The 72,089-nt window shown below is 41.7% G+C and overlaps 1 protein-coding gene and 1 pseudogene across 2 annotated transcripts; both read right to left on the bottom strand.

The window, feature by feature from the left end:
* Nucleotides 1–15,922: 15,922 nt before the first annotated feature.
* RGCC (regulator of cell cycle) lies at nucleotides 15,923–28,141 on the bottom strand. 2 transcript variants are annotated; one of them, XM_028526836.2, is made up of 5 exons: nucleotides 27,897–28,141; nucleotides 27,184–27,369; nucleotides 19,818–19,925; nucleotides 17,565–17,627; nucleotides 15,923–16,321 (listed from the first exon to the last, which is right to left on the bottom strand). In XM_028526836.2, the coding sequence occupies exons 1-5, from the start codon at nucleotides 27,943–27,945 to the stop codon at nucleotides 16,314–16,316; spliced, it is 414 nt and encodes a 137-aa protein (XP_028382637.1). In that variant the 5' UTR covers nucleotides 27,946–28,141; the 3' UTR covers nucleotides 15,923–16,313. The 2 variants fall into 2 exon arrangements, with proteins under 2 accessions (XP_028382637.1, XP_035867211.1); XM_036011318.1 differs by having other exon boundaries at nucleotides 27,184–27,372; nucleotides 27,909–28,139.
* Nucleotides 28,142–38,787: 10,646 nt separating this feature from the next.
* Nucleotides 38,788–62,318, bottom strand: LOC114508823 (annotated as a pseudogene).
* Between the last annotated feature and the right edge of the window lie 9,771 nt (nucleotides 62,319–72,089).

The raw sequence follows: 72,089 nt of genomic DNA, 5'->3' as shown, positions 1-72,089 counted from the left end.
TGTGCCCTGCATTCCAAAGCTCCATAATAGTGATGAGGGAACAGGATTACAGTGTCATTTCTCCCATCTTTCCTGGAGATAGGAGGCAGGAGTTGAGCTATGTGCCATTAAGTTCCTTCTGAATGGGAGATTAGGGAATTCTGTCATCCCTAACAAGACAATCATGCATCTGAAACACTTAAAAGAGCATGTGTTAACGGCATTAGAATATGCTTAATGCAGTCTGAAAATTTCTCCCTCACCCTCCTTACCCCTACCTCCTACCTTGCTGCTCTCTCTACTTCTCCCTCTTCCTTCCTCTCCCCTTCTTTCTTTCAAGACCATTTCCAAAGCTGAGCTGAATCTTCAACAAAGAACCTGAACCAGTCCAGCCACACAGCTTGTGGAGCCTAGAGATGCACCTTAGTAATGATTTACATTCCCACAGTATGCTTGTGTCACTCACAAGTCAGGAGTTCCACATTCTGCTGTGAAACATGGTGGTTAAGTGTGCTGGACTTCAGGGTCAGAAAGACCTGAATGAACACTTGTCTCCTCCTCTTACTATGTGACCTTGGGCAAATTGCTTAACCCCTCAGTTTCCTCAAGGGTAAAACAGGAGCCATAACAGTAGCTACCTCACAGGACTATTATGTGGATGTTGTGAGATAAAATATGAAAGTGCTTAGTACAGTGCCTGCTACATAGTAAATGCTCAATAAAGTGTAGCTAATATAATTTGATGTGGAAACTATAAACCTTCACTGGGAAAACACCAATCTTTGTAAACTCCAAGGAGCAGGGACCCTGCAACATGAACCGCATGTCCACAGTATCTGAAACCCTTAAAAGACTGGTCCCTCCCTTGGAGGTAAAAGGAAAGTGTTTGGGCCAGTTTGGAGTTAACTGCTCCTGGGTACTGAAATGTTATAAGAGGGATTTTTGTGGTCTGAGCAATAACATGCAAAAACACAGGTGTCTGTGGCCAGCGAACGTAAATGTGAAACAATGATCACCCAGCAATAAGGAGAAACACCTGTTGGTATCCGTTAGAGGCCATCACGTGGCACAAAGCAGCTCTTTCCTCTGCCTCATTGGGTGGTTAAGCAAAATTGTTCATGTGACTGGTTAAGATACTAGTTGTCATCAAAACACTTTCAAAATAAATTGGGTCTTGTTTCAGTAAATTCAATTTATTTCCTAGGACCATTGATTCAATTTGACAAATATTTTTGGAGTGCTTACACTGTGGCAGACGTTGTGGGTATTTAAAAGGCAAAAAGAAAGAAAATAAACATTTTTTGATTTTTTGTGATGATAAGCAACCTTATGAGTATTTATAGCCCCGTGTTTTGTGTGGCTGGGAGTAATGGGGTAAAATGGGAAATACTAATACTTCATGTTAAGAAAAGTGAGGCATTTCAGTGATCTAAGACAACAGAAACTTATTTCTCACTCCTATATCAGCCCAGTGCGATGTTCCTGGTCACCACATGCTTCCTTCCACATGGGGATTCAGGTACCTGTGCTCCCTCTCTCACGCAGACCTGCCATGCCTGTGGCCTCAAAGTCCCACACACCCAACAGCAGAGAGAAAGAGAGAATATGGAGAAAACCCACCCACTTCTTAGAAGCTCTTTACCAGAAGCAACACACATCACTTCTATTCACATTCCACTGGCAAGAATTAATCATATGGGCACTTGTGGATACAAAACAAGGCAGAGAAATGCAATCCTTGTTCCTGCTGGGACAGCAACAATTCCACACTGAAAAAATTTTCAGTAAATTACTAGCTCCTTGCATGTATGCATTTAATGCATCATTATAGTTCTTTATGCCTATTTTCCCCACTCTGACATAAGTGCCAAAAGAGCAGGGACTTGTTTTGTTCATTGTAGAATCCCCAGCTGGTGGTGATGCCTGAAATGAACCTTGAAGGACTTACCCAGGTGCAGAGGTTAGAGAAAGGCAGGCCGTGACAAGGGGCTGGATGGCACGTAAAAGGGCAGGAAGTATCAGGGTGTGGTGTTTTCGGGAGGCTGCAGTTACCTACTCTGACAAGAGAGAAGAGTGGGGTCTTGGCCAAGGCATGGCAGGCTCCTGGGGGCAGAACCCAGAATGGGCCTCAGGCTAAGGAGTTGAGATCTATCCTTAAGTACCACATGACCCAGAAATTCCACTCCAAGGCATAGATGCAATAGAAATAAAAACATATGTTCACACAAAAACCTGTACACAAGTATTCATAGCAGCATCATTCACAATAGCCAAAAAGTAGAGACAATCAAAATGTCCATCAGTAAATGAGTGGATAAACAAAATGTGGTAAATCTATACAATAAAATATTATTAGTCACAAAAAGGAATGAAATACTGATTCATGCTACAACATGGATGAACCTTGAAAACACGAAGCCAGACACAAAAGACCACATATTGTATGATTCTATTTCTATGAAACGTGTAGAATAGACAAATCCAAAGACACAAAAGTGGGTTAGTGGTTGCCAGGAATTAGAAGGAAAGAGGAATGGGGATCGAGTACTAATGAGCAAAGAGTTTCTTTTTGGGGAGATGGTAATGTTCTGGAATTAGATAGCGGTGATCGTTGCACAGCACTATGAATCTATTCAAGACAACAGAACTGTACATTTTAAAAAGGCAAACTCTGTAGTATGTGAATTATATCTCAATAAAGATGCTATTTTAAAAATTTATCTTAAAGACAATGAGGACGCATGAAAGAATTTTAAGCAGGTGGGGGTGACATGGTCAGATATCACACTGGTGGTTATATAAGCAGTAGTTTGAAGAAGACAGAGAACAGAACATGGAGACTGGTAACCCCAGTGAAGCAAAATAAGGAGCTGAGCTAAAGCAGTGAAGTCAACACATCCCAGGAGTTAATACAGGGTCAAAAGATAGAAAAAATAGAAAGAGCAGAACAAGCTTTGTAGCTCTCCCTGTAAAATCACATTCTAGTAAGCTGTGCAAGCAATACATGCATAGCATACAAGGCATACCAGGCCTGCTTCAGCCCTTCTACATACATTTGAGGAGTGGCTGCTGGCACAGGAATTCACCTCCAGGGAGCCTGACTTTTCAGCACCAAAACATCAAGCAAGTCTGCAGGTTCTCAGCCCTGCTGATCTGAGCTGTGCAACTCTGGCTGCTGGCTTTGTGGTTGACATTTGGTCATTTCTCTTTTTATTCAATAAATCTTTTTATTTGGTCATTCAATATTAATGAATAGCCCTGGCTGTTGTAGCTCAGTGGATTGAGTGTGGGCTGCAAACCAAAGGGTCGCCGGTTCAATTCCCAGTCAGGGCACGTGCCTGGGTTGGGGACGCAGAGGAGGCAACCACAGATTGATATTTCTCTCCCTCTCTTTCTCCTTCCCTTTCCCTCTCTCTAAAAATAAATAAATACAATCTTTAAAAAAACAATAAAGTATAATTAATGAATAACTGCACAAATAGGAAAACTATTTGTATATCTTTAGAATGTCTCCGATTGAAGCAGAGGGTGATGTTTTGTAAATTAGGTGACACAGGCAATGAATTCAGGACCTGCCAAATTTAATGCCCTGCCCTAAAACAAACTGTACAACTCATTTGGGTTTCACAGATACCTATGGCATGCCAGGGACCAAGGGATACAAAATGTGCAGGAAAGTTGTCTAATTTCTTAAGAAACTCACAGACTGGTGGGACTGAATGATCCTGAGTCAGATGAGTGTGAGGTTAAGGAACTGCAATGGTGGAGGGACGCATGTGTGTTCAGCCTGGGGCATGGGGAGATGTCCAAGAAGCATCCTAGAGAGGCAGCTTCCAGTCTAGGTATACTCCACCCTCTTGGAGCCCTGAGGCTGGCCTTGCATTCATCAGCTTATGAAGTAACTTTTTTTGGATGGGACAACCCAGTGCACATACACAACTGGAAGGCAGGGCAAGAGGATTGCAGAATTGGATCAAACAAGAAGACTTTTCAGCCCTGACCAGTGTGTCTCAGATAGATGGTTCACTCCCAGTCAGTCAGGGCACATGCCTGGGTTGCAGGTTTGTTTCCCAGTCAGGGCACGTGCAGGACGTGACTGATTGATATTTCTCTTCACATCGATGTTTTGTTCCCTCTCTCTCTCCCTCCCTTCCCTTCTCTTTAAAAATAAATAACATTTTTAAAAGAAGGAGAAGGAGGAAGAGGAGGCAGCAGCAGCAACGACTTCTCTGGTGAAATCCTAAGACTAGAGAAAAGGAAAATCCAATCTATAGTTGCCTTTGGGAGTTTCACTCTGAAGGACCCAGAGAGAGCCTCTTAGGGAGCTAAAAATGTTCTATATTTTGATTTGGATGGTGATCGTAGGAGAGAGAGAGAGACTTTAAGATTACATCAAGAAACAAAATAAAACCCCAGGCCTATTACATTATTCATTCTGTCTTTTCAATAGCACAAAAATTATCCACCTTGTATTTCCCATTTACTGTGTTTTTGTCTTTGTGATCTCATTTATCTCTCTCTCTCTTTTTAAATCCTCACTGAGCACATTTTCATTTGCTTTTTTAGAGAGAGAGAGGAAGGGAGAGAAACATCAATGTGAGAGAAGCATCAATTGTTTGCATTCCCATGTACCCAGATCAGGAATCCACATGGGGCCAGGGGATTGTATGCATCCAGACTAGGGGTTGCACACACCCATACCCAGATTGTGAGGAACCCGCAACCTAGGTATGTGTCCTGAGCAGAAACCGAACTCACAACCTTTCATTAAGGGATGACACTCCAAGCAATGAGCCATACCAGCCGAGGCTCATTTATTTCTCTTAACAAGCCTGAGGTTAATTAGAATTTTATGCCAGAAACTCAAACTCAAATGGATTAAATAACTTTTCCCAAATCACCCAACTGGAAAAGAGCCGAGCCAGAATTTGAATCAGTTCTCCTCACTTGTAATTCAGCTCTATTCCCATTATTCCAAGCTAGTTTAAAAATTGGCAGCTAAACTGGAGAGCATTATGCTAAGTGAATGAAGTAAACCAGGTGGTGAAGGACAAATACCGTAGGATCCCACCTTTTTTGTCTTTTCTTTTTTTTTTCTTTTTTTTTTTAAAGATTTTATTTATTTATTTTTAGGGAGGGAAGGGAGGGAGATAGAGAGAGAGAAACATCAATGTGCGGTTGCTGGGGGTTATGGCCCACAACCCAGGAATGTACCCTGGCTGGGAATCGAACCTGGGACACTTTGGTTCCCAGCCCACGCTCAATCCACTGAGCTACGCCAGCCAGGTGTCTTTTCAATAGCACAAAAATTATCCACCTTGTATTTCCCATTTACAATGTTATTGTCTGTGTGATCTCATTTATCTCTCTCTATCTTTTTTAAGTGGAACCTAATCAACAAAACAAACAAGCAAGCAAAATAGAACCAGAGACAAAAAAAAACCCAAAAACAAACAAAGAACAAACTGACAGTGACCAGAGGGGAAGGGAGAGTGATAATGGAGAGAAATAGGGGAAGGTCCATTCAGGAACCTGTATGAAGGACACATGGACAAAGCCAAAGTGGGTAGGTTTGTGGGTGGGAGGCAGGAATGGTTGGGGCCGGGGGCTGAGGTGGGGTGAAAATGGAAACAACTGTACTTGAACAATAATAAAACAAAGAAAAATAAGTAAATAAATAAAAAACTTGGTAGCTATTAATTCCATATTCTAGCTGCAGTGTATACCAAGAAGGTCCAAGAGGTATCTCCAAGACAAACTTTTTTTTCTTTTTTAATTTCTCCATTTTTTAAAAGTATTTTTTATTGCCAAGCCTCCATCTGCCAGGTACAAATCAGCTCCTGGGGAACCTGGTGGGGAGATACCACCCACACCTTCACAGAGTTCATGGTTCCAGTGGAGGAGACAGGAGATGAAAGTCTGGACATGGCTGAAACAGAGTATTAAATAGGTGCTATGCTAGAGATACAAAGTGCGGTATGGAGATAAACGAGGCAGCCATGGTATTCAGTTGGCATTCATCTCTCCCCAGTATATTGGGCTCTTTTGAAGACCAGCCTGGGTTGCTAGCAATTCGCTATCTAAATTGCTTGGCTCCTGAAGAAGCTGATTCTATGCACTTTTCTAGGTAATTTCTGTGTTTCCTCTTTTCCACATATCTCTTGGGCCTAACTTGGGAAGGAAAGGGGAACCCTGGAATTTTACTCATCAGCCCCTTCTTCTTTGGAAGGAGAGAAGAGTTAACCATACCAACATAGAGCTTGCTTCTGAGATTGTTAGGTATCAGCTGGAAGATGAGTGAAAACACTGGATTTCATTGACAAGGAGAAAAGTCTCTTGAGATTTCTGCCTGATAAAAAGTCCTAAGGAGACCACCTCACCCAGATCTCTCCTGAGGGCCAGTTGGTATAATGGGAGCATGAGTTTAATCCAGATGAGCCAGATATGGCCCTGCTCTCCCTGTCTCCACTGCTTGTAACTAAAGCTTTAGTTTCCTCCTCTGGGCATGGTAACACCTGCCTCATAGGGCTGCCCTGAAAATGAAATGAGAGCACCGATGTCCAATGTACTCGGTACTGTCAGAATTGACACTGAATATCTGCCCTGAGGAGATCTTTCAGAGTTTCTCCTAAAAACTCAGTTGATTGGAGTGCCATCCCATACACCAAAAGGTTGTGGTTTCGATTACCAATCAGGGCACATACTTAGCTTGCAGGTTCACCCCTGGTCAAGGCACATATGGGAGGCAATCAAAAGATGTTTCTCTCTTACATCAATCTCTATCTATGTATCTCTCTCTCTCTCTCTCTCTCTCTCTCTCTCTCTCTCTCCCTCTCTCTAAAAGTCAATAAACATATTCTTGGGTGAGGATTTAAAAAAAAAACAAAAAACTCTGTAGTGAATTCACTGGGTATTGCATTTGCATAAACAGCAATCTTTAAGTGGCCCTCTTGAAGATTACTTCACACTCCTTAAATGCTAGATTTGTCTATTTAAATTCCAAAACAGGATGTCTTTGCATTTAGAAACCCTAGTGTGACCTCTAAGGCTATAGTGCTACCCTGGAAAAGGTGCAGTTCACACAACAGCCACTTCATTCTGCAGCATGGATGAGATGTGGCTGAAACGGTGACAGACTGGGGCCCATTCCAGGTTCTCGTTTTGCCCTACAGGCTCATGCACAGTTAGCCATCCAAGTGGAATTCAGTTTCCTAATGTAGAACAGCTCAGGAGGCCCACAGTGTGGACCAGAGGCTAAGGAGAAATAACCACAGAACAGGAAAAGCCTTATGAGGTCTGCTGACTTCCCTACACCCTTTTGAACAAATGGTGATGTATCCTTAAAAATGAAAAAGCCCCAGGAGAAAGCAAGCCCCAACATCCCTTACACTCACCACCAATGAATGTATCTGTAGCTTAGCCTGGGACCCTTTGTCCATCTTTGGTGATATGGAAAGCACGTGACATCTCTTTAGTAGCATTAAATTGCCATTCAGTATTTTAAGGAAGTGGGACAATGTAACCCAAGCCCCTGGAAATGAGTTTTGTTTCCTGACCCTTCACACCACAGCTCAGACCATTTCCAGGCCCCCCATGTTCCTCTTGGATCTGGAAGCCAATAAGAGACCCAGAAAACACACATCTAAGCTCTGAGAAGGTGCCTATCCTCTTTAAAAGAAATAAAGTAGTAATTGTTTAGCATAGAGTCTTCATTATCAAGAGAAAATGTTAATCTGATCTTTCTGATTAACTGTGCAACTGTCTCTCTTTGTCCCCCCAAACATTTTTGTGTTTAAAAACAGGATTTAATACAACATGAAAAGAAATCTGGATCTCAAGATGTGGCGGAATTGAGAAGGCAGGATTCACACAAAGGAAAAGTTACTACTTTGGTATCTCAGATGGCAAATTACGGACAGTTTGTACAGTCTGAAAAACACCATTCAGTAGCCTGCCAAGGAGAAGCAATCTCTTCACTTTTCAACCAAGATTTAAACTTTAGAAAAGGACCTAGATTTCGTTTTTCCCACATGTATGGGGCCTGGACCCCTACCTGGTGCATAACCTCTCAGAGGGCCAGCTCTAATCTTAGCACAATGGCTTCCTCAGATCAAGGTGACCTCCCTCAGCAAACGTCTTTCTCGTCTGCCACTCCCCGGCTCCCTTGCCTGTGGCCTTACGCAACTTCTCTTATCTGGGCAGGAGCAAGTGGTAAGGGAATGTCCTTCTAAACACGGCTAATCTCTCTATCAGTTTTAGATCTCTGAGATTATGATGGTTAATTATACTTTGGGTTTGGGGAGCTCATTTTCCCTGTAGTACATTCAGGTCTCTGATTTCACCTTCCTGAAACTTTTTTGTCTGAGAGACACAATGTTCAGCCACTTAACCCTTCAACCCCTGTTTTCTTTTTTCTAAAATGAAGCCGAGGGCAGAGCTGGTAGGGCCTAGAGATCTGATGCCAGCCTCTCTTCTGTTTGGAAGATGAGCTGCCGACCTACCTTTCAGAGTGATCCTGAACACCCTGTTCACTTAACTTTCCTTTCCTTCAAGTCTGCCCCCCTTCTACAAACCTCACTGAGTAACTCATTCTGTTTCCCAAATTTCTCTCTGGCCACCTAAGCTATCCGAGGAACTTACCCCAGCTACCCTCACAGAAGCCGGCCCCTCACTCAGAATCCCCTCCATAATGGCATGATAACTGCTGCTCCCTTCCTACCTGGGCTCGCAGGGCTTCCTTCCCATAGCTCCAGGCCTCACCCTCAAGATACTCTCATATTTGACAGGTCACACACTGGTCCTGCCTCTCCTTGACCTGTTCCTGGCAAGGAGGGGCTTCCTCCAAAGGCTCAGAATTCACAACCAAGCCCTGGCTCTTGGTTCCAGAACAAGCTTTGGCCCTGGGCCTAGGACAGAGGGTCACATGCCTCCTGGGAGCACACAGGAATGGGCCCTTCCCATGAGATGCATGAAAACTCACTTACAAAGGCAATCCTGTTTTGTCACGTTGACAAGCAAGAGCAAGCCTGTAGGAGGGAGGCCATTCAACCCCAGGAGGCAGGCCATGCTATTGCTAACAGGCCAGTCTGGTAAGCAGCTCAACACCAAATCCCCTGAAGACCCTGCCTTCTATGGGTCTTCCAAACAAGGACCCATGTCTCTGTCTCCTGTTCCTTCTACCTAATTTATGACATGCATGCATACACAAATACATACATATTCATGTGTGTAGGTATACACACATACATGTGCTCACATTAATGCACACATTCACACAGACATGATGTGCCAACACAGTGAGCACAACATGTCAACATGGTGAGCCATTTACAGTGAGGCTCAGAAGATTTCACTGACTTTACAACCCTTGAATTCTAAGAAAAGGTACTGATATGTGACAGGATCAGGGCCAGCCCAGCATCATATATCACCCGGGAGTGATAGGAAGTTCACCTCTTTCCCTCTATTTCATCATGCCTGAGGTTCCACCATTAAAGATTCATTCCTTTGTCCTCAAGGGTCTTCCAGGCTTCAGAGATCCCTTCTCCTCCAATAAATTATAAGTAGCTGGGGAGGACACTGCTATGGGCCCCCAGCACCAATCTTGGCCCTGGATGAATTTTTTTAGATGCTTGGTAGTATGCAAGCAAGGCCCTGGAGAGGGGGAAGCAGAAAAGACCTGCAAGGGAAGGGTGGCCCAATGAGAGGACAGAGAGGACAAGGCAAAAGAGCAACCCACAGTCATGGTGTCATACCCAGCCTGCCTGGGCTATAAAGGCAGTTTCACTCATTCATTCAACAGGTAGGGACTGAGCACTTACTATGTACCAGGTGTCATGCCAGGCATGGTAAATACTGTGGCAAGTGAAGCCAGAGATGGTTCTTGCCTTTGTGGAGCTTATGGCTCACTTGCAGGAGGGTGGAGAGAAATCAACCATAAAAATCACAGTCATGAACATGTGTTTTCAAACCAAGATGAGTGTACTTAAGAAGGGTTCTACAAGAATAGCTCCAGGGAGCCAACCTAGACTGGGAAGCCAAGAAGGCTTTCTGAGAAAGTGATGCTTAGTCCTAAAGAAGTCAAATTAACTAGAAGAACAGAGAAGAGTAGGCATTCTAAGCAGAGGGAACTGCATGTGCAAAAGCCCTGTGGTATAAATGAGCTACTTAATACCACCATTGTGTGTGAAGGTTTACTTAACCTTCAGTAAACTCTGAACCTGAAGGAAAATGTTCTCTTCTAAAAATGGGTTTCCCTTTCCCGTTCCCGTTCCACTTAAATCAATACCAAGGGATGCAGAGAAGGTAAGCTATGCAGGAGAAAGCCTTAAAAAAACAAAAGAGCAGACAGCAGCTATGACAGCCATTTCCTGTTTGGTATCTCTCACCACAAACCTTCTTAGCCAAATAAATTAGCACAGGAAAATATTTTGGGGAAGGGTGTGGAAGAAACACAGCCTGAAAAGTCAGGAAAAATACCTCATCTGCTTTTCAAAAAAGAGCACAAGTCTGAGGTAACAGCTAGAGCCACCCAACTGGAGGGACTTAGAGACCCAAGGACATTGCGTCCCCCTCTGGTGCTTAACCTGGGGGAAGCTGAGGCTCAGAGAGGGGCCAGGATCCAGTCAATGGCAGAGCTGGGCTTGAAGCCTAACTCTGGGCTCTTTATCCTGTGTTTTCTCCCTGCCTTGCTCCCTCTGGTCCCATCAGACAACACCTGCAGACTTCAGTGGGGTTGGAACTGCCTCTGAGACGACTGAAGGTGAAGCTTAATTTTGCCTTGGGTCCTTGTGATATGAAAAAGAGGGTGAGGAGCTCTGGACACTATGTTTTCTATATTTGGTCTTCACAACAACCCTGGGAGACAAGGACTCACACCCCCATTTCACAAATGAGGAAACAGAGCCTCTGAGATGAGGGCAAATGTGAAATAGCACCCAATTATAGTGATAGAACTGGTCTGGTTTGAAAGCCTATACTTTCTCCTCCTTTTCCCAATGCAATTCCCACAGAGATGCTTCTGTGGAGAAACCTCCTCAGCTTCCCAACCAAATTGCCAGTAGACTACCTACCAACAACAGCCCCTCTGCTCAGACAGCCTTCTTGCACCTGGGGGAGATGTGCAGCCTGCCTTTGCCACAATGCCCCCATAAGAAGAGGTTTCACTGGTTCCTCTGTCCCATCCCAGAAGCTGGTTTATGCATAAATACTTGGGCTGGCACTGAACCCTCTCACTTTGGGTGTGTGTCATATTTTTTATTTGTTTTGGTTTAGCTATTCCTCCCAGAAGTTAGAACTGAAAATTTCCAAACTCAAAAGCATAGTATTCATAACCTAACAGCTCTGTATGCTCAATATCAGGCTTGTTCTGGTCCAGAAAAGCCCGCTGACTAACACACTCCAGGTAACAATCAAGCAGTTTGCAAGAGCCTGCTGTTGGCACTCGGGTCTTAGAGGGAGTGGAGTGTTGCAGAAGTCAGTGGCAGAGATGACTAGCTGTCCTCCAATACCCATTCTCTTTGTCTTTTTTTTAAATAGCTGCACTCTCAAATTTTAGCTGCCCAGCTAGAGACATTTTCAACAGCCTCCCTTGCAGCTAGAAATGACCATCTGACAAAGACATAGACAAGAGAATATGCACAGAAATTATTTTTGTCCCTTCTAGTCATGTCATTAAAAAATAAGCCTGTGTTGATTTGCCTGTTCTCCTTTCTACTGGCTGGAATGTGAATGTGATGACAAGAGCAGGAGCAGCCACTTTGAACCATGGAGCCACTCACCCAGCCTTATACTGCTTACCTCTGGGCTGTGAGAGAAAAAAAAAACTTCCTCTTTGTTTAAGACACTACATTTTGCATTTTCTGATCCACCAACCTAGTCTGAACCCTAAGTAATTTATGCACTAAGGTGCATAATAAATCTCTACGTGGGGTACATACCATGCAGTAGTTTTCAAGTATACATGACCTTAATATTTGTTTTTCAAAACTAGCTAGGAATGTGCCACTTGAAATGCATCTTGGAAAACACTGAAAACACTTTTTTCAGCATCTCAGAATCCCAAGCATGTGGGACTCAGCCCACAAGCTCTGCTTGTCCCCAGTTATTCATCCAACAGAGGCCTATAGAACGTAAACTAGTCTCCCTCCAACACTTCTCTGAAAGAATCCATTTCCTTTCCCCAAACCACTGACCATACTTTACAACAGGCCACATACCCCGCACTTCTAACTTTGGGAATTTGTGTTCTAGGAAACCGTAAAGACAGAGTTGCCACATGCAGATATATCCTCAATCCCAGAAGGGGCTAATAATAAAAATTATACTGACAGTGAACAAACAGCCACTGGTGCCCTGATGGAAAAAGATTTATCCAAAGCAGATAAAGCCTCCTAAGCATAAGCAAGAAATAGTTCCAGGTCACAGAAAAGTTGTAATTAAAAAAGAAACTGTGCTCACAGCTAATATCATACTTACTGGTGAAAGACTAAAAGCTTTTCCTCTAAGAGCATGAACAGATCTAGGATATGCCTTCTCACCTCTTGTTTTCAACACTGTACTGGAAGTTCTAGCTAGGGCAATTAAGCAGAAAAGGTTAAGAAGGCATTCAGATTGGAAAGGAAGAAGTAAAACTATTTCTATTTGTGAGTGGTATAATTTTGTTTGTAAACCTATACAAAACTATTAGAATTAATAACAAGTATACCAAGGTTGCAGGATACAAAATCAAAATGCAAGAATCTAGTGTATTTCTTCTAAACACTAGCAAAAACAATCTGAAAATAAAATTTTAAAAAACTTCACTTATATAACATCAAAAAGAATATAATATTAGGAATAATTTGACAAGAGAAGTATAAGATTCATAGACTGAAAACTACAAAACATAACTGAAAGAATTAATAAGACCTAAATAAATTAAGAGACATTTTATGTTCCTGAAACGGAAGGAAGACAATGTTGCTAAGATGGCAATACTCACCAAACTGACCTACAAATTCCATGTAATCTCTCTGAAAACCCCAGCTGCCTTTTCTACAGAAATGGACAAGCTGAGCCTAAAATCTGTATGAAAATGCAAGTTACTCAGAACAGCCAATATAATGCTGCAGAAGAACAAAGTTAGAAGACGCACACTTTCTGACTTCAAAACTTACTTCAAAGCTATAGTAATCAAGACTGTGTGGCACTGGAATAAAGATAGACATATAGATCACTGGACTAGAATCAAGAGTCCAGAAATAAACTGATACATTTACAGCCAACTGATCTTCAACAATAGCACCAACACAATTCAATGGGGAAAAATAGTCTTTCCAACAAATACTGCTATGACAACTGGATAGTATTTACATACAAAACAATGGAGTTGGTGCCATTTGCAACAACATGGATAGATCTTCAAAGTATTATGCTTACTGAAATAAGTCATATGGAAAAAGACAAGAATATGATTTCTCTCATACGTGGGATATAAAACAAAGCAACAAATGAACAAACAAAACAACAGTAACAAAACATTCACTGACACAGACATCAAGCAGTAGCTACCAGAGGGAAGGGGGATGAGGGGAGGTTGAAGAGGGTAAAGGGGTCAAATACATGGTGACTGAAGGAGGCTGAACTGTGGGTGATGAGCATACAGTGTAACATACAGATAATGTATTATAATATTGTACACTTGAAACTTATATAATCTTATTAGTAAATGTTACTTGAGAAATTTAATGTTAAAAAAGAGTGGAGTTGGCCCTGGCTAGGTGGCTCTGTTGAATGGAGCATTGTCCCATACACCAAAAGGTTGTATGTTTGATCCCTGGCCAGGGGACATACCTAGGTTGTGGGTTTAATCAACCATCAGGGTGCATACAGGAGGCATCTGATCGATGTTTCTCTCACATCAATGCTTCTCTCTCTCTGTCTCTCAAATTAACAAACATATCCTTGGGTGAGAATTTAAAAAAATATAAATAAATAAAAAATCATAAAAAGAATGGAGTTGCATTCCTACCTCACATTGTATACAAATACTAATTCAAAGTTCATCAAACACCTAAATGTGAGATCTGTATAATGTAAGAGAGCTGTATAACTTTATACAACTCTTAAAAGAAAACACTAAGTAACTTTTGAACCTTGAATTAAGCAATGATTTCTTACATATAACACTAATAGCACAAACAAAAGAAAAATATAAACAAATTGGACTTCATTAACGTTTAGAACTTTTGTGCTTCAAAGGACAAAATAGAAAACATTTGCAAATCATAGGTCTTATATACCTAGTATATGGAATACATAGAAAACCCCTTGAACTCAACAATAATAAAAACAACCCAACTAAAAAATGGGCAAAGGATTTGAATAGACATTTCTCTAAAGGTCTGCCAATGGCCAATAAGTACATGAATAGGTGCTTGACATCATTAGCTATTGAGAAATGCAAATTAAAACTACAGTAAGAGCCCTTGCTGGTGTAGCTCAATGGATTGAGCGTGGGCTGTGAACCATAGTGTCGCAGGTTAGATTCCCAGCCAGGGTACATGCCTGGGTTGCAGGCCATAAGCCCCAGCAACCGCACATTGATGTTTCTCTCTCTCTCTCTCTCCCCCTCCCTCCCTTCCCTCTCTAAAAATAAATAAAATCTTAAAAAAAACTCAGTAAGATACAAATTTCACCCACTAGGGTATCTATATTTAAAAAGACAGATAATAACAAGTGTTGATGAGGATGTAGAGAAACTGGAATGCTTACATATTGCCAATGGGAATGTAAAATGGTGCAGCTGCTATAGAAATGTTAAACATAGGGTTACCATATGATCTAAAAATTCTACTCCTTGTTATATACCCAAGATAAATTAAAACATATATCCACACACACAAAAATATGGTATATCCATAAATACATTATTATTCAGTCATAAAAAGGAATGAAGTACTGATTCATGTACAACATGGGTGGACCTTGCAAACAGTGTGGCAAGGGAAAGAAGCCAGACACAAAAGGCCACACACTGTATGATTCCATTCATCTAAAATATCCAGAATATGCAAACCCATTAACACAGAATTAGATAGTGGTGATGGTTGTACAACTATGTAAGTATGCTAAAAAACACTGATTTGTAAACTTTAAAAGGATGAATCTCAAGGTATGTGAATTGTATCTCAATAAAGAAATAAAGAAATGTTTTTTAAAAGTTTTAGTTTCCTAATTTCTTAAAAAAGATGAAATATCATAGTTCACTTTTGAAGATATAAAGAAAACTATAAGTAGCTAAGTTGTGGATTTGTGACCTACAGGAACATAAGAATTAAGGTTCTTAAACTACTTGATTTGATTATCAAAGTGATACCTAGTTATTTTAGGTTTTTAAACAGAAAATCATGAACTTTCCTGTTTTTACACCTATCTCCATCCTCCAAAAGCAGCAGATGGGGAGGCAGGGAGAGTGAGCACTGGCTGCTATATGCAAGCCCACGCCATGGAAGACCTAGCATCCAGCCGGACCCTCTGGTTTCACTGAAGCCAGCTGAACATCGAGGCTGCCCCCATCTAGTCTTCCTTAGCACAGAGATTTTTAAGAGCACCATCATTTTTAAGTGTCCCAGATGCCCAAACATTCCCTTATATTTAAGTCCTGGATTATGAATGGAAATACTATTTCCCTTAAATTGGAGGAGAGCAGGGAAGAAAAACCCAACTTCTATCAAAACCACAATCCTCAAATTAAAAATTTCCATTAATCATATGTCAACATTTTCCTCTACAGCAGAAATAAGCTTCAAATTAACACTTATGTTTACCATCCTATTGTCTAGTACAGTTGGCAGCAAGCATCCAAGGTCCTTGTTAGAAGTCAAGAAGCATGTCATTCCCACTAGACTATTATTTGAGTTGAAATATATTGAAAGAAATAAAAAAATGAAAGCTTACAAAATACAGACTCCAGTTCAAATTTTATTTGCATACAAAAATATATTATAATGAGAAAAGCATATCACTGTTTCCAACTATATATAATTAATTACAAATATTTTCATAAAAGCACTTTAAATTACAGGAAAGCTGTTTTAAGAGAAAATACAATATTAGCATGGGTGGTGTGTTCTAATATGCTGCAAGCAGGTAAACAAAGTCAGTTTCACTGTTGAAATTGCCCAGGGATGAGCCCAAAGGCTAGTTTTAGGACCAGCCTGAGAATGACCTGGTGGTAGGTAAGTGCTCATCTCTGTTCCCTCTAGCAACAAATTCTGTAGGCGGATTTTACCAGGCCCTCCGAGCTTCCTTAAGCTTCTTTATGATGAAAGGACCCAGAACTTCTCCCTTTCTCACATACCTGTAAATAGGATAGACAAGGTTATCTACTCACAAAAGTTTACAATTCCTATGCTTAACCACCACCTCAGACATGCATCAAAGCAACAAACTTAATGGCAGTCTTCCTACTTAACGTGTGTCTGATTAACTGGTATGACTGGTCAGCCAGCTGCAATTTCCATGAAGTAGACAGGCTTGTTACGAGGATCTAATACAAACTGAGTTGCAATTACAAAAATCTCTGTTAAAACAGGCCGCGGTCTTCTGATGTAGGCTGGCACAGTATGTAAGAAAATGGGCAAATTTGCAGGTGGAGAACAAACAGACTTGCCACCTAATATTTAGGTCTGTCTGAAATAGTGTTAGTTATTTTTAAATAACCAGCTTTGGATACAATTTTTCATATTTTACCCAGCTATTTAGCAGAGCAAAACATAAAATATTTATTATGGAAAAATCAACTCTTTCATTGAAAAAGTGAGGGGCTAGGAAAAAATTCTCCAAGCCTGCTCTGTGACCCAGGGCTGCTGAAATGTTTATATCAGAAGTTCTAGCTCATCCCTCTGGCTCCTGCAATCCTGTCCATTTGAAACAGAATGTCTAAATTGAGTCTCCCGTCCCTTCTTCTAGACTCCCTCCCCCTTGCAGTTGTGATCAGATATCTTCAGTTTCCAACATTTTTGGTCACACCAAGTGGGGTATCATTGTATAATGGCCATGTGGGAAATCAGGTGTCACACACTTAATACAGGTCTTCCAACAACTGGTGTGGGTCTTTGGTTAGAAGCCCTCCCCAAGCCAACTCTCTCTCTCGGGACTCAACCCTCTGGAAGTCAGATGTTGCCAAGCCCCTGGACCTATCCTGGGAAAATTTCCCTGGGCCATGGGATGGAATCCTCTGGTTTGTCAGCATAATGCTTACACAGCAATCAGTCATTTCTTTTGTGAAAAGCCTGGCCCGCCATCACAGCAGTAAAGCTCCAATATAGCTCTAATGACTATACTACTTTACTCTCCATTTCTCAAACAAAATGCCACTGTTGGCTGGTGGTCTGTTCTTGCTGTTTGAAAAGGTACCAGTCTACTTTAAGGCAAGCTGGTCCTCCCAATTTCTTTCTGAGCCACTAGGCTCCTGTTTGGGAACCTAAACAGGCAGTAAGGTGTAACTTCCTGCCCCCAGGCAAGTTGGTAAGCATTACTGCACTTTATCAGAGGTGTCGGTTAGTTTTCTGTTTGATTTTTTAATACATGCATGCACTCACTTGCTAAGGTTCTGTCAAGATCAGCAATAAAGTCTTCTAGCTCTTTTGTGTCTCCCAGTTTAGCTGAAAAACAACAGGTAGAGTTTAGTTTCCCCATATCAAAAACAGCTGCTGACTCGCACATTTTCTACCACTATGCAACCCTAGTTTGCATCTCTGTATCTTCAGAGATGTAGGTGAAGAATGTCCTGTGCCAACCCCAAGTGTCTCTTTAGTGTTCACTTACAGTCAACTCAGAAACTTATTCTGACGTATGGCCTAAATGTTTCTTTCATCCCCTTCCCCTACCCAGCAACTTGGAAGAACCACCTCTCTCCAAGGCCCTCTAAGTTTGGGGAGCAGGTAGAGGGGGTATGAGGAGCAAAGAAGGAAGGTAAAAGGTTTTGATTTTCTGATTGTATAGGATCTGAGTTATCAGTCAGAAATATTTGGAAAGCACAGGCCTGTGTAGAACAGAACCCCAGATCCTTGAATCCTGCTGCAGTTCTCTCTCTGACACTTCCTCCCTTGTGCTGTCACCTAGGCAGGCCCTCGGCATCCCTCCAGTAGGAAATGCGTGAAGAGCCACTGGTTCTGGTCAGAGTGGCACAGGGAAAGCGACAGGAGGCTTCTCTTATCCCACCCAGGTGGCCAGCAGAAAGTAAGGAGTCTTTACCCTGATTTTGTTCCCTCTGCATCCTGAGACATATACTTTTTTCTGCATATCTTACTTTTTTCTGTAGAGTTCATCACTTGTGCCTTCTCTGAAATGCATTATTGGATATTGCATTAATTAACCCCTGCTGGCTACAAATGGCTTGTTGTTCTTAGCTTTTAAAGTTAATTTGCCAGTAGGGCTTTGTTCCCCTCTTTAATTCCTATCTCTTGAGGATCAAGTAGCACATCTGGGCATGTTTTAAACCACTTTCTAGACTATTCTGTCTCTCTGCAGAAATTCAACAGATCTGTTACAGACAAACGGCTAGGCAATGTCAGAGTCCCTGACGGCTGCTAATATTGCCGTGCTGAGAGAATTTTAAAATGTCTCCTTTGAAAGAGAGGGAAATTCTGCCTTAATGCCAAAGTAAGAAAAGTGATGGAATCTTCATATTTTTTAAACTGTGTTCCATTTTTATTGCATTCTGCAACTATTTCCAGCAAGTATAATGTTTCTTAAGGAAAAAAACTCCTGACCTGGCTGGTGTGGCTCAGTGGATTAAGTGCCAACCTGTGAACTGAAACATTGCTAGTTTGATTCCCAGTCAGGGCACACGCCTGGGGTGCATGCCAGGTCCCCAGTGGGGGGCATGCGAGAGGCAAACACACATTGATGTTTCTCTCTCTCCCTTCCTCCCCCTTCTCTAAAAATAAATAAATAAATAAAATATAAAAACAAAACAAAACTCCTTTTGTTTTCAAAAGGGATCTGTTCACTATAACAGAACATTTAGCTCTCTAACAGGAGACGCTTTACTAGTTACAAAAAGTAAGAAACTGTTCATACATCTTTAGAAACTTCTAGGTCTATTAATATCACAGCAGAGACAGGCTGGACTACTATTTTGAATCATGTTAGGTCATCACTTGTCTCATAATGATGACCCCATCTAATTGCTAAATTGGTAACCTGAAATCATTGGTTAAATAGTTTATGCAATAAAAAGAATCCTACTTTCTGCAAAGCCTAACTGCTGAGTTTTAAGTTCTAGAACCAACCAGTTAGAGAGGGCATTGTCCTCTGGCACAGTTGCGAGGACACCACAGGAGAGATAACAGAGTCCAGAGTCTACAAGCTTTCTTCCTCCCTGTGAATTTTGTTTGTTGCGCTCTGCCCCACCCCCCACCCCCACACTGTCCCTCTTATTATCTGATTTCATTTCACATTTCATTTCACCCCTGAAAAAAAAACAAACAACAAATTCCTCCCTAGCTGGTGTGGCTCATGGATTAATGCCAGCCTGCGAATCAAAAGGTCACCAGTTCGATTCCCGGTCAGGGCACATGTCTGGGTTGCCAGCCAAGTCCCCAGTTGGGTCCATGGAAGAAACAACCTTTCTCTTGCACATTGATGTTTCTCTCCCTCTCTTTCTCTGTCCCTGCGCACTCCTTAAAAAATAAATAAATAAATAAAATATCAAATTACATGAGATATTAGTCATCTACTTCTTTGTATTTGGGAAAGATTAATTAAGGATCACGGGGAAGGAGAGAAGAGACTGAGAAGGGAAGAAAATAAAGAATTAAAAAAACCTCAATTCCAACTAATAAACTCACCTTTCCGAGGACTGACAGTGGCAGAGAGCAGGGCTGGGGTGGAGTCTGTTGGAGAATTCAGTTTTTCATCACTGAAACTGAAGCTGTTCCTATAAAGTGAATCTGCGCCTGTTAGGAAAGAAAACATAACTCAGCTCATTAGGAATGGTTTTCAGTCTACAGTCTATTGATAACCAAGAGCTTATGTCCAAAAGAAGCAAAAGATATAAATTTCTAGTAAAGAAAACAGGTTGATTTCCAGATTTTGTATTTACGTCCCCAAATGATTTGAGACAGGAGAGTATGCCGGTGCATGTGTGTGTGTGTGTGTGTGTCTCCAACCCTACATACCAAAGGCCCTTCTTCCCTGAAAAAGGAAGGGTGTGAGAGAGCCATCACCATCAGACCAGGCTCTTCTGCAACACACAGCAGCCCACTGCCCAGCCGTCTGAATGACACCAAGTTGGTTTGGGATCTTAAATATAAAGAACTATCTTACTAAAAAAAAATTTTCCTTTCTGCCCTCTGAACCCCCTAAAGTATAAACATAAGGTTGGATCCCATGGCTTAATAATGTTCCCTGACTCTTCAAGAGACAATTTTGTCACGTGCCTACACTCTGGATAAGGTCGAGGATCAAAGATAAAGATTTCTCCTCCTGTAGCTTATCTGTTACAGACACTTCAAGCTATTTCATCATCATACCCCCAAAGAGGGACAGCAAGGCGAAGTCCCAGAAGCAGAGCTGCACTGGGAGTCAAGGAAACCACTCAGATACTAAGCACCTGAGCACCCTGAAGCAAGACAGTATCTGGACCTCAGCTTACTCATCACAAAATGGAAAGATGGACTAAATAATCCATAATGCCTTTCCAGCTCTGAAATTCTGAGATTCTATTTCTCTGACACCTGCCAAGGGAGAGGAAACCAACCCACAGGCAGCCCAGCCATGTGGCTGTGATGAGGACAGGAGCTGCTGGCTGAGCTGCACCAGCGCAGCGGGCTCAAAGGTAGAGCAGACAACGGAAGCAGGATGTGGCCACTGAGGTCACAAGGGAGCAGTCTTCCTGGTTAAAACAAAACACAAAGCCAGCCATGGCTGTAGCAGAAATGAGCTCCAGAAAAGCCCTTCAGGTGAGAGAAGGAAGCTGAATCTTAAGGGCCTTTCCAGCCTCCACTCCTCCAAGACGATCACTCAGTTAATCCAATCACCTCCAAGTCAGGAGGGGGCAAAAATATCCTTCTTTGGTCCCCTTAACTAAAAGTGAATAGGACTACATTACAATAGATATGCCCAGAATAAAAATGGCTTTCAGAAGCAGGGGTTTCTGGTCCCAACAGAATTATCTTCATCCCTAAAAGGCTTATATAAGCTCTCAGGCACCTCACCTGGCTCTTTTTCCTCCCTCCCTCTTCTGCCAGGTGGCCCAACACCCTACTACCTTGTCTTTCAAGCCTACACACCCATCTTGTCCACTTTTCCAAACACACCCAACCTCCACACTCTTTTTGCCATTAAAGGTCCAGCTCACCACATCATTTTTCAGGGCTTTGCTGATGAGTACCTACTGAGATCCAAAACATTGAACCTCTCACAATTTCCCAAAAAATATATTCCTTTGATTACTGGTCCTTTCGTGTGATCAACTAAGTTTGGGAAACACTGAGCACCCTTGGGATTCCTCTTGTGCGTTTCCACTTTAACATCCTGAGATGTCTTACGATAAAGAAAGCCCTATTTCCCAAGTTTACTTGGTCATGGGACACTTTTTTGTGGCACCCCTATTAATATTTCTTAGGACCCTTGTACTCAGTAGAACTCAGCTTGCAAAGTTCCTCCTGTTTGCCTTGTCAGCTAAGTCTGCCTCTAGAGCAGTCTGGATTTTCTCAAGGGGAAGACTTCCCCCTACATACACAGTAGTGTCCATGGCAGCCCTACACTGGAGTGTTACTCTTTGTCACCATGCAAGGCCAGGAGAATCACCACAAATTTGTGGGGAAAAGATGAGGCAAGATTTAGGGGCAGGAAACCCACAGAGGGCCCTGAGGGGGGCAGGCCTTGTGCCCAGACTCCTGAGTCAGAAGGAAAGAACACGAGGTCTTTGGCACATTCTCTATGGCTCTGAAGAACATCTGAGAGCTTCACCACCATCCCTGGCCCAGAGTGCCAAACCCAGAGACTCACTGGCCCAGATCTAGTGGCCACACCTCTGTTCTCTATCTCCCAGAGACAGCTGGCCCTGGAGAGCCAGTTTCTCCACCACACCTATTCTACCCTACCTTGCACCATAGGCCCCTTGCCCTGACTTTGGACTTTTATCTCTATTGTGCTCCAACTCTCCAGCAATTTTACATCCACATATACTCATCCTTTGGCAGGGGAAAAAACACATGCACACACACACATTAGCTCATATTCTAGCTCACTGAAACACCTCGATATCTCTCTCTTTCCAAGAGCTCCTGTGCAGAATCTGGGCCAAACTTGACTCTAGGCTCCAAAATGTTCAACCATCAAAAGGAAATGAACCCCAAAACCCTTAAGCAAAAACTGCCCACAGTTTAGTTCTACCTTGTGATAATATTCTACAAATGTCATTCATGAAAAAGATGAAAAGGGCAACCTCAAAAGCCTCAAAGATACTATGGGCCCAGCAGAAGCTGCCACCATACAGATATGGGATAAGAGGCCATGTGAAAGCTGGGTGACCCTGTGCATGTCACTGCACCTCTGAGTCTTAGTTTCTTCTTTTGCAAAAGGGAAATAATAACTTAGATGCTGCATGTATGATACCTATGGTTTTCACAATTTTATTCTAAAGTTCCTGGCAAAATGGAGGATGGAATACCCAGGAGAAGAAAGGTCACCACAGAGAATAAGAATCAAGATTCTGGGCCTAGGCTTCCTTTCTTCTTCATATAGTAGCAAAGTTCCTAAGAGAAGTTTATCTTCAAGGGCGCCCTAGAACAGACCTCCCAAGAACAAACCATCTGCACAGAAGTACCTCAAGCTCTAGTCCTCTCTTTATCCTTATCCAACAAAATCTCGTATTACAGACTTAGATGAAGCACCTTCAGTGAACAAGATCTCATACCAGGCATTGTGGTAAATTTAAAGGTGAGCAAAGCCTGACTTCCTGCTCTCCTCACTCCCCTGGAATGCTTTTCCTTTCAAAATAGCCAGTTAGTCTAATAAAATGACAGCAATGTGTTACTGGCTGATAGCATATTAATGTACTATTGCCCCACTCAGATATCAGGTGCTATTAACAGGGGCTTAACGGACATATGACAGTGATGATTTGGAGAACTGTGGCAGGTGGCAAGACTAGATATTTTAAAGCCTTACACCTATTTCAATCAGCTCGAAAGCCCATCTCACAAGCAACTCAAAGCCCCATTTAAAAGTCCTCGGCAACTCAACTTAGTGTGCTGAAGCCAAGGACCTCAAATTCAGGGACCAAGTTTCCTAAGACAATGTCATAAGATATGTAAGCACATTAAATATACAAACATCTAACTTCAGGAACACCAACAGAGCCTGGGAAGCTCATCTGCAAAAACAGAGGCTTGTTTAAAAGGTAGATGTGCTTTTTTAGTTTAGGGGTGGGGAGAAAGGTAATTTAGGGTTGGCACCATCATGTGCTAGTCCAGAGGAAAGTAAAACCACAGACAGTGAACCTTGTCCAGAGCTCCTATAAATATAGAACAATCCCACACGTTTAAGGCAAGCTAACTATAGTAATTAACTTAGGAAAAGAAAGCCTTGGGCCTGTTTCCCTGTTGCCCCAGGGAATGGGGATGGTAAATATCCTCCTCAAAAATCTAATTCTGACAGCCACACTAAAAGTGGGATACAGTAAGAAAGAGCCTTTTTCTCAGTTTCACCATAGTTGTCTCAGCTTCCCTCCTGGGACTGCTCAGTCCCCATCTGCACCTTGCCAGGTAGCCTTCGGAGTGAGATCTGTCACCTACCGAGAATTCCTAACACAGTACTAGGGCAAGCTGAGAGCTCCTAACTCCCCATTCTTTCACAGTTTGAACAACTGCAAGTTCTAGTCTCAATGGCCCCTATGCCCAATCAGCCATATGCTACCCATCATGCTGGCACTCAAGATCCATAATGTCCCATATCCCAGGGCCAACCTAAAATGGTCTAGGCAAGGGTATACAGACATTCTAGGTGTTATTCACGCTAAGGAAGCCAGTTGCTCATCCTGAAATATCTGAATAGCCCTAGCACATCCAGTAGACTTCAGACCTTAAACACATTTGAGAAGTCATGATGTGCACTTCTTAGAGTTCTGAAAATATTGAGAAAACAATATAGTTTTTTATATAAGTTTAAATCAAAGATGTTTACAATTCCTGAAGCACCTCTGAGGATAGAGTTTGAACCACATTGCATAGCTCCAAACTGCACTGCTCTTTTTTACTGCTGAAGTTAAAACTACTCCCACTACAGTACCTGAGATTATCTGTCAGAACCCAAGTAGGGAAAAAGAACAAGCCTATTTTAATCACCCTCATTTGAATGCCACCCCTAATGTGAAGTTATCTTGCAATTGTTATTTTGGTCCTCTTCACGTCTTAGGACTCCCTAAGTGGAAACAGGAAGGAGTATTTCCTTCTAAATATCTTTGTCTCTCCTATCTAAGTAACTTACTTCTTTGGGTGGAAGAAGGAATGTGTATTTTTCTCATTTGAAGGCAAGTAACCTAATTTTTTTTTAATGAGAAAAGGAAGGGTTCTTCAAAAATCAGGAATGCAATGGGAATGTCTTCAAAGCAATACAACTGTCAGGGTCAAGTGAAAGCATTTTCATGCAAGATATTTGCTTAAATGTGTATGTGAACTATGTGACATAGCATGATACATGCATTTTAATATTTCCTTGAAAGCATTAAACAGAGCAAATACTTCTTCCTAATCATGAGCTTATGGGTATTTCTAATTGCACTATGAAATAGCATTCATTCAATTTATAGCTAGAGAACCTGAAGCCCACTCAGCATCTAGAGCCCTGACAGCACTCGGCCTGGGCTCCACTGCCCCAACCAGATGACTATTGCCAGAAAGATACACCTGCAAACACAATGACTATTGCTAAATGGGCATGTGGTCTGGGTCCACTGGGACCTGAAGTTTATTCCTGAGGACTTGGTTCCCATTCCAACCAGCGATCCACTGTGACAGAGCAAAGCCTTAGGGAGAGAGACCATGTGGTTCTGCTCTTTTCTCAGAAAAACATAAATAACAATGTCTGCCTTATAGAACTGTGGGTAGTAACCCTGTGAGATAACACATATAAGGCACAGTGAAGAGATCACTAATAGTAACAGCTAATAAATAATAATAATAATTACAGTAAGGGCCTGGCAAAAGTGACTTCTTATCATTATCCTGATGTGTTTCCCTTTTGATGGACTAAATGCAGTAGGGTTTACCTCTCTCAAGCATTTTCTTCCACAGAAAAGCATTAAACAGACAAATGAGTATAACAAATGTCTGTGCTCAATTCTTGGTGGCAATTAAAATACACATATTATGCTTCCCTAAGAAATTATTATTCAGATATACACTGCTTCTTCCAAGACTCTTTCTAAGCAGTCTTATGGGTGACCAACTACATATTTGTTGAAAAGACCAATGTCATTGGAACCTTCTTTATACCCTCCCCATTCTAAACACCAAACTAAGGGTTAATTTAACAGTTAACAACAAATGCACAAAGCAAAATATACACACATACCCTAAGAACAACTACAGACTATTCTAACTATGCCCCCAAAGCCGTTCAGGCTGTTTCAAGTGCCTTCTCTTTGAGGCCCCTGAAAACAGATCCCAGATCTGAAATTCTACCCAGAAAGAGCAGCAGTCACCCATGAATGGGCGCTCAGACTTTATTCCAGTCAAATGCAGCTGTGGTTTAGAAAGGAGCTGTTCTTGCAGTAGAGCAGCCCTGGAGAGGCCGCCCAGTTCTCTTTCCTGTGGGGGAGAGAATTTGTCCTCCATGAGTAACTTGCTCCATTACCCAGTAGAAGGAGATGTATTTCAGTTTGGCCACAGACACTGAGACAAATTTCAAAAGTTTTTTGACTTCCCTTTGAAATTAAAAATAAGCGGTCTGGTCATTAGCCACAAAGTCCAAAAATACAAAATGGAAAATTAACAGCACACTATTACATTCCCTTTCACCTCTAAGCTGCAATTAGATCTAACCCTTGGGCAAGGCTGCCAAACAAAAGTCAGCTGGAACTCAGGTTTCTGACTCATCCCCTGAAGGGTGGTAAGTGCCCTTTATCCCCTTTCAGGGAGACAGCTCATGTTTAAGTCTAGACTGAATCTTTCCCGTGTTACAAGGGAGAACTTCAGATTTCAGAAGAAGAGAATTACAAGGAAAGGTCATTGCTTTTACTTCCAGAGTGGAGGGCAACAAAGGGAGTGACGTTCATGTTTGCAGCCATCTAGGGAGTAAAGTCTCAGAATAACCCAGAATTGTTTCAAATGCACTTTGAAAAATAATACATAATCCAGGATTTGAAACCAACAATCATGTAATACTGAAAAATCACCAAATTTGCTGTTTGACGCCTAAACAGATATCCATAATCCTGACAGGACATCTGAGTTCTTGATTGTTTAGGACAGAGAGAACCTGGACGTCACCAGGAAGCATCTCTGTGCCCATCTGCTCTCTGACTCCTTGTCCAGTCTGAGCCGGGAGTCAAAGCCAGTGCTCCCTCGATAGACCTGCCTGAAGAGGGGCACTTCCTAAAACACTTGAACTCAGTAGTGCCAGGGAATCTTTCAAAACTGTATGTAGTGGAGCAGCAAGTCTGAGAGCTCAGGGCCAAAAGAAAGTGCAAGAAGTTATTTCAAAAATTCCAAGAACAACAGTTTATGAAACCTTTCCTGGTTTCACAAATGTTTCAGTATTGTGCCCTCCCGTGTCTCCTCCCACCGCCGTTCCTGTGGCACTTGCTCCACATCCTCTGAAAAGTTATTGCAGAGAGGAGAGGGGAGGGAGAGAAGAAAGGAGAAGAGGGAACTGTGGAAAAGCTTGAGTCCCAGGAGTCCTCTCTGGCTGAGGCAGGACAAGCTGCTTAAACCTGCCTGACTCCCTGCGGGTGACAGGTAGACCAGCTTGCCTTCAAGAGGTTTCCCACGACTATGGCCAGTTTTTTGGCCCGCTGGGCCTACCACCCTATCGACTCATCTCTCCCAGCGCCCTAGAGACAGCTTTGAGCTGTAGGGCTTACTTCGCTGCGCCCTGCCCACCCCTCAGTTTACAGACACCCAAACTGAGACCCGCGCCACAGCGCTCCTTAGTGGACGGGTGTGGGCAGTCCCCGGGCTCTGGGCGCCTTCCCGGGTGCGGACTTACTCTCGGAGTCGCTGAAGCCGCTGCTGTCGCTCACACTGGCGCTGCTCCTCCGCTTCATGCGTTCCAGATGCTCCTCGTAGCGGAAGTGGCGCTCGTGGAAGGGAGACGCGAAATCGGCTAGCACCGCGTCGAACTCGCACAGCGCGTCCGTCAGGTCCCCGGCCGCCGCGGAGTCCAAGGCCGGCGCTGGGGGCAGGAACCGTGGCTCAGACCGCGCGGACCGTGCTGCCGTCCCCGGAGGGGCCTCCCGGGTTCCCGAGCACAGCTTTCACAGAGCGCTCGCCGTGTGACAGCCACGCGATCCGGGCCTTTGCTTCTAATCTTTTAATACTCAAGCGCGGCTGTAAGCGGGGTGTGCTATCCCGCCCACCTTAGAGATAAGGAAACTGAGCCTCCAGGGGGCAGAGCTGTGGGCCAAAGGTCACCCAGGAGCCCGCACCGCGGAACTCTTTCCCACGCGCCGCCGGAACGCGCCAGCTTCGGCGTGGGCGCCTGCGAACCCGGGGCGGTGGGAAAACTGAGTCCTGACGTGCCCGTGGAGCGTTGGGCTCGGGCCCCCAGCCCTGCGCTGGGAGAGCAGCGGAAAACGCCGGGAGCGGGTTCCCGCCGCCGAGGACCTAGGGGAGGTGGGGTGTAAAAGGATGAGGCGGCTTCGCCCTCCTATCCCACCCCCACCGGTGCGCCCAGGGCTCTACACCCCGACCCCCACTCACCGGCGGCCGCGGCGGCCGCGGGGCTGCCCTGCGCTGCCGGCGGCTTCATGGGCGCGCTCCGCCGGCGCGTGTGGCGGGAAGTCCTGCGCGGTGCTGGCCCGGGAACCGTGGGACGCTCGCGCAGAGACAGCGGGCTCCGAGGCTCGCTCCCCCGCTCTGCTTGTCGCCTCCGCCCGGCAGCCCTCCTGCTGCGCCTCCCGAAGCAAGGTCCGCACGCGCGCACTTTCCCCCGCCGCTGCCACCGCAGCCCCGGCCTCTTATAGTCGCTGGCGGAGGCGGGGCTGGGCGGAGCCGCCGGGTGGGTCCCTGCCGCTGCGCCGGGGACGCCCCTGTCCCCGGACACCTCCCTTGCCACGCGCCCCCGGGGGAACCGCAGTGACTAGGAGTGGCCACAGCCCAGGTTACAGCCCCAAATATTTACCCACCACTTTCCCCGCGTGCCCTGGCAACCCAACCCACGCAGATGTCTTCGTCATCACCAGAGACCCAAAGACTTTACCCTTCGACCGGAGCTCCGCGCTTCCCGCCGTGTTCCCCGAACCTACTCCAGCCTCAGTTTTCTCATCAGTGAAATCGAAATGCTGAGCCTCCCGGGTTTGCTGCGAAAAATAAAGGAGCCGAAAGCCGCGGGAGGCCCAGAGAGAGTCTCCTGCGCACTCCCACTCCACTTCTCCAAGGGACTTAAAAGAGTTTTGGATGGAGAGGATGGGGGCAAGAGGGACAGAAGTCGGTGGCGTCTGAGCGTTTACGAACTTTAATTTCCCCCTATCCCAGAGCCCAGGGCCTGGCTACAGCCCTAGGCGCCCCCGCCAGCCCCAACTTTATTCGGGAGACGCTTGTTAGCGGGAGAAACAACTGTGTAGGTGCAGAGACTACCTGGCACCTCTCCGAGTCCGCACTAATGGACTACTCTGCCCAGCCGCCTAGTGGGGGACCAGTCGTGCTGCCCAGTACGGTAGCTACTCGCGACAGGTGGCTATTTAAGTATAAAACAATTAAAATAGAATTAAATGAAAAATTCCGTCTCTCAGCCGCACTAGACACAAATTAAGTGCTCAATGGCTTTCGTCGCTAAAAGTTCTACTGGAACTCGTTGCCAGCGTCTCTTGCCTCAGGGAGAAGCGAGACATCTTATCCTGGTTATCAAGGGACCATTTTCACCCCCAGAGCAACCCTGAGAGGTGGAAATATGTTCTACAGGTGAGGAAACTGAGGCACAGAGAGGTTAAGGAGCCTAACAGTCGGTAGTGATGGAAAGGCAGCCCTTGCCTGGTCTCAGAGCAGCTCTGCTTCCCCACACCCTCCCTTCTTCCACAGTGTAAGGTGAAGAACTGAGCAGACCGGAGGAAGAGGCTCCACATAAGGAGGCAGATGACCCAGGTCCTTAAAGCAGCAAGGCAATGCATGTGCATCTTTTTTTTATCCTCACCTGAGGATATGTTTATTGATTTTAGAGAGGAAAGGAAAGAGAGAAACATCAGTGTCAGTGAGAGAGAAACATCAATCAGTTGCCTCTTCTGGGTGTCCCAACCAGGGACTGAATCTGCTCCCTAGGTCTGTGCCCTGACTGGGAATCAAACCTTCAGCCTTTTGATGTACAGGACAATGCTCCAACAGCTGAGCCACCCAGCCAGGGCAAAGCATGCACACCTTTCATTTTGCCTTTTTTTCTTCTTTTCCCCACCTCCCTTTTAAAACTATTTTTTCCCACTTTCTCATCTTCATGCTCTTCGAGTTTCTACAGCACCCAATTGTGACACCCTGGGCTAGCAGAGGAGCAGCCAGCCTGGCAGCTGAGACCATGGAACAGACTTCCAAACGCACCTCTCCCTCCTTGGCCAGGGCTGAATGCAGGGTGGTGGATACCCCAGCCCAGCGCTTGCATGGTGACTCCGGGTCCCCATCAGCTGAAGAGGTGGCCAAGCTGACCTTCAAAAGAGCCTACAAAACAGCTCCAGTTTTCAGCAGCTATGTCAGTGTACTGAGAGAGTGACAATCAAGACAACCTCATTTCCACCAGGAGAGGTTGGTTGTTGGTTGTTGTCATCTGTCCCCATTGTAAGGGAGCTCACCCAAGCACTGGGGTGAGCAAGGGGCCCCAGCTCAAAGTGTCACCTCCTCCAGGATGGGTGTCACTTTGGTTATGGAGGACTACTGCTCTCTCTCTCTCTTTCCTAATAATAATTTTAATATACATGAAGATACAGAGGATTGGGTAAGAGCGCTCTGTGTAGCCACTACTGAAAATTAACACGTTAACATTTTGTTATTTTTGCTTCAGATAAATTTTGAAGTATAACTTACATACAACAAAGTATGCAAATATTGTGTATACAGTTTGGTAAATGTTCACCTGTGTAATTACCATCCAGATTAAGATGTAGTATTTTATCACCACCCCAAAAGGGTCGTTATGCCATTTTCTAGCCAATAAGTTACCCCTCTGGTAATTCAGTCTGAATTCTGTCACCATGGATTAGTTTGCCAATTCTAACTTCATTAAACAAAGTCAGTCTGTGTATTCTTTCATATCTGGCTTCTTTTGCTTAATATAATGTCCTTGAAATTTATGCAAGTTGTTGCAGTATTAATCTATCCTCTTGCTGGTGGACATTTGTTATTTTGTTGTTGTTGATGCTGTTATTGGTGATGGTGGTGGTGCTGTTGTTACTTGAAATAGTGCTGCAATGAGTATTCTTTCATCTGTCTCCTTGTGTACATGATTGGGAGTCTCTAGAACATACATCTAGAAGTGGAATAATCAAATTGCTTTAATTATCTCTAGTCATTGACTAATTAAAGCTGATATGAACATCCCTGTACATTTTTCCTTTGGTACACATAAATACTTTTCTTGGGTTTATACCTAGGAGGGAGATGCCAGAATCACAAGAGAGGCATGCACTTAGCTTTCAAACATACTACTTTCCGGAGTAGTTGAATGAATCTGCACTCCCAGCAGTGTGTAAGAATTCCAGTTGCTTCGTATTTATGTCAACATATGACATTGCTAGACTTGTTCATTGTAGCCATTCCAATGAGTGTGTACTGGTACTTACTGAAGTCTTATTTGCTTCTTCTTCCTGTGGCTTTAACTTACATTCTCCTAAACAGTAATTAAACTGACCGCCTTCTTATATGCTTCAAATACTTGTTAATAAGAGAAATTAGAACAGTACTGATAAAGTTGAACCCCTTTTCCCTACTTTCAGTCCTGTTTCCCTCCCTCCCTCCTCAGAGGCAGTCATTACCATGAACTTATAAGTACCCTACTAGTCCATGTTTTTATACCTAAACTATATTTATATGTTAACATAAAAGTATACTATTTACATAACCACTTTCATGTTGCATGCTTTGTTTCCACTCAACATTGTTTTCACATATGTTGATACATACAGATGCAGTTTACTCATTTTATCTGCGAAGTCCCATTCCATTGAATGACAATGGCATAGTTTACTTATCCACTCTTCAGTTGATGGACACTTGAGTTGTTTTCCAGTCTTTCTCTATTGCAAAAAAATACTACAGTCATCTCAAGCCCTCTGGCTGGGTTTTGTTTTTATTCCAGAGCATCCTAATAGTCCACAGCCATCTGACCACAGTGACAAAGATAAGTGACCTCACTGTTCAGGTGTGACCTCATCCCTCACTGAGGAGGGGTGGAGCACTGTCCTTCATGAGCCCAGAACCTAAATCAACCATAACATCCTTACACTGGGATTTATACACATTTCAGGTTCTAAAAGTTCATTCAGTCACACAGGTCTCCTTCGAGAATAAAAACGAGGTAGCTTATGATTTTGAAACAAGACAATCACAATTTCTTATGTTTTTAAAGACCAGTTCTTTATCTTAGTTGGCATCTGTTCCTCCTGTACACTGTTAATCACTCTTTCCTTAAAACTTGCCCTGAATATCCATGTAACAGCCTCACCTCATCATTCTTCTCAGGGCCCTGTTGAATCCCTGTCCTGTATGTGTAATTAAACTCTGAGGTTCCCTACAGGTCTCTCACTGACCTTTTCTTCTCTACACTCTTGCTGGGCCATCTCATCCCCTCTCAAGATTGTAGCTAACGTTTATAAGCTCTCAAATATCTATTTCTAGACCTGAATTTTTCCCCCTCAAGTCACTTATAGCCAATCACCTATGACTCTTTGCCCTCCTCTAAAGATCCTCTGTGGAATAAACTTCCAATTGTTTCCTACATCAGATCTCCCCGTCCTATTTAGCAATAAACAGGTAGGCCCAGGGATTCCTGAAATAAAGATCTCCTAGCCTCCCTTGCAGTTAGGAGTGGTCATGTGACTAAATTCTGGACCTTTGAACAGAGGCATCATATACAAACTTCTGGAATGTATCCTTAAGGGGAGGAGGGCAGATGCCTTTGCCCTTGTTTGTTTCTGATGGATGGAAGGCAGGCATGAAGCTACATTTCCCACCATGAGGTGGAAGCCACATACTGAGGATGGCAGCAAAAAGAAGAATCCTGGGTGCCTGATGTCATGGAGCTGCTATACCAAAAACTCTGGGGTACCAACACATACATGAGCGAAAAATAAAATAAAATGTTTATTTTGGTTTATTTTGTGTAAGCCACTCTTTGGAGGGTTTTTGACCCTTCCAACTGAGCCTAATTCTAATACCTCACAGAAATCTCACCAGGAACCCTCCAATTCTGGATTTGTAAGTGTAAAAGACAGTCATTTTTTTAATTGCTTAAGCAAGTTTGAGTTGTATTTCAGTGATCACATCAGTTTCTAGAGCTGCCACAACAAGCTACCACAAACTGGGTAGTTCAAACAACATAAATGTATCCTCTCACAGTTCTGGAGGCTAGAAGTCCAAAATCAAAATATCAGCAGAGTTGGTTCTTTCTAAAGGCTCTGAGGAAGGATGCATTCCATGTCCATTTTCTCGTTTCTTGTGGTTTAGTGCTAATATTTGTCATTCTTTGGCTATAGATGTATCACTTTGTAGATGAAGTCTGCCTTCATCTTCACATGGCCGTTCCCATGTGTCTTTGTCTCTGTCTTTTCTCATTTTCTCAAAAGGACACCAGTCATGTTAGATTAGGGTCCACCCAAAGATAAGTACGACCTCATCTTAACTTGATTGCATCTGCAAAGACCCTATTTCCAAATAAGGCCACATTTGCAGGTACTAGAGTTTAGAATTTCAACATATTTAGGAGTATTACAACTCAACCTAGATCAGTATATAAAGCTCAAAATTAACTTACAGTAACCAAAATCATCTTAAAGAAGTTACACTACCTGATTTCAAGACTTTCTATAAAGTCATAATTATTAATATCGTGTGATATTGGCCAAAAATTGGCAAATAGACAAAATAACAGAATGAGTTCAGAAATAGATATACATGTATGTCATTAACTGATTTATGAGAAAGATGTAAATGCAATTCAATAAGGAAATAAAGGTCTTTTCAACAGCTGTGTGGGAATAACTAGCTATTTATACAGAAACATTTTTTACTGTAACACCTACTACACCCTACATAAAAATCAATTTAAGATGAATCATAGCTAAACATAAAAGCTAAAACTACAAAGTTTCCAGAAGAAAACACAGGAGAATATCTTCACAACTTTGATGTAACTTGAGAAATCAGACTACATCAAAATTTAAAAGTTTTTCATCAAAGATACAATTTTACAAAAGAAAAAAGCAGCCCTGGCTGGCATAGCTCAGTGGATTGAGCGCGGGCTGGGAACCAAAGTGTCGCAGGTTCAATTCCCAGCCAGGGTACATTCCTGGGTTGCAGGCCATAACCCCCAGCAACCGCACATTGATATTTCTCTCCCTCTCTCTCTCTCTCTCTCTCTCTCTCTCTCTCTCTCTCTCTCTCTCCCCCCCTTCCTTCCCTCTCCCCCTTCCTTCCCTCCCTAAAAAAATAAAATCTTAAACAAAAGAAAAAAGCAAGTCATAGGCTGAAAGAAAACATTGCAATACATATATCTGACAAAGGATTTGTTTTTAGAAAATATAAAGACCATCTACAAACTAATAATAATAACAACAAATAACCTAGTATAAACAAAAGATGAGCAAAACACTAGAACACACACCTCATAAGAGAAGATATATGAATGACCAATAAACACCCAAACAGTCAAACCCCCAAACCCTGTGATCTAGCGACTCTCCTGCATATTTTCCCAAAAGAAATAAAAGCCAACGTAAGAATGAATTTTTATTCATAGTGGCCCAGCACTGGTAACAACCCAAATGCTCATCAACAGAGGACTAGACATACAACTGTGATGTGTTCATACACTGGAATACTGCTCAGCAATTGAAATGACAAACCACTGACACACACAAGAACATGGATGAACCTTAGAAATATTGTGCTTGCCAGAATGCTGTGGCAGATGGAATAATAGCACCTCCAAGATGTCCAGGTCCAAATCACTGTAATAGCATGGCAAAGGGGCCTTTGTGTGATAAAGGGTACAGACCTTCAGATAGGGAAATAATTCTCAATTAAGTGAGTCCTTAAAAGCAGAGAACCTTTCCTGGTGATGGTCAGGGGCACTTGTGACTTGGAGGAATTGTCAGAGGTGTTCTGTTGCTGGCTTTGAGGATGAAGGAAGAGGCCACGTGCCAAGGAACTCAGGTGGTCTCTAGAGATGAAAAAGGCAAGGAAAAGACTTTCCCCTGCAGACTGCAGAGAGGAAGCCAGTTCTCCCAACACCTTCACTTTGGCCCACTGAGAACACCTTGTTGGACTTCTAACCTGCCCCACAAACCAGTAAAATAATACATTTCTGTTGTTTTATCCAGTTAAGTTTGGGGAAATTTGTTATAGCAACAACTAGAAAACTAATAAGGTATACTGTTATAATCCCATTTATATGAATCCAAGTCTAAAAAATACGTAAAACTGACCTGTCAAGTCCTAAGTCAGAGCAACGGCTACCTGTAGGGAAGGGTACACCCCAGGGAAGTGGGTCACAAAGGAATTTTCAGGAAATGTTTGTGCCTTTATTTGGGTAATGGTTACATGGGTATATACATCTGTCAAAATTCAGTGAACTGTGCACTTGAGATTCATGTAGTTTACACAAAACACACCTCCATAAAAAGTAAATTGAAGCAGGTACAACCATGCAGTCTGCCTCCCTGATAATCAGGATCTCCTATTCACTGGATCTGGACTACTCTTTTCAAGGGCAAGCATGCACCCTTGTCACTTGCCAGCCCACAAAATCACCATCCTACATCCAAAATACTACTGCTTCAATCATGCTAAACAGTCCCCAGAAAGCATAGGATTCCTCTGGCCAACAGATGTAACCGGCATAGTCTGTAGGAGGGAAGAGAAGCAACTCCAGCACCTGTCATGTATCAGGCCCTTTGCATTCTTCTTATTCAGTCCTCTTGACAAACCCACAAAGATGACATTAGGATCTCCATTTTACAAATGAGGATACTGAGGTCCACACAGCTAAGAATCTGACATGACTCAGCTAACAGGACACAATACTCCACTCTACATCTGTTTAACTCCCCAGGTAACCCTTTTTCAATAACCCCAAGTTACCTCCCTCCCATACTTATTCCTTAAGCCCTGGCACAGTACCTGCTTCCTTTTAGGGACTTCCAATGACTTATAAGAAACAAGGAAATGAATGCAAGCAGAACATTCCAAGGTTCAGGGCCTTCTGAAGAAGGCTCAGCTGAGACTGAAAAAAACAACAACAAAACAAAACAGTTTTTTTCATACTTGCCAACATCTGAAAACAACCAAGATGCCCTTCAGTAGGCGAATGGACAAATAAACTGGTACAGTCACACGATGGACTATTATTCAATGCTAAAAAGAAATGAGTTATCAAGTCATGATAAAACATGGAAGAAACTTAAATGCATATTAGTAAGTGAAAGAAGCCAATCTATGACGTTCTGGAACAGGTGGCATAGAAAGATCAGTGGTTGCCAGGGGTTAAGGGAAGGTGGGATGAGTACGTGGAGCACAGAGGATTTTTAGGGCGGTGAAACTGTTCTGTGTGATACTGTGATGGTGAATACATGTCACTGCACATTTGTCCAGACCCACAGATTGTAAAGAGTGAAATGCAGTGTAAACTGGATTTGGGGTGAGGACGATGAGTCAGTGTAGGCTCCTCAACAGTACCAAACGTCCAGCCCTGCTGGGGCTGTTGACAGTGGGGAGGCTGTGCCTGTGTGCGAGGGTGGTGCCTGGAAAGTCTCTGTACTTTCCCCTCAATTTTCCTGTGAACCTAACACTTCTCTAAAGTTTATTTTCAAAAATAGTAAATAGAGTCATGTCAGAGAAAACAAGAAACGTTTAGAAAAGGAAAATAGCTCAATAAGATTCTTTACAGCTTTATCTGAATATGATTGACATACAGTAAAACTGCAGATTTAAAGTGAACAATCTGATGGGTTTTGACTTCTGTTTAAAAGATAGCGAACATAGGCACCACCCTCAAAGGTTTCTTCCTGCCCCGTGACAGTCCCTTCCTGTGTCATCCTGTCCCTACCCCACTCCATGCACCACAAATCTGCTTTTGTGTCACTGCAGATTAGTGCATTTTCTAGAATTTTATATAAATGAAACACATAGTATATAATCTCTTTCTGTAATTATTTTGAGATTTATCTATGTTGTTGTGTATATCAACAGCTCACTCCCTTTTTGCTAAATAATATTGCACTGTACAGATATACCACCTGTTGACAGACATTTGGACTGCCCCTTATTTGAGCAATGACACACAAAGCTAGGATACAGCTATGGGCCAATGTTTCTCTTGGGTAAACACCTAAGAGTAGAAAGACTTGATCGTATGGTAAGTATATGTTTAACTTTCATCTTTTAAGGGAAGAACACGACTTTAATGCGATTTTAAACCAAAACCGCCCACAGCATGTCTCAGGCACTTTCCAAACAGAAGCTTCCCTACAGCTGGTTCTACAACTTTTTGCTGCCACCATCTGGGGAGCAAAAATAGAAGAGAGCCATCCACAGAAATCCACTTCCAGGACAAGGATCTGCTTTCTCTGCTCTCTTCAGCAATGTTGCCCCCAACCCCATCATACCCACAACCTACAGCCCTTTCAAGGACCACTTACCTCATTTGATTACAAGTGAGGAATTTCAGAGTAATTCAAACCACAAGCATAATTCAATAGGGAGGAAAAGGAATGTGGGCCTCAATCTACTCTCTGACCAAATGTAGCATCCTAAGGTCACAGAGAAAGAACTTCAAATGCTAGAAATGAGCTAGCACTCTCTTTACAACCTGAACTAGCTTTGCAAGCTGTAAAGTATGTCAGAGATGTTTTTTTCTCTAGTGCTGGCACATGGTATATACTTAATTTGCATTTGAATGAGTGAATGAGTACATGAATGAATACCATATATATCCCCTAATTAGTCACAGTAACAATGAAGATGCAGTTGGTTCATGGAAAAAGCACTCAGTGAACTAGCAGTCAGAAGACCGGGACTCTGGTACTTACTTGCCTTGCTGTTAAACAAGCTGTGTACCATGGGCAGGACCTGGAACCTTTCTGAGTCTCAACTTCCTTTATTTAAGGAAAACAACCTGGCCTTTTAAGCTTTGGGGATATTTAAATAAGATGACACATGCAAAAATCCTTTATAAACCATCGGTGTGCTACAAATGTAAAATGGTTGCGTTTACAAATTTATTTACAAATGTATTAGCAAATAAAAACATTTATGCAATATGCTTTTTTCTTACACTGTCTTCTGAAAACTCAAATCTGTCTCGTATCTAGTACGACATTGCTAGTGGGTTAAGGAAGATCAAATTTTTGCCAACCGTAGTAAACCAAGAAGCTGAGCCACAAAGAGGTTAATTGAATTTCAAAGATCACACTTGGAATCATTTTTCAGGCAAATCTGAAGCAAGCCATCCTTCCTGAGGGCAAGTTCATGTCCTTTGTCTGCACATTTCCCCCCAGTGTTGCTCTCCACGGTTGTACAACTAACACTCCCAAGTCTGGAGACTGGCTTAGTAAATCTACCTGGAAAGTGAAAGCTAATTTCTTCCTTGCACCACAGAGGATTATTAACTTCTGTGCTTGATTATCTTGTAAGTGTGTTAGTTAAATCTGCTCAGATAAAGATCACCTAGTTCAAATATATAGTCCAACATTATTAGAAGAAAATAAAACTAACAATCTATTAATGCAAGAGATTATTTCTACCACTATTAGAAGAAAAAAGATACAATAAAATCTAAAATTCTTCAGAATGGGCCAGATCCTCATCTGACACTTGTCTTCCCCTGCCACTCCCCACTACCCAGAGTTTATTGAGGATAAGTACCTTACTTGGGTTGGGGTTGGAGAACATTATTGTAGGTGTGAAGTGGTAAATCATGGTGGTAATCACGTGGTAATCATGACCTTCTGAGGACTAGACAGTGGATTCTCCATCTTCTGTATTCCAATAAGATTATTCTTCCCTGTGTCCTAACACAGGTTCCTACATTACTAGGAATTAATAAATGAACAAAAACAAAAACAAGGATTTATGGGGAGAAGTATAGAGAAAAATGCAAAATTTCCTTCCCTTCTGAATAGTATCCTTCACCAGAATCTTCTGGTAGAGGAAGCTTCGAGATGACCATACTAATTGCAATGATACACAAATAAGGCAATGATACATTTTCAACAGTTAAAAAAAAAACAACAACAGACCAGCTACAGGGGTTCCCAGGGATGTAGAAGCAACACTTCTCATGACCCGCCCCCACTCACCACCACACTCTAAGTGGGAGAAGGAATTCATTGTCAGACTATTTCCACCTCTCCCTACAAGATACATTCATCCTCATGAAATACTATTCAGGGTGACCTTTTTAAAGAAAATGTTCAGTGATCTCTGAACTTTTTATTGGCCTTCTGTACCCCCAAGGAGTGCCCCACTTCTGCTGCCTTTGACGCATCATAACTTTGGTGTCATTGACTGGAGACACCACTTTGCCGTTCACGATCCTGCGGGTGGTGGTCTTTTGGATGGATTGTATGGAGTGGCTGTTGTCCATGGCATCACGAAGATTTAAGTCCTCCCCTTCTTCCAATAGGTGGTGATAGATGGTGATCTCAGCCTCCAGCTTGACCTTGATGTTCAGCAAAGCCTCCTACTCCTGTGCCTGACTGTCTCTCCACCCACATCTGGGCCAGCGCTGACTCCAGGTGCAGCAGGATCCCGTTGAGCTGTTCCATCTGCCTGGCATAGCGAGTCTCCACTCCCTCAGGCTATGCTTCAAACTGGTCTTTAGATTTCTCATAAAATCCAGGTCGATCTCCAAGGACTGCACCATATGTCTTAGCTCTTGTGAGTGTCATCTCTGCTGCTCTTATCTCATCGGTCTTAGAGGTGACCACTGTGGTGCTCTCCTCAGTCTGCTGGGACCAGCACTTGTCTAGCTCCTCTGGGTTCTTCTGAGCCATCTTATCATACGAGGCCTGGATGTCCACCATGATTTTGCCAAGGTCCTGAGATTTGGGGGCATCCAACTCCATGGTCAACCCAGAGTTGGCAATCTGGCTTTGTGGATCATTTACTTCCTCCTTGTTGTTCTTCACGAAGAGCAGTTCCTCCTTGAGAGCCTTGATCTCTGTCTCCAGCTGCAGCCAAGTGATACCGATATCATCAGTGACCTTTCCAAGTCCATGGATATCACTCTCCATAGACGGGCACGTGGCCAGCTCTGTCTCATACTTGACTCTCAAGTTATCAAAAGCAAGATGGACATTGTCAATCAACAGAACGACATGGGCATTGTCCACAGAACTTGCAAAGATCTGAGCCCTCAGGTTCTCCATGGTCTTGAAATCATGTCCCCAATCTCCAACCTGGGGCTCCTTCTTCTCCAAGTGTTCCAAACTCTCCAGCCTCTAGGTTTCTCACCCTCTCTAGGAAGGAGGCCAGGAGGTAATTCAGGCATTGCCTAGCCTCCTTCTTGCTCTAGGTGCCTCCTATGCCTGCCAGGCCCCCAGTCATCCCTGCAGCCAGTCCCCGGGATCCCCAGTCACCCTGCATACCGGTGGAGTGGGACATGGAGATCCAGGAACCCGGGCCTCCAGTGCCTCCATAGACACTGTACACATTGCTGACCAGCCAACCTGGTGGCTGAGCAACTGCATGGAACCTAGGGTCCGGTAGTTTAGTGGAGAAGCTGGAGTGGGTGCTGAAGTTTATATTCAGGGAGGAAGGCAAGAACCCGAGACTCAGGTTGAAGCAGCCGTCAGGATTACCTTTTGAGAAGGAAATGTAGTCTAACTGAAACATTTTTAAATTAAGAGTTTGGGTAATATTGCAAGAAAAAAAACAATGAAAATAAATTCTATGCTGTCAACAAAGTAGAAAATTTTAGTGTTCAATAAAACCTCACATTGGAACTGGGGGCAGTCAAGAGGGGGCTCCCAAATAGGGACTTGGAATGGGATCCAGAACTCAGGGTGTCCAGGAAATATTAGAAAAATATATAGGATGTCCTCACCACCCCCCACACAAGTCTGAGCTGGGGAATGGGACACATGGAGCAGGGCCATTCAGAGCTGTTTCTTACAGCAACAGCTTTGCAGCTAGCCTCTGGCATGATCATTTAACATGTCTATAACCTTTAACTGGTTTCATAGATATGTTACATAGCTGTGGCCATGCTTTGAGCCAGGGGGATGGAAGTGATTTCCACCCAAGATGTAAATGGGAGGCAACTCCCCTGGACACAGCACCTGTGTGAGAGCTTGGAGATGATTGGCTCCATGCCATGGGGCCACACCTGCCTAGACTTACTATGGCAGCCCAGAAAAGCTGGAAGAGTACAGGAATGCTAACAGGTATAACTGATTGGAGGAGGAGTCGGAAATGGGGCTGCAGAGGAAGATTGGCTCTGGGATTTAAACCCAGGTGCGGCAGCCATACCAGGGAGAATCATGCAGCTTTGGCAGAGTGGGAACCCTGTGGCTTTGGGATGCTCGCTTTTCCCACATGGTTTAGGCAGCAGGAGAGACTTTGCTGGAAGAAAAGAGGTAAAAGGACTTTTGCTGGTAGGCCATGAGAAGGTGCCACATGACTTTGGATTAACTGGAGATCATGGCAGCAACACAGCTGATGGTACCAAGAGCCTGAATCACGGACTTCTACTTCTTTTCCTGAGATATGATATGGTAGCCCAGATTAGGGCAGAGGCAGAAGGAAGGACTGTGTGTGTCTATGGGTATTCTAAAGGACTTTAATATTTTAACAAAGACATTAAGTCACTACTCTAAGTCTGTATAGCTTTTAAATAAATAATTCCTTGCCTTTTCACAAATCTCTGGCATTGAGAGATGTCTTTCCTCTGGTGGCGGGCAAAGCAAACCTAATGGGGAGAGCCCCGGAGAAAAAAGGGGGGTCCTTTCAGTAATAGTATATCATACACACACACCCCGCTTAGGTCTGCTCTGTAACAACACTATAAGTAAAATATAGTAATTTATGCTAAGTAGGAGAAAAAGGTCAGTGTGAGTACAGAAACTTCAAGCTCTCTCACTAAGTGTGGCCCAACCCAACAGCTGTTCATTGGATCTTGTTAGGACTTTGTTCTCTAATTTCATTAAATGGAAAAGGGACTCCTTGGAGAGCTGCTGATTGACTGTCTTAGGGAAGGGGAAAAACCACTTTGAATCTGGAATATCTTGTTTCCAGAAAGCAAAGATGCTTTTTAAAAATATCTGTAGTTAAGTAACTCAGAGCAGGCTCCCACTGGCCATGTAAGGACATTGTACATATCAGCATCTTCACATGCAGTGTAAGTCAGTTGTCCTCACATCTGAGAGTGCATCAAACACACCTGAGCCCTCCAGAGCCTCTGATTCAGTAGGCCTGGAAGAGGGCCCAAGAATCCATATTTCTGACAGGTTGCAGGTGACACTGCTGCTGCTGGCCCAGTGACCGTACTTCGAGAACCATTGTATAACTAATCTTAATTGAGCTGGGTGAGTCTCTGAGCATCTGTGAGTTTGTTATGATGCTCAACAGAAAAAAAGTCAATATAAAATGTATAGAAAGGAGTCCTGGCTGGTGTAGCTCAGTGGATTGAGCTCGAGCTTAGAATCAAAGCATTGCAGGTTCGATTCCCAGTCAGGGCACATGCCTGGGTTGCAGGCCACGGCCCCCAGCAACTACACATTGATGTTTCTCTCTCTCTTTTTCTCCCTCCCTTCCCTCTCTAAAAATAAATAAATAAAATCTTAAGAAAATCTTTAAAGAAAAAGTAAATTACTTTATTAAAAATGTTAATTGATCCTTGCTTTAAAAAAATGTATAGAAAGGTAGTTGTAAAAAATTACATTTATTAATATACATGGATGTTTGTATCTCCTTTTAAATATATGTTGGTTTATAAGGCATAGTTCTTTTAAAATTTGTGTAAATAATGAGTGGAAATCCACAAGTTAGTGAAACAAATCCAGGAAAAGTAAGAACTGTACCAAAAGCAGGAAAAATTTAATAACATGGTAGAAAGGGGTCCAGTCCTCAATCAGCACCAGCAATGCACAATAACCAAGCAAAATCCTATGTTCCGAGATGATGAACTAACCAAATGGCCCAAATGAGAGAATTAACTCAGTCCCTCATACCCTAAAAAAGAACATCTCTAAATGCTTCATTATGTTTGAGATGCTCATAAGGCAGCAATATGTTTTCAATTAAAATATCAAATGAGGTCAACATATCATAATGGCAGTACAATTTCTTCAGCAATGCTGGCTATGTAAAACCTAAACCGATTTCATTTCTGAGGAAGACATCAAGTTTCAATAACCTAAAATCTATAAAAAAGTGTAGGAAATTTCCATCAATGAAACAAGCTGCAACTTAAGTATAACAGGCACGTAGTTAATGACTCAGGTTTACATTGTCCTGGACTCTGAAACCAAAGTGAGGTCTCAGCCAAGAACCCATCGGCTGACAACACAGCTCCAATTTTTGTCCTGTTTTATTTTTACTGTTGGAATCTTTCATTCCTTCAAACTGATATTTTCCTAAGTTGTTTGTGTTTGTGTTTGTGTTTTTACTCCTAAGCTTTCTACCTCTGCTATTCTACCTGGAATCTGTGCCGTCCTATGGCTCTCTGGCCATTTGTGCTGCCTTTTCTCTTTCTCTCGTTGGTTTGTTTTCAGTCTGTTTTCTTTAGGCATTCATTGCTGTATATTTTAAATAGTGTATATATCTTATGGTATTTATATTTTATATCTTAAATTCTATATACTGCTTATAACCCATAACCGTATGATTAGTTTCCATGTCTTCAAATGTTGTCTTTCATTTTAATGGGTAAGTAGGTAAATTGCAATTTAATCAATTCCTCATTTTTAACATTTAATTGTGCTCACTTTTTCACTTTTGTAGAAGATACTTTGATAAGTAGTCTAGTAGCCACATCTTTAAGCATATCCATGATTGCTTCCTTAGAATACATTCATACATATATTCATAGAATAAATTCAAAATTACTGAGTTAAAAAATATAAAATTCTAAGTCTTTTAGTGTGCATTTTCAAATTACAACACAGCAATTATACCAATTAGAGTAGAACTTTCTGCAGAAAACACAAGTAATATTATCACAAGTTAATTTCCTTTACATACTCTTCTACAGACCAATCTTCAGAAATAGTAATATTTTGAGTAGTTTCCCTGAAAAAATACTATAAGCTCACATTTTAACAAGCTGATACTAAAGAAGTAACTACTCTTTGAAACGTCACTTTTATTAAAGCAGTGCTGAGGGCACCTTACAATGTAGTGCCTGTTTTGTGAGAGCACATTTGTTTGATTTCTAGGTTTGTGCAGGAGCCTGGGGTATTCCCATCCTCCTTTGTGCTCTGATTCTCCCTAGCAATGCTTACTAAGCACTTTGTTTCCGACTACAGGGTCTGGGCTCTGCATAGCTGTATTGTGTCTTTTAGATTAAATCTGATTTCTTCCTTTAAGTGGATGCTTTATTCTTATAGTCAACAGGGCACAGAATTCAGAGAAAGAAGATCACATTTTATAATGTTTATTAATGTCTTAAAACTATGTGCCCATATGCTCTGAGTCTCAAAGAAATCAAAGTTAGGCTTACAGAAAATCAAGCATAGTCAATCAATCAATGTATTAACCATTGCTGAGTGCCAGCAACAGGAGTACCATTGTTGAGTGTAAGGCAACAGGAGTAACTAAAGTCAGAGAGTAAACTTAAAAATACACCAGTAAACAATCCACTTTCCTTTCATTTTAGTTGATTTTCCTGGAATATTGAAATAATGTTTAAGTTTGCATTTCATTTTCTAGATGTTAATTTTTTCTTAGCCTGGAAGAAGACCATTATAGCTATGTTTTCCTTTATATTTTTTATTGATTTTAGAGAGGGAGGGAAGGAGAGAGAGAGAGAGAAAGAGAGAGAGATCAACTTTCCCCCCCACCCATTTATGTATTCATTGGTTGATTCTTGCAAATTCTTGCATGTGCTCTGACCAGGGATTGAACCTCCAACCTTGGCACATTGGGATGCTGCTCTAACCATCTGAGCTGACCAGCCAGGACCTGAAGCTATGCTTTTGAAGTATCCTATTTTCCCTCAAAAGATGCCTGTTAAAATTCAAGAATTTCAGTCTCTTGCCATATGAGTATTGGCTTTATGTTTTCTGTGAAATGTTCACTTATGTCTTATGCCTATTTTTCTATTGACTTGTTTTACTTATTGATTTGTAGGAGTTTTTTTACATATTCTTGATATAGATTCTTTGTTGTATGTGATATATCTTCTCTCAGTTTGTCGCTTATCTTTTCACCTTCTTTAACATGTCTTTTGATGACTATAAGTTTTTAATTTTAATATAGTCAGACTCATCACACATCTATTTTATAATGGGCTTTCTTGTGTCCAATATTTTAGAAACCCTTCTCTACCCTCAAAATCTAAAGATAGTCACCCGTATTTTCTTCTGAGAGTTTTGCTTTTGACATTTGAATCCTTAATCCATCTCGAGTTCATTTGCATGTCTGATTTACTTTTCACATGAATAATAATTTTTCTCCTGTTCCATTTGTTGCATTCCTTATAAGTAATTCCAGAAAAGCAAATTAAGACCATAAAGGGGTGCCAGTTTACATCTGGCAATACCAAGTGCTGAAGAGGATAGATCAATAGCCTAGTGAAAGTATACATTTTTACAAAGACTTTGGAAAATAGTCTGGGATTATCTTGCAAAGTTAAATATTCGTACACCCTACAACTAACCCGCATTCCACTCCTGGGTATAAACCGAGGACAACCCCAGGAGGTGTGCACTGAGAGAGAACCATGTATGAGCATACCCATCATAGTGCTGTTAATTACAGCAAGAAATGTGAAAGCCTAATCTTTGGTGTCTAGGAAGCCAGATAAATAAATGCTAGTGTAGTCACACAATGAAATACTATACTGCAATAAAGATAAATGACTCACAGCAGCCCACAAAAAAAAAGAATGACTCTTAGGAATAGAAAACTATTACTACATAATGAGAAAAAAAACCCAGAAGACTATATACAGCATGATATCCTTTTTATAAATGTCAAACATAATTAAAATTAATCATTATATTGTCTACATTCATATAAGAATGATAAAAATGTTTTAAATCAAGAATGGATAAGAACACAAAAATTCAGAATCCCGGCTATGTAAGTGGGAGGAAGCAGGAAGGAAACAGGGTAGGGCAGGAGCATGTAGAAGATGTTAAGTCATTGTCAGTGTGTTCGTTCCCTAACTGGATAGTGAGTTCATGATGTTCATTATATTTTTAACAAATAAACACACAAGTAAATAAATAGAAGAGGTTCAAGCGTGGATCACTGATGAGAGTGGTAAGTAAACCCAAGGTGATGAGTTCAACTAGGTCCACCTGAGGTCCACTGAAAATAAAGTTGAGTGAGAAAGTCAGCCCAGAACCTTTCATAAATGACTGTCCTAGCTGTTGGTGGCAGGGAGGGAAGCTGGGGAGATTGAACAAAAAAGAAAAAACTCATAGACACAAACAACAGTGTGGTGATTGTCAAGGGAGGGGGTTGGGGGAGATGAAGAAGGGTATGGTGGAGGAGGGTATAAATGATGATGGATGGAGACTTGACTTGGGGTGGTGAGCACATACAACATTGCATAGATAATGTGTTGTAGAATTGTGCACCTGAAACCTGTATAACTTTGTTAACCAGTGTCACCCCAATAAACTAAATAAAAAGGAAAAAAGAGAGAGAGAAATGAGCTGTGCTAAGGTGTGAAGTCACGATGCATAAAAATAAATATTAAATCCTGGCTGGTGTGGCTCAGTGGATTGAGGACCCGCCTACAAACCAAAGGGTTGCCAGTTCAATTCCCAGTCTAGGGCATGTGCCTGGGTTGTGGGCCAGGAGAGTCAACCACATATTGATGTTTCTCTCCCTCCCTTCTCCTTTCTCTAAAAATAAATAAATAAAGTCTTTTTTTAAAAAAGATACTAATTAAGTGTTAATATGTATTTAGCATGCCTATATTCCATGTTCTTTCAGGTCTGTTTCACCCCCAGTAACAAATAAATAAATAAATTCTCTAGGGAGGGGCTAGATAGAAAGGGAAGCAAGCTAAGAACACACTAGATTCCTTTAAGGACTTCCCTTATATCACGAGAATAAGTTAAAGACTATGACATTTCCAAACTTTTAATAACAAAAGCAGCTTACATTTTCTAGGATTTTTATCATTGGCATAGTGTTCTCATATATGAGGTCCGTCCAGGAAAAGTCAAGACATTGTTAATACAATGAGAACAATTTGTGCAACATTGATGTAACCTGGCAGCAGAGGAGAGTGGACTTGGATGCACATGTGTGATCAATGATAACCTCATTTTACTAGTTAGTGGGGGCAGTAGACACTTTTGAGTGAGCATGTGTGCTGCATGGATGACGCATGCAATATGACTGAGCCAGTAGAGAAACAAATCCGCATCAAATCTTGCGTTAAGCTTGAACATTCCTCCATGAAAACTCTTCAGATGATTCAGAAGGCCACAGCTATGGGCAACTGGTGATTGACAGCTTCATCACAACAATGCGTGATGAAGCTGCCAGTCACATCTCGTGCAGAGTATTTTGGTGACATATAAAATTACTCGGGTGACTCAGCCCCCCTATGGCCCAGATTTGGCAACCAGCTATTTCTGGCTTTTCCTAAAACTAAAATCACCTTTGAAAGGGAAGAAATTTCAGACCATTGATGAGATTCAGGAAAATACAACAGGGCGGCTGACGGTAATTTGGAGAACTGTGTGAGGTACCAAAGTGCCTACTTTGAAGAGGACTGAGGTGTCATTGTTCTATATACAATGTTTCTTGTATCTTGTATCTTCTTCAATAAATGTCTCTTTTTCATACTACATGGCTGGATACCTTCTGGACAGACTTTGTACACGCTCCATTTGATAATGTGACAAAGAAGCTAAGAATTCACAAAAACCAAGGCTATCAGATGTTTGTGACAAAAATAATAACAATAGAATTGAAACTGAATCCTGGTGTTATTTCAAAGCCAAGTCTCTGTAGATAGGAGAAAACTAAAGGCATGCCAAAACATGGGACAGAAAATTATCAGCATGATCTTTTTGTGCTCCAACTTCTTTAAATGTTAGTCTTTTTTTTTTATGAGAAGGCCTGGGGACAAGCTGGGTTGTGGTTGACAGCTGTAGCTAGAACAGGTGAAAGCCAAAGGGAGTCCTGGGGACAAACCATGAAGCTGGTGTGGACTTGGGTCTTGGGGAACACTGGGGCAGCCTTGGCTGGCTGGCTAGAGTACATGGATTGTGCTCCTGCTTGATTGATCAAGACTCAGGGAAAGTGTAACAAATGGCAACACTGGAGAGAGTTCCTGCAGTGCCCCTACTATTTAGCAGGTGTTCTAGGGTTGGTAAATGGATTTCCTTCCCATACCTTGTAGGTGCCTTTTAAAAAAAAATTCCTGTTTTTTAAAAATATATTTTATTGATTATGCTATTACAGTTGTCCCTTTATTCCCCTCCACACTGCACACCCCCTCCCACCCACATTCCCCCACCTTAGTACATGTCCATGGGTCATACATATAAGTTCTTTGACTTCTACATTTCCTATACTATTCTTAACCTCCCCGTCTATTTTCTACCTACCCTTTATAGTACTTGTTCTCTGTACCTTTTCCCCCTCTCTCCCCTCACACTCCCCTGCTGATAATCCTCTATGTGATCTCCATTACTGTGGTTCTGTTCCTGTTCTAGTTGTTTGCTTAGTTTGCTTTTTTTGTTTTTGTTTTAGGTGTGGTTGTTCATAATAGTGAGTTTGCTGTCATTTTACTATACATGATTTTTATCTTCTTTTTCTTAGATAAGTCCCTTTAACATTTCATAAAATAAGGGCTTGGTGATGATGAACTCCTTTAACTTGACCTTATCTGAGAAACACTTTATCTGCCCTCCCATTCTAAATGAAAGCTTTTCTGGATAGAGCAATCTTGGATGTAAGTCCTTGCCTTGCATGACTTGGAATACTTCTGTCCAGCCTCTTCTTGCCTGCAAGGTCTCTTTTGAGAAATCAGCTGATAGTCTGATGGGAACTCCTTGGTAGGCTACTGTCTCCTTATCTCTTGCTGCTTCTAAGATTCTCTCCTTATTTTTAATCTTGGCTAATGTAATTATGATGTGCCTTGGTGTGTTCCTCCTAGGGTCCAACTTCTTTGGGACTCTCTGAGCTTCCTGGACTTCCTGGAAGTCCATTTCCTTTGCCAGATTGGGGAAGTTCTCCTTCATTATTTGTTCAAATAAGTTTTCAATTTGTTGCTCTTCCTCTTCTCCTTCTGGTACCCCTATAATTCGGATGTTGGAATGTTTCAAGATGTCTTGGAGGTTCCTGAGCCTCTCCTCATTTTTTTGAATTCTTGTTTGTTCATTCTGTTCTGGTTGAATGTTTCTTCCTTCCTTCTGGTCCACATCGTTGATTTAAATCCCAGTTTCCTTCCCATCACTGTTGGTTCCCTGTATAATTTCCTTTATATTTTCCTTTATTTCAATTAGCATAGCCTTCATTTTTTCATCTAATTTGCGGCCAAATTCAACCAATTCTGTGAGCATCGTGATTACCAGTGTTTTGAACTGTGCATCTGATAGGTTGGCTGTCTCTTCATCACTTAGCTGTATTTTTTCTGGAGCTTTGATCTGTTCTTTCATTTGGGTCATTTTTTTTTTGTCTTGACATGCCTGTTACATAGTAAGGGGCAGAGCTTTAGGTGTTCACCAGGGCAGGACAACCCATGTCGATGCATTGTGATACTATTTGTGGGGAAGGGGTCCAAGAGGGAACAATGGCACTTGCTCCGCTCTCTGCCAGTTTTCAGTCACTTCCTCCACTACCCACAATCAAATTGGGCGCTTCTAGTGCAGATTCTCCAGTGGGTGGGCTAGTGCACGTTCTAGGACCCTGTGGGTCTCTCCAATGAACTCTCGTGTGATGCTGGGAGTTTCTCCCACTGGTGCCTCAACCCCCACAGGTGTTTTCAATCAGTGGTTTGAGGCTTTATTTCCCTGAGCTGGAACCCTGGGTTGTGTGGTCTTTTTCTCTCCCCAGCTGTTCCTCTCTATTTATCTGCTCTTCTAAGGTTGTTAGTTACATGGCTCCACTTTGCTCACCTGAAAGGAAGCACAAGGTGTAGCTGGCCACTTGGAGAAGGTGGGTCTATGGCTCAAGCAGAGCCCTTTTTGAAAGCTTGATTTGAATCCTGGAAGAGAAAGAATTTGTCTCTCCTCCTAAAATTACTAGTATTAATATGAACACCTTGAGCTTTGCCTCCAGAGGGAAATGTAAGAATCCAGAGGAGAGCAAAGGTGTGAGGTAGAATTCTGATGATACTCTAAGCCTGAATCCAGCAGTGCCTGAAACCCATATCCCTGGAATTCTCAGTTAAAAAATATAATAATATATTGACTTTTAATCTAAACTTTGTTGGATTAGGTTTTATCACTTAAAACTGGGGAAGTCCCAACTAATACTGTGTGTGTTTGTATCTCCTCTATGAGATTGTGGGCTTCTAGAAGCACCTGTGCTCAAGGGCCTAGTTTGCTCTGACATTGAACTGGTGGCAGCTGCTCATGTAGCAGACATACATGTAGATGAAATTGCTCAACTTTTACAGCAGGTACATGAAATCCTAGGTCCACAAACTCATAGAAGGATTCATCAGAGAATGTGTCTATGCAGATTTTTCAGGTGAGAAAGTGCATCATTATCAGAGGCTCAATGGAATCTCAAACTCAGCCTGGTTTTGGTGACAGCCATGTTTCCATCATATCTGGAAACATGGAGGCAGGAAGAGTTTTACTTGGACTTTTCTTCAAGTCTCGAGAATGTAAAAGCTTGCTATATTCCAGATAAAATCAATTCATGTTTGCTTGTTTTGTTTTAGTGAGTGAGGATGCTTTCTGGTTTGTTCTTCTAAGCCCACTGAGGGATACAGCTGGGAAATGTAAGATGAGATTAGAAATGCCCAAACCTTGACCACAACCCCCACGCCATATCACAGTTGACAGAAGCCCTTGTGTGTGCTCTCCCAGTCTATGGGATCCCTTGAGCACTGGCTAAACCTCTCTAGCTTCTGTTCTTTTAGTTTATTTCCTTTCCTTTTTTCCGTTGTTGCTGTGATAAATACATAACATAAAATTTACCACCTTAACCATTTTTAGGTGTACAGTTCAGTGGCATTAAGTATATTTATATGGCCGTGCAACATCACTGCCACCCTCTCTAGAAATTGAGTTTCCTGTGGCTGCCACAACATACATTACCACAAATTTTGTGGCTTACAACAGAAATGTATTTGTTCATCATTCTAGAGGCCAGAAGTCCAAAATCAAGGTGTCAACAGGGATGTGCTCCTTCCAAAGGCCCTAGGGGGAAATTTCTTCTTGCCTCTTCCAGCTTCTGGTGACTACATGTGTTCCTTGGCTTGTGGCTGCACTCTCCACATATGTCTTCACATGGCCTTACTTATCTCTGTGTCTTCTCCTTTTCTTTCTCTTATAAGGCCACTTGTCTTTGGATTTAGGGCCCCTCCTCAGGGGTAATTCAGGATGATCTCATCTTGAGATTTTTATTTGTACATTTAGAAAAACTTTTTCCAAATAAGGTCACATTCACAGGTACTCTGGGTTAGGACATGGACATATCTTTTTGGAAATCACAATTCAAGCCACTACAGCTGGCACCCTAGAAGCATTGCCAAGATAAGACTTGAGTGTAAATGCTAAATTGAGGAGGTGATCCCAGGAAACACCAACAGGGGAATGGGAAGTGATAGGAAAGAAGAGGAAGCCTATATAGACTGCCTTCATGAGCAAGTTACCACTCTGTGAGACGTGGCTCACTTCCTTAGGGAACTCTGGGGTAGAACACACCTCAGAGGGTATTTACGTTCAGAATTTCATTTGTCACTGACTGAAAGCTGTTCTCAGGAGCATTAATTCCCTGGCACTTGTTTTCCTCACACTAATGCAAAAAAGAAAGATCTCAGGGGGACAGTCATAGGTCATTATAGTAGAACATCATCTCCATGTCCTGAAATGCTTACTTCCTCAGAGACATGGGTGGAGCATTGACAGCCTCTGCTCCAGGGCCATGAGGAAGTTTTCACTTCACTGCTTAAAGAAGGAGCTACTAGCGGGTTGAAGGATAGAGATGGAGTAGGTTGATGTTACACTCACATCCTCCCAGGACCAAATTGAAATTACAACAAAAATATCAAGCAATTGGCCTGAATAACCAACTGAAGGCTAGCTGAAAAAGAGTCTTATAACTAACAAGTAACAGAAGAAACCACAGGGAGACTCGTAGGAAGAGTGGAGTCCAAAAAGGGCTGGCCCTGCTCCCACAGGTGGGCAGTGGCTGAGATTCTGAAGGGATATCTCAGCTGCAAAGGTCCCCCCCCCCCCCGAGGACTGTGGGGTCTCAACTCCATGCTGGGGTCCCCAGCCCAGAGCACCCCAGCCAGGATGAAGTGCACTCCCATAACATCTGGCTGTGAAAATCAGCAGGGATTCTGTCTACCAGGGAGAGACAGAAGTTGACTAAAGACACAGCCACCCTCTCAAAGGGTCAACAAAATCTCATTCACAGCCACTCAACCTGGGATCTGGCAGAGGAAGAGTGGAGCAGACGAATCATGTGAGAAAAGACTGGGATTTGTGATTCTGAGGTGATAGCTGATGGGGCAGCCACCAGGACCCCTATGTACAGACTAAACATAAAGAGATAGAAAAAGATGTTTTATGCCAGTAGAAATGGAAAAAAGAGCTGGGATAACAATATTAGGCAGAATAGACTTCAAAACAAAGGCCATGACAAGAGGCAATGAAGTACATTACAGAATGCTTTGTGGGGTCAATCAATCAAGAAGATATAACCTTTGTAAATATATATGTCCCCAAATAGGAGCACCTAAATATATAAAGCAAATTTTGATGGACATAAAGGGTGAGATAGACAGTAATACAGTTACAGTGGGGAATTTTAGCACCCCATTGACATCAATAGATAAAATTTTCAGACAAAAAATCCATAAGGAAACAGTGGCCTTAAATAACACACTAAATCAGATGGATTTAATTGATACCCTAGAAGAAAACATAAACAGTAAAATCCCTGACATTTTTCATAGCAATATTTTTTCTGATATATCCCCTCAAGCAAAAGAAACAAAAGAAAAAATAAACAAATTAGATTATATCAAACTAAGACCTTTTTGCACAGCAAAGAAAACCATCAACAAAGTGGAAAGACAACCTAGTGAATGGAAGAACATATTCACCAATGATAAATCCAATAAAAGATCAATATTCTCTTTCACTATAGCAAGCATGCATTTTCTATTTGGTAAAGAATTTTCATAAAGTGCTTTATTTGTTTATTAAAGAGAGGAAGTAAGAGAGAGAGAGGAAAAAAAAACATCGTTTTGTTGTTCCACTTATTTACACATTTGTGAGTCGATTCTTATAAGTATCCTGATCAGGGATCAAACACAACCTTGGTGTGGTAAAGGCCTTTTAATATGCTTAGCTTAATACTACTTCTCTGTAGTGGAATATTATTATTGTGTGACAGAAAGTGCTGAGGGGGTGAACAAAAATGTCATGGTTAGCAGCATTATTATAGCAACTTGGAAAACTGAGATCTACAGGAGCAGGACTCAAGTTCAACCTGATAACTTGATGTCTGTGCCAGAGCTTTCTGGTAGGTACCATTGCCCTGTAAACAATATTCACTCAATTTTTCCCCTTTTTATTTTACCAAACTACAGGTAAAGAAGACCCTAATTAATATGAAATAAACAAAAATAATTACTGTTTTTAAAAGGAGCTACTAGAGTTGCCGACTGATAAATAAATATTTAATGATTTATTACTAAGTAATTTCTGGCATAAAACTAAGAGAATTTCAAGGAATTGAGTAACAAAATGCAAATTACCTACAGTCTCCTTTGCACACTTGTTTGGACAAAGTAATTCACTATATATACTGATTACAGATATAAACAATATATAACCGATAAAAATGAAGATATGTCATATTTGTCAATATTTATCACTACATACATGAACTAAGAGTATAAAAGGCCAATAAAATTTTACTGTACATGAATGCTTATGAAAATATGTAGCACATTTAACTTATTTTTAACATACTGAGAGCTTTATGGTCACTGCAAATTTTTTAATTTTTTAAAAAAATATTTTATTGATTATGCTATTACAGTTGTCCCATCACCCCCTCCATGCCCCTCCCCCCTGCACACCCTCCCCCACCACATTCCCCCCTCTCTAGTTCATGTCCATGTGTCATAAGTTCTTTAGCTTCTACATTTCCCATACTATTCCTGCCCTCCCCCTGTTTATTTTCTACCTACCATCTATGCTACTTATTCTCTGCACCTTTCCCCCCTCTCTCCTCCTCCCACTTCCCTGTTGCTAACCCTCTATCTGATCTCCATTTCTGTGGTTCTGTTCCTGTTCTAGTTGTTTGCTTAGTTTGTTTTTGTTTTTGTTTTAGGTGTGGTTGTTCATAATAGTGAGTTTGCTGTCATTTTACTATACATGATTTTTATCTTCTTTTTCTTAGATAAGTCCCTTTAACATTTCATAAAATAAGGGCTTGGTGATGATGAACTCCTTTAACTTGACCTTATCTGAGAAACACTTTATCTGCCCTCCCATTCTAAATGAAAGCTTTTCTGGATAGAGCAATCTTGGATGTAAGTCCTTGCCTTGCATGACTTGGAATACTTCTGTCCAGCCTCTTCTTGCCTGCAAGGTCTCTTTTGAGAAATCAGCTGATAGTCTGATGGGAACTCCTTTGTAGGTTACTGTCCCCTTATCTCTTGCTGCTTCTAGGATTCTCTCCTTCATTCTTATCTTGGCTAATGTAATTATGATGTGCCTTGGTGTGTTCCTCCTAGGGTCCAACTTCTTTGGGACTCTCTGAGCTTCCTGGACTTCCTGGAAGTCCATTTCCTTTGCCAGATTGGGGAAGTTCTCCATTATTTGTTCAAATAAGTTTTCAATTTGTTGCTCTTCCTCTTCTCCTTCTGGTACCCCTATAATTCGGATGTTGGAATGTTTCAAGATGTCCTGGAGGTTCCTGAGCCTCTCCTCATTTTTTTGAATTCTTATTTCTTCATTCTTTTCTGTTTGATTGTTTCTTTCTTTCTTCTGGTCCACTCCACTGATGTGAGACCCAGCTTTCTTTCCATCAGTATTGGTTCCCTATGTATTTTTCTACATTTCACTTATTGTAGCCTTCATTTTTTATCTAATTTGTGACCAAAATCAACCAGTTCTGTGAGCTTCTTGATCGCCAGTGTTTTGAACTGTGCATCTGATAGGTTGCCTATCTCAGGTTTGCTTAAAAGGAGGGGTTCTGGGGCTTTCATTTGTTCTTCTGTTTAAGCCATCTCTCTCTCTCTCTCTCTCTCTTTTTTGGTCTGGTTGTGATTGTTACGTATGAGGGGCGGAGCCTTGCGTGTTCACCAGGGTGGGGCAACCCAGTTGCTGGGTTGTGACGCTGTATGTGGGGACAGGGTCCAAGAGGGAAAAATGGCATTTACTCCACTTTCCATGGGACTTCAGTCCCTTCCACTGCTTCTCCCAAGCAAACTGGGCCTTTCTGGTGCTGATTCCCATGGGACTTTCCATCAAACTCTCCGGTGAGTCTGGGAGTCTGTCCCTGCACCTCAACCACCACAAGTGTTTTCAATCAGCGCCCCAAGGCTCTATTTCCCAGCACTGGGATCCTGGGTTGTGCACAGTGCCTTGCTTCACAATCACAGCCTTGCTGGGTCTGCTGGTTGCCACCCCTTGGCCAGGGTTTGCCAGCTGCTGCTTGCACCCAGGGTCTGCCCGCTGCAGTCTTACACACCTGACCCCAATGCTCTTTGTGCTGCTCGACCCCTCTCTGCCTGGCTTCCCCCAACTCCACCCCTCCTACCTGTCTGGATGAACATGTCTATTTTAACTCCTTGGTTGTCTGACTTCCATACAGTTCAATTTTCTGTCAGTTCTGGTTGTTATTCTGTTTGTTGTTGTCCCTATCTTGGTTGTGCGAGGAGGAACAGTGTGTCCACTTATGCCTCCATCTTGGCTGGAAGTCAAATTTTTAAATTTCTAACTTCAATTTACATAGGTATTTTCATTCTGGAAAAGTAAAATAGTGTGATCAGCCCTGGCCAGTATTGCTCAGTTGTTTGGAGCATTGTCTCATGAAGCAAAAGTTCATGGGTTTGATTTCCAGCTGGGGTGCTTACCTAGGTTGCAGATTTTATCCCCATTTGGGGCACATGTGGGATGCAACCAATTAATGTTTTCACTCTCTGACATTAATATTTCTCTCTCTCTCTTTCCCTATCTCTAAAAGCAATGAAAAAAAGTGTCTTTAGGTGAAGATAAAATATATATATAATGTGATGGATTGAAAAATGGAGAATTTGGAAGTTAAACATAAGTTTAAAGAGAAAAAGAATAATGGAAAATATCCAGCTGTTAATAAAGTACTTTTAAAAATTGAATGTTAAGTGGATAAATTTAGATTCCACTGGATAAGGGGGAAAAGCAATATTATTTTATTTTAAAATGTAAGAATTTATGGAACCCAAGAAATAATATCCTTTGCCATTTTAAAAAATTTTAGAAGTCATTCTAGAATTCTTATAGGAAGCATATTAACTAATCTCTAAATTCAAATCCCAGATTTCCAGGAAAGAGGGTCTGATTGGCCCAATGTGGATCAGATATCTTCGCCTAGTGGAATCTACTGTGGCCAGTGAGGTAGGCTCACAAGGTTTGCTATCCATTCAACAGAGGCTACAAGGGGTTGGATAGTACATGATCAATAGTTCTCAGAAGCCCTGGCCAGGTAGCTCAGTTGATTAGAACAGTGTCTCAATATGCCAAGGTTGCAGGTTCAATCCCCTGTCAGGGCACGTACAAGACTCAACCCATGAATGCATAAATAAATGGAACAACAAAATGATGTTTCTTTCTCAAAAAAAAAAAAGACAAACTGTAAATTAAAAAAAAACATTTCTCAGAAGAGGGTGGCACCTAAGAAAGCTTGACTACTTAATGAATGTTTTTATTTAATATGCAAGGATTTCTTTCTTAAAGATTTATTTATTTTTAGAGAGAGGGGGAGGGAGATAAAAAGAGAAGGAAAGAACCGTTGATCAGTTGGTTGCCTCTTGCACACCCCCAACTGGGGACCTGGCCCACAACCCAGGCATGTGCCCTGACTGGGGACTGAACCCCTGACCTTTCAGTCTGCGGGACAACACTCAACCCACTGAGCTGCACCAGTCAAGGCAGCAAGTGTTTCTTACATGTAGAACCCCAGTGAACTTATTTTCATGCTTAATCCATTCTTTTAAAAAGTTTTATTTTTTGAGAAAATGGACTGTGGCCACTCAGAAGTATATTGGCAACCACTTTCTCAAAAATCTGAGGCACACTGACTTTCAAAGACAATTAGGGATACCGGATGTGCAGCCAGCCCCCATGTCTTGGTTTGTCTCCATGTGGGATGAGAAGCAGCTTAGGCTCTTTGTGCAATGATGGAAACACTCATAATGTGAAATATCACATAAACCTCCCTCATGACATAAATTTCCTTACTCTTTCCAGGCAGTGGTCCACTGTGCATTGTAGATTCCTTCTTTAGCATCCATCAGCTTCCCTACCTCTTATTTCATAAGCTAACCTATATTTTGTTCTTATATTTTTAATCAGGTTGAGTAATACAGCTACCAGTCTAGGCCAAAATTGGATTGATTTTCTTGTGATTATGAATAACACAACAGTGAATAAAAAGGAAACATGTACAGACAGTGTGTCTCCAGGAAGTTACATGAGCTATCCTGAGGAATGTCAGTCTCCCATTCTGTGTTTCCCTGCTTCAGACATTTCTAGACTCAGGCTATGAACTTTGTTATATCCAGTTACAACCTGTACTTTAAAAAAATAGCTGTATGGAGATATAATTCACCATTTAAAGTGTACAATTCAATGTTTTTGGTATATTCACAGAGTTGTGCAATGATAATATAATCTCATTTTAGGACATTTTCATCCCCCACAAAAGAAAGTCCATACCTACTAGCAGTCACTCCCTATTTTTCCACTCCTACTCCCCAGCACTAAGGAACTATTCATCTACTTTATGTCTCTATGGATTACCTACTCTGGACATTTCATATAAATAAAATCATAACATATGTGACTGGATTTTTCATGTATGTGATGTTCTCAATGTTAATCCATGTTATAACATGAATTAGTACTTCATTTCCTTTTATTACTAAATAATATTCCATTATATGCATTTACCACTGTATTAGTCAGGGCTCTCCACAGAAGTAAGACCAATAGGTTATGTGTGTGTATGTATAGAGAGAGGAGAGGAGAGGGAGAGGGGAAGGGAGAGGGAGAGATTACTTATTTTTAAGGAATTGGCTCGTGTGATTGTAGGCTTGGCAAGTCCAAAATCAGATGGAAGGGGCTGGCAGGCTGGAGTCCCAGGGAAGAGTTTCAGTTCAAACCCAAAGGTCGTCTGCTGGCAAAATTCCTTCTTACCTGAGGGAGGTCAGTCTTCTGTCCTATTCAGGCCTTTAGCTGATTGGATGAAGCCCACCCACATTATGAAGGGTAATCTGCTTTACTCACAGTTCACCAATAAAATGTTAAATTATAAAAAAAAAGTTCCAAAGAAACAACTAGAATAATGTTTGACCATAGCCCAACCATATTGGCACATCAAATTAACCATCATTTTACTTATACATGCATCAGGTGATGGAAATTTGTGTTATCTCTACTTTTTTCTCATTATGAGCTGCTATGAACATTCATGTACAAATGTTTTTATTAATCTACGAGTGAAATGACTGGGTTAAATGGCAACTCTATATTTAACATCTTGAGGAACTGCCAAAACTGTTTTCCCAAGCAGCAGCACCATTTTACATTTCCACCAGCAAAGTGTCAGTCTCCCAGTTTCTCCATAACTTTGCTAATACTTGTTATTACTTCTTTTTTATTAGCCATTCTAGTAGGTGGGAAATGGTACCTCATTTCCATTTCCCTGATACTATCAAGCCTTTTTTCACATGCTTATGATTGGCCTTTTGTGCATCTTCTTTTTTAAAACAATATTTTATTTATTTATTTTTAGAGAGAGGGGAAAGGAAAGAGAAAGAGAGGGAGAGAAACACTGATGTGTGAGGAAAACATCTTGAGCAGTTGCCTCTCACACACCCTGCACTGGGGACCTGGCCTGCAGCCTAAGTATGTGCCCTGACTGGGAATCAAACCAGTGACCTTTTGGTTCACAGGCTGGCACTGAATCCACTGAGTGACACCAGCCAGGGCTCTGTATCTTCTTTGGAGAAATACCTATTCAGATTTTTTGTCCATTTGTTAATTTCTGTTTTAGTAAGTTGTAAGTTGTTCTTTACATATCTGGAATACAGGTCCCATATACAATATATAATTTGCAAATATTTTCTCCCACTCTGTTGGTTGTTTTCTCATTTTCTTGATGATATTATTTGTAGCACAAATGTTTTTACTTTTGATGAAGTTCAATTTATTCACTTGTTATTGCTTATGCTTTTGGCTTTATAGTTAAAAAATGTTGCCTAGCCAATGTCTAAAAATCTACTTCTAAGTTTTCTTATAAGGGTTTTATATTATAACTCATATATTTGTGAATAATTTTGAATTAGTTTTGTATGAAGAAGGAATCTTACTTCATTCTTTTGCATGTGGCCATCTAGTTTATCCAGCACTTGAGCTTATACTTTTATTTACCAAATTTGTCCTTAATTAAACTAATCCTTTTTATGTAAGTTACTTTAAGAGAAAAGGTTATAGCACTACCATAAGTGTACAACAAATTTAATTTGCCATAAAAGGAAGAGAATATAAATACTAAGAAAACAAAACAAGACTAAAGTTTTACAGATATAGATGAGTGATGCAGACACCAGTCAGCAGTGTCCATGGCATTATGGTTGAGACACTGGAGAAATTCACATGGACTACCGAGTCCTGTGGAGGAAAAGGGATGGCACAGTCACTCTCTCAAGAGGAAAGCACCCTGTGCCCCTGCCTAGACAGGCTTTTATTAGATTTTTGGGGTAGGAATACAGATACAGCTTATTAATCGTTGTCAGGCAGTTAGGATCAAACAATAGATAGCATTCAAAGAATTATTAGGGCTCATTCTGAGTCAGGGTCTATCACCTAAAAAGCTACAAAACTTAAGGGACCAAACTCATTTCTTGCCTGGGCCTTTAACATCTAATTAAGAGCATTCTCAACAAAGCAGGTTTCATAGGATTCTACATATCCTTTCTCAGGCCTGATTACCCGGGGAGCCCACCATTTCCAACACAGGGCTGTACTGCCCTTTGTCATTGTTTCAGGCTTAAGTCTGGCAGAGGAGGCAAGGCAGCCAAGAGATTAGGAGACTTCTCAAAGGCAGAATGAGGACTCAGGCTTTGTCAAAGCTGAGGGGCGAGGGTACATCACCCCCTTTCTCTACAGCGCCCAAGTCCTTCCCTGGAGCCTCCATGTGATCATGTCTGTCTTAGGTCATTCCCCCCTTGGGGAATCTTACCCGTCATTGGCTAACTGATCAAGCATTGGGGCCCAGTTATGGAAAAAGGAGCAGAAGCAGTGCTCCTGCCACAGCGATAAGCTTTGTCTCCTTAGTGACTTATGGTCCAAAGGTCGCTCACTCAGCCTTAGTCATCGGGGGTGGGGGGGAGGTGGTTACATGTCCTGAAACCAGGCAGGGCGGTTCCCAACAGATAATTGCTGAAGGCCTTTTTTTGTTTAAAAGGGGAATCAGAGAGTGTTAGGAAGGTATTAGGGATATACCAGCACCAAACTAAGATGTCCCCAGGTAGAAAAAATAAAAGAAAGAATTAAAAAGGGAACACTTGTCTCACTGAGTAACTTGAGGGGATTTAGGGCTTTTCTATGAATGAATAGGTATATAGGGAATTTCCTATGACCCCTCAGTGTGGACCCCACCCCGTGGGAAACATTTCTCTTTATCACTAGCAACAACAGTAATGGAAGGAACCTGGGCTGGGAAGGAAGCTCACCATGAATGATCCCAGGCTCATCACTTATCACTTGGCCTTGAGGAACTTTGTTTGCTCAGCTGTAGAAAATCTCTCCCTAGTGGGTGGTGTAAGGATTCAGTACTACAATATATGGAAGGCAGTTCAACATAGGGTAGGCATACAAAAATATGAGTGCCCTCTTGGCATTCTTGCCACTTTCAGAAAAACAGAGAATCCAATAACCAAGTAGCATTTCCCAAAATGTGGCTGCAGGCCCAGCGACATCAGAATTCCCTGGAAGAGGAGCCACACCAACTCAGTGGCTCTATTGCACACAGTTTGGGAACCACTCCCATAGACCTGCCTTGGATATCTATGGCTTCTTTTACTTCTGTTTTGACAGACTGGCCTTGGTGAATTTTCCCAGCTGAATGTGAATCCATCCCATTCCTGAAGACACAACTTCTGACAACCACTGCCAGGGCGTTTACTTCTGACAACCACTGCCAGGGCGTTCTCAGAGCTCAGGAATGTGGTTTTATGAATGACAGCAGAAAACAGCTAAAAGCACAGAGAATCCAAACACACTACCAAAAGTCCAACCTTCCTAGAGGCAGTAGTGGTGTCCATGGTCTGTCCCATCTTTTCTCTTGCCAACACCTAGCCACAGAAACTCAGTGCCAATGCCATGCATGAGCTGCAGAAAGGAGGGAATAGGCAATCCGAATTGAGAATAATCAGTTCCTGAAAAATCGCAAGCTCATTCACCTCCTGAAGAGCAACTGACCCCCTCCTGAGGCTGTGCCAAGCTCTGTGGGGTACAGATGTGTGAGGGGATACAGGAACCTGCACCTAGAACCTCACTTCCTGGGACAGGGAGATGAGCCACATGTCATGTTAAATATCTACACAGGAGGGCTCCCAAGGTATGACATGTAGTGTACGTTCAGGGGAAGGATAAATAGTGGCTGGTACGCTGATGGAGGAGGGGAGGGACCATGTGTTCCAAAAGAGGAATGGGGGAGGCTGGAGAGCTTAGGTACTCAGTGGGACAGAGGGTGGGCATAAGAATGGACACAGAATATTATAAACTTGGTGTTCTTTCTTTAAATCAACCAATTAATTCCCTTTTCACTCTATAGGTCCTGTATTTTTTATTTCAATTGACAGATGGAATCCTGAATGTAGCCTTGAGCCTATGTGCTCTTCTAGTTGGTGGTTGTTAATTAAGACAGCTACTGACAGATGAGAGAAGCCATGGATAGGGGTGCAAGAAGTAGACAAAATGCTAACTAGAGCTAACTGGTTAGATAAATCTAGTGGTAGAAAATATTCAGAAGACAGGAATTTCTAAGAATGCTTGCTTGACTTTCTGTAGTGGTTGGCCCGGAAAATGTGTACCTGTAACCATCCTGTTGTACAGTTTGCATCCATGAGGTTATGCTGACAAGACTGCCTGTGACAAACCCCCTTGGGAGCATGTGCCCTTTAAAGTTTTTGTTGTTTCCTGTTTTAATCTCAAAACCTTATGTGTGGGGTGACAGCAATATGGTAGTTATAGAGAATAGAAAAGCCAAGTGAAAGTTCAAGATGTCTGGAATTCAGTTTATTACGTTCCTTAAAAAAGGAGCTGGGGTACACTGGAGCAGGCGAAGCTGACTGGCAGCCACTGTAGCCAAGTCAGCAGACGTGGGCCCCATTCTTCAACTTCTCCCCAATTCATCTCACTCTGTTGAAGCTGAGTGATGGGTACATGGAGGTTTGTTTTTCTATTCTCTCTACTTTTGAATATATTTGAAATTTTCCATAATAAAAATTTTTAAATTTCTTAATTGATTATCATGTAGCTAGATATACCAAATTGTATTTAAAATGTACTCGGCTCCGGGGAGAAAATCCTGACTGACCTATGAAGTAGAAAGGCAAGCAACCAACATATTTCAGCATTTTTGAAAATAGAGGACCAAGGATTGTGGCAGAACCGAAAGAACAAAGAACAGACCCTAAGGGGAGTGCTGCAACAAGGTAGGGTCCTAGGACAAGCGTGTGGTCCCGGGGCTGCAGCCCCAGGCCCGGGGCTGCTGCTGGGTTTGCTATAGGGTCCTTGGGAGAGAGCCAGGTCAACTGCTCCCTCCCCAGCCAAACAAGGTCTGAGCGGCTCTGGGAGGAATCCAGGTGCTCGCAAACACACGGGGGCTGTGAGCACCTTTGGAGGCAGTGGACACCAGAGGGGCTAAGTCGCACAGCAGACCCGGACCCCCACGGTCACTGGTCTGGCTGGAATGTTTGGCGGTGGGAGAAGCCAGGCCACTGTGGGGAGCGGCAGGCTTGAACGGGAGGAATTTCTCAAGAGGAAGGAGTGAATAGACACAGACACTGTTTGGGGAATTCTCCTAAAGTGATCAGTGGCTCCAGCCTCCCTGCTACCCAGCTGTGGGCGCGCTGGCACTGGTGCACCGGCAAACTGGCACACCGGCACACCTGCAGACAGGCACACCCATGCACAGGCGCGCCTGCAGGGAGAGCATCCCCACACCCTAGCCCACAGCAGTAACTGGGGGGGAAAGACCTGATTCCCACACCCAGGGCGCAAGGCTGAGGAGCCAGTGCGAACTCCACTGGCCAAGGAAGAAAAGCCAAACAAATCCTTCAGCCTGCCTCAACCAGCAAGAGCAGAAAAACCGGTTTGGCCACTTTGAAATCAAGAGACTTTTTAATTGGATTCTATTTTTTTAACAATTTTTAATTTTTTAATTTTTATTGTTTTTATTCTCTTTTGATTTCTTTTTCCTCTCTTAACTGATTTCTTGTTTTATTCCTTCCTCCTTCCTGTCCTCCAATTTTATCTCTTCTTCCTTCCTTCATCTGCCTTTTCTATTTTTTACTTTTTTAAATTTTTTTCTAAATAACTACAAGTGAGACAAAATCCTGGATCTGTGAAAAGACCAAAGTTGAACCCAAAGAAGGGGCATCACAACAGCTGGGACAGTGAGATAAATGTCACTCTGCTACTACGGAGAACCTGCAAGTTATTGCATATTTGTATTATTATTATTATTTTTCCAGTATTCCTACATCTTTTTTTAATAGTATTTTTATATTCCTCTTCTTTTTGTATAGTGTGCTTTGCTAGGCTGGTTTTATTGTATGACCTGACAGCTTTCCCCTGATATCTCTTTCTATACTGTATTACTAATCTCCTGTCCTTTAACTCACCTGTGTCCCATCAGCACACTACTCGATGTTCTGTACTCCCTATTCTTGTTACCTAGATCTCATAGACTCTGTCATATGAATGTTGCCATAATATTATTGTAAATAACTGCTGTTCCATGCAATTGTAATTACTTCACAACACCCCCCCCCACCCCCCAGATCTTAGCCCACTTCAGTTTCCTGAACTCTATTACTGTAGTGGTTAACTCTATTCTCTCACACACTACACCTATTTACTATCCTTTACTCTCACCTTACCCCAGAATCTGACCTCCCACAACCTCCCTGCTTTATAGATCCAACTCACAATCCTTCCTCCCCCAACAAGAGTCTTATCGTCTTTCCATCCGTTCTAAAAATCAGCTAGCTGGGTGGAAGATCACAGTTAACACTATACATAGTCAAAGGATCTCCTATATCTTCCCTACTTGCTACTACTGTAAATAGCATAGAATTCTCTGTTGCTGTCTTAAACCATTTTGCCTTCCCCCTCCAACTGATGACAAAAAAGAATAGGTGGAGGAGGTGAACACCAGGATACCCACTGGAAGAGGAAACCCAACAACAAAGGAACCACTAACAGATAACAACAGAAGAAGGTGAAGGAGGGAGTAGTAACCACACAAACCTCAATCCAGGACCTATCTGGAAATACAACTAAACAGTAGAGACAGTACCCAATACAAACAACTGAACAAGATTTCTTTAAACCTTACACACACAGAAGAACCAGCTTCAACACAACCTGCCCTCACAAGCACAACAAAATACAGGAAGTGGTGGACAGAGTGACCCTCATTTAACCAGCTGGTGGGAAGGAACCACCAAAGAAGGACTCAACAACAACCAAAACCCAAAGGCAAACACAAAGCCAACTTAAACGACAGCCCAAGACCAGTGAGCTTGGGAAATCAAGGAAACAGCACCACTGAAATTCACTGCTATTCTACTAAAGAAGTTCACAGCATAAACCTAGGGAGCCAGAACAGTTCAATATAAGAAGCTGAGGTGAACAAGAAGAGTCTCACAAACAATGGGAAGACAAAGAAATAATCCCCAAATGAAAGGAAAGGAGGAAGCCTCAGAAAGAATGCTAAATGAAATAGAGGCAATTCAACTATCAGATATTGAGTTCAAAGCAATGATCGTCAGGAAGCTCAATGAGCTCACAATGAGCTACCAGAAACTACAGGGAAGCTACAATGAGCTCAATGAAAACTACATCAGCATAAAAAAGGAAATAGAAACTCTGAACAAGGGCCAAGAGGAAATGAAGAATACAATTTCTGAATTGAAGAACACAGTAGAAGGAATGAAAAGCAGGATCAATGAAGCAGAAGATCGGATTAGTGAGCTAGAGGACAAAGTAGAAGAAAACACCCAGAAAGAGCAAGAAAAGGAAAAGAGGCTCAGAAAAAATGAAGAGGGATTAAGAGAAATGCAAGACAATATGAAACATAATAATATCTGTATAATAGGGATACCAGAAGGAGAAGAAGAACAAGGGATAGAAAACCTATTTGAAAAAGTAATGATGGAAAACTTCCCTAATTTGATGAGAGAAAAAGTCACACAAATCCAGGAAACACAGAGAGTCCCAATCAAGAGGAACCCAAAGAGGCCCACCTCAAGACACATCATAATTAAAGTGGCAAAATTTCAAGAAAAAGAGAGAATCTTAAAGGCAGCAAGGGAGAAACAGGAAGTAACATACAAGGGAGCCCCAATAAGGCTAACAGCTGACTTCTCAATGGAAACACTCCAAGCCAGAAGAGAATGGCAAGAAATAATCCAAGTAATGAAACCAGAGGCCTGCAATCACAACTACTTTACCCAGCAAGGCTCTCAATCAAGATAGAAGGCCAAATAAGAAGCTTCTCAGACAAAAGAAGTCTAAAAGAACACAGGTCCACTAAAACAGCTCTGCAAGAGATGCTAAAGGGACTGCTTTAAGGAAAGAAAGGAAAAGAGAGAGTGAGAGAGGATCACACGTACATAAAAGGCAATGAATAAGTACCTATCAATAATAACCTTAAACGTAAATGGATTAAATGCTCCAATCAAAAGACATAGAATAGATGATTGGATAAGAAAACATGACCCACACATATGCTGTCTACAAGAGACCCACCTCAGGATAAAAGATCTGCACAGGCTGAAAGTGAAGGGCTGGAAACAAATTTTCCAAGCAAACGGACAGGGAAAAAAAGCCGGGGTAGCAATACTCATATCTGACAAAATAGACTTCCAAAGAAGGACCATAAAGAGTGACCCAGAAGGTCATTTCATAATACTCAAGGGAAGAATTCACCAAGAAGACATAAATATTGTAAATATATATGCACCCAACATAGGAGCACCCAAATACATAAAGAAAATCTGAGAGGACTTCAAGAAAGATATTGACGGCAACACAATTATTGTGGGGGATTTTAACACCCCACTATAAAAAATGGACAGATCTTCCAAACAAAATATCAACAAAGATATTGTGGCATTGAACAATACCCTAGATGAAATGGGCTTTACTGATATTTACAGAACCCTCCATCCCAAAGAAGCTAAATACACATTTTTTTTCAAATGTACACGGAACATTTTCAAAGATAGACCACTTGATAGGACACAAAACAAGCCTCAAGAATTTCGAGAAAATTGAAATCATACCAAGCATTTTCTCGGACCACAAGGGACTGAAACTAGAAACCAATCCCAAGGAAAAAAACCCAAAACACTCAAATTCATGGAGATTAAATAGCATGCTATTAAACAATGAATGGGTCAAGAATGATATTACGGAAGAAATCAAAAGGTTTCTGGAAACAAATGAAAACGAACTCACAACAACCCAAAACTTATGGGACACAGGCAAGGCAATCCTGAGAGGGAAGTTCATACTGATACAGGCCCACCTAAAAAAGTTAGAAACATTTCAAACAAACAACCTAACCCTACATCTAGAAAAACTAGAGGAACAACAACAAAGATAGCCCAGAGCAAGCAGAAGGAAGGAAATAAAGAAGATCAGAGCAGAATTAAATGACATAGAGACTAAAAGCACAATTCTAAAGATCAATGAATCCAAGAGTTGGTTCTTTGAAAAGATAAACAAAATCAACAAGCCTTTAAGCAGACTCATCAAGAAAAAAAGAGAGAAGACCTAAATCAACACAATCAGAAATGAAAGAGGAGAGATTACAATAGATACCCCAGAAATACAAAGGATTGTAAGAAATTACTACAAAGAACTGTATGCCAAGAAATTTGAAAACCTAGGTGAAATGGACAAATTTCTAGAAAAATATAATCTTCCAAAATGCAATAAGAAGGAAGCAGAAAGCCTGAAGAGACCAATAACAGCAAAAGAAATTGAAGCAGTAATCAAAAAACTCCCAACACACAAAAGCCCTGGACCAGATGGTTTCACAGGAGAATTCTACAAAGCATTTAAGGAAGAGCTAACACCTATCCTTCACAGACTATTTCAAAAATCCAAAAAGATGGAAGACTCCCAAACTCTTTTTATGAAGCCAACATCATCTTAATTACAAAACCAGATAAAGACACAACAAAGAAAGAAAACTACAGGCCAATATCGCTGATGAACATTGACGCTAAAATCCTCAACAAAATACTGGCAAACCGCACCCAACAAATTATTAAAAAGATCATACACCATGACCAAGTGGGATTCATTCCAGGTATGCAAGGATGGTACAATATTCGCAAATCAGTAAATGTAATACATCACATAAACAAAAGCAAAGACAAAAACCACATGATCATATCAATAGATGCAGAAAAAGCATTTGATAAGGTCAGTACCCATTTATGATAAAAACACTCAGTAAAGTGGGAATACAGGGAGCATTCTTCAACATAATAAAGGCCATATATGAGAAACCTACAGCCAACATTATACTCAATGGGCAAAAATTAAAATCTTTTCCACTAAGAACAGAAACAAGACAAGGATGTCCACTTTCACCACTTCCATTCAATATAGTACTGGAAGTTTTAGCCACAGCAATCAGACAAGAAAAAGAAATAAAAGGAATCCAAATTGGAAAGGAGGAAACAAAACTGTCACTGTTTGCAGATGACATGATAGTGTACATAGAAAATCCTATAGACTCAGCCAAAAAACTGCCTGACCTAATAAATGAATTTGGCAAAACAGCAGGATACAAAGTCAATATCCAGAAATCAAAGGCATTTCTGTACACCAACAATGAAACAGCAGAAGCAGAAATCAAGAAAAAAATCCCATTTGAAATAGCAAAAAGAAAAATAAAATACCTAGGAATAAACCTAATCAAAGAGGTAAAAGACCTGTATTCAGAAAACTACATAACACTGAGGAGAGAAATCAAGGAAGACACAAACAAATGGAAACATATACCGTGTTCATGGATTGGAAGAATTAATATCATCAAAATGTCCATACTACCAAAAGCAATGAACACATTCAATGCAATGCCTATTAAAGTACCAACGGCATATTTCACAGATATAGAACAAACACTTCAACAATTTATATGGAACCATAAACAACCCCAAATAGCTGCTGCAATTTTGAGAAAGAAGAGTAAACTGGGGGGGTCACAATACCTGACACTAAACTATACTACAAGGCCACTGTAATCAAAACTGCCTGGTACTGGCATAAAAACAGGCACATAGACCAATGGAACAGAACAGAGAGCCCAGAAATAAACCCAAGTCTCTACGGTCAATTAATATTTGACAAAGGAAGCAGCAACATAAAATGGAATAAAAATAGCCTCTTCAACAAATGGTGTTGGGAGAACTGGACAGCTACATGCAAAAAAATGAAACTCGACCACCAACTTACACCTTATACAAAAATAGATTCAAGGTGGATAAAAGACTTAAATATAAAACGTGACACCATTAAAGTCCTAGAAGAGAACGTAGGTAGGAAAATCTCAGATATTTCACACAGAAACTTTTTTACTGACTTGTCCCCTAGAGCAAGGGACATAAAGGAAAGAATAAACAAATGGGACCTCATCAAAATAAAAAGCTTTTGCACAGCTAAAGAAAACAGTATCAAAATAAAAAGAGAACCAACTGTATGGGGAAACATATTTGCCAATGATACCTCAGACAAGGGTTTAATCTCCAAAATATATAAAGAACTTACACGACTCCACTCTAAGAAGACAAGTAACCCAATTAAAAAATGGGCAAAGGACTTGAACAGACACTTCTCCAAGGAGGACATACAGAAAATCCAAAGACACATGAAACGATGCTCAATATCGCTAGCTATCAGAGAGATGCAGATTAAAACCACAATGAGATACCACTTCACACCAGTCAGAATGGCCATCATAAACAAAGCAACAAACAACAAGTGTTGGAGAGGCTGTGGAGAAAGGGGGTCCCTAGTGCACTGTTGGTGGGACTGTAGACTGGTACAACCACTATGGAAAGCAGTATGGAACTTCCTCAGAAAACTAAAAATGGATCTGCCTTTTGACCCTGTGATTCCACTGCTGGGACTATATCCTAAGAACACTGAAACACCAATACAAAAGAACATTTGCACCCCGATGTTCATAGCAGCACAATTTACAATAGCGAGGTGCTGGAAGCAACCTAGATGCCCATCAGTAAATGAATGGATCAAAAAACTATGGTACATATACACAATGGAATTCTATGCAGCAGAAAGAAAGAAGGAGCTCATACCCTTTGCAACAGCATGGATGGAGCTGGAAAGCATTATGCTAAGCGAAACAAGCCAGGCAGTGAGAGACAAATACCACATGATATCACCTTTAACAGGAACCTAAACAACAAAACAAAGAAACAAGCAAAATATAACCAAAGACACTGAAATAGGAGACAGACTGACAGTGACCAGAGGGGAGAGAAGGGGGAATTTCAGGGGGGAATGGGTAGGGTTTACAGGAACAAATTTGGAGGACACATGGACAAAAACTAGGGGTGGGGTGTAATGGGGGGGAAAAGGGGAGGGTTGGGTGGGTGTGCTGGAATGGGAGTAAGTGGGAGAAAACTGTACTTGAACAATGATTAAAATAAAATTTAAAAAAATAAAATAAAATGTACTCAAGAGACATTTGTTACTTCTAAATATTTCAAGTCTAAATTATTTTGTTCAATGGAAGATCCTTAAAATTTTATCTTCATCTCTTCCTTCCAACCAAAGAAAAATCAATAAATTGATTACTCTGGTAAACTCTTCAAAGCAATGGATTGGGAGATTTCATTTTGAGTGTAACATCTTGGAGCAGAGAAACACAGTGTAGGGTGAGGAAGGGTGAAGCAGGCTAGGAAGGTTTGGTGCAGAATGTGGAAGTTGGATTTTCTGAGTTTGCAAGAATAAATTGATATTTTAAAATAAAAGATAATATAACAACATTAACAGTTTTGGGAGGAAAAAGAGTTACCCATATTATACCACTACTAACATTCTTCTATTTAAAGGTCACACAAAACTTTATTCAACTAAAAATGTAAGCATAATTAAGTAACCATATCATCACTAACACAGGTGAAAATCTGCCATGAAGTCTGTACAGTTATGTGAAGGTAAAGTGGTGAGATTTTCTTAAATCATCATCTTCACTTAAAGAAAAGCAATTTAAAATATTCTATCATATACTTAAATGCCCCAACTCAATTTTCTTTCTATTTATACCAACAAAGTTGTTAAATACATCCTGTTATTCTATTTTTGTGTTTTTCTGTATTTCTTCCATTACTGTTTGCCCCCTTACAGCACCCTCCCACCACCACTGACTTTCTTTGGCACCTTCCAGACCCCGTCCACATGCAGGCAAAACTCACACCTTCTGAACACACTGCTAGATGTGCTGCGATGCCTCTGTGCCACCTTCACAATTGGAATTTGAAAAAGGAGACACAATTCTGTCATATGAATGTGCCATTATTTTTTAAATGTTTTTTTCTACCGTCAAATATTTTAGATTGCCCTCAGGTTAGGTTTTGTTTCTGTTGTTGTTTGGCTATTATAGAGATAATGTATGAAAACCGCTTAGCACAGTGTCTGGCACATAGTGCATATGATGGTTAATTTTACTGTCAACTTGACTGGGCTGAGGGATGCCCAGATGGCTGGCAGACCAATCTTTCTGGGTATGTCTATGAATGTGTTTCCGGAAGAGATTAGCATTTGAATTGGTGGATCAATTACTCAGCATCTGCCTTGAGAGCCTGCACAGACAAAAAAGCGCTCTCATGTCCTGAGCTGGGTGACCTATGCTTCTCTGTCCTGGACATCAGAGCTCCTGCTTGTCAGGCCTTCAGCCTCAGACTGAATTATACCACCAGCTTTCCCGGGTCTCCAGCTCACAGGTGGCAGACTGTGTGACCTCTCAGCCTCCATAGCCTCGTGAGCCAATTCTGATTTAAAAAAGTATATTCTAGAGAGATATGTAGAGAGATAGATACCTCCTATTGATTCTGTTTCTCTAGAGAACCCTGACTAATACAGAGCTCTATAAATTTTCTCTATTATAAAGAATGTTATAATAAATATCTTTATGAATGTAATTTTTATAAATTTATTTTTAATAATCCATGTTTGCTGTAAATAAAACAATACAGAAAATGCAAAGATAGTAAATATTATTCAATGCTAACACATGCATACATGTGTATATGAACACAGAGATATATAAATACATGCAATCAAATATACATGGGATGTTATACATGCTATTGTATAACTGGCTTATCTCAGTCAACAATATGCCATGAAACTTTTTCCTCATCATCGTTATTAATGAATTTGTAATGTTCCATTGCATGCAGCACAATATCTTATCAATTTCTTATTGATAGATATTTACACTTACTCTTTTTTCAATTGTATCAAAACAAACTTATACAGCTCTCTTTGCTTCTGATTATTTATATAATAAATTCCCAGGAGTGGGATTCACAAGTTTTTAAGTCACAAGATCATTTTACAATTGTAAACAGAAGAGTACAATAGCTGATGGGAGGACACCCATCTACGGAGAGTAAACCAAACCAAGTTCTGTCCATTTTGGAGAATGGCAGGCCCGAAATACTCCCCAACACCTGCTACACACACACACACACACACACACACACACACACAAGATGTCCTGCCCTCACACTGGCATATAGTCTGCAGAGCAGCACTTGCAATGGGTTCCATTATTAATTAGGACCCTCAAAAGCTAGTCTTCAGGATTTCAGAACTTGTATTGAAA

The sequence above is a fragment of the Phyllostomus discolor genome, chromosome 11, assembly GCF_004126475.2.
Source record: "Phyllostomus discolor isolate MPI-MPIP mPhyDis1 chromosome 11, mPhyDis1.pri.v3, whole genome shotgun sequence".
Taxonomy (NCBI): Eukaryota; Metazoa; Chordata; class Mammalia; order Chiroptera; family Phyllostomidae; genus Phyllostomus; species Phyllostomus discolor.
Note: the sequence above shows the minus strand (reverse complement) of the source record. Positions and strands in the feature narration are given on the sequence as shown.

Bases quoted from the DNA above. Each gene is read 5' to 3' on its own strand.
- RGCC (XM_028526836.2), bottom strand. From the start codon at position 27,945: ATGAAGCCGCCGGCAGCGCAGGGCAGCCCCGCGGCCGCCGCGGCCGCC. The intron at 27,370-27,896 runs GTGAGTGGGGGT...TCCTGCCCCCAG, and splicing joins CGCGGCCGCCGCGGCCGCCG to CGCCGGCCTTGGACTCCGCG. The intron at 19,926-27,183 runs GTAAGTCCGCAC...CTTTCCTAACAG, and splicing joins CGGCTTCAGCGACTCCGAGA to GCGCAGATTCACTTTATAGG.